At 39.9% G+C, this 71,701-nt stretch overlaps 6 protein-coding genes and 1 non-coding gene across 8 annotated transcripts in view; 4 read left to right on the top strand and 3 right to left on the bottom strand.

Annotated features, from left to right (window-relative positions):
• LOC115752987 (transcription repressor OFP5-like) overlaps positions 1-17,085 on the top strand; it is a 27,025-nt gene extending 9,940 nt beyond the window's left edge. The window contains exons 2-3 of the mRNA XM_030691433.1: positions 13,620-13,640; positions 17,071-17,085. The gene's annotated coding sequence lies outside the window, so the exon portion shown is untranslated. The remainder of the gene's footprint in view (positions 1-13,619; positions 13,641-17,070) is intronic.
• LOC115752989 (BES1/BZR1 homolog protein 4) lies at positions 6,327-10,059 on the top strand. 2 transcript variants are annotated; one of them, XM_030691438.2, is made up of 3 exons: positions 6,327-6,761; positions 8,978-9,738; positions 9,832-10,059. In XM_030691438.2, exons 1-3 carry the CDS (start codon positions 6,546-6,548, stop codon positions 9,833-9,835), a joined length of 981 nt encoding a protein of 326 aa, XP_030547298.1. In that variant the 5' UTR covers positions 6,327-6,545; the 3' UTR covers positions 9,836-10,059. The 2 variants fall into 2 exon arrangements, with proteins under 2 accessions (XP_030547298.1, XP_030547297.1); XM_030691437.2 differs by having other exon boundaries at positions 8,978-10,059.
• On the bottom strand, positions 11,179-16,227 carry LOC115752986. The gene is made up of 5 exons (XM_030691432.2): positions 15,799-16,227; positions 13,883-14,791; positions 13,282-13,482; positions 12,341-12,536; positions 11,179-11,568 (listed from the first exon to the last, which is right to left on the bottom strand). Exons 1-5 carry the CDS (start codon positions 15,913-15,915, stop codon positions 11,372-11,374), a joined length of 1,620 nt encoding a protein of 539 aa, XP_030547292.1. The 5' UTR covers positions 15,916-16,227; the 3' UTR covers positions 11,179-11,371.
• A 3,332-nt stretch (positions 17,086-20,417) lies between the features above and the next one.
• Positions 20,418-21,871, bottom strand: LOC115752988 (carboxy-terminal domain RNA polymerase II polypeptide A small phosphatase 1-like). Its single transcript, XM_048285873.1, has one exon. It carries the CDS (start codon positions 21,692-21,694, stop codon positions 20,699-20,701), a length of 996 nt encoding a protein of 331 aa, XP_048141830.1. The 5' UTR covers positions 21,695-21,871; the 3' UTR covers positions 20,418-20,698.
• A 14,145-nt stretch (positions 21,872-36,016) lies between these two features.
• On the bottom strand, positions 36,017-38,448 carry LOC125316465. Its single transcript, XM_048284804.1, has 2 exons — positions 36,670-38,448; positions 36,017-36,559 (listed from the first exon to the last, which is right to left on the bottom strand). Exons 1-2 carry the CDS (start codon positions 38,446-38,448, stop codon positions 36,017-36,019), a joined length of 2,322 nt encoding a protein of 773 aa, XP_048140761.1.
• Positions 37,949-38,055, top strand: LOC115732268. The gene has a single exon (XR_004014335.2). It is a non-coding gene; the product is annotated as a small nucleolar RNA R71 (small nucleolar RNA).
• Positions 38,449-47,651: 9,203 nt separating the features above from the next.
• On the top strand, positions 47,652-58,346 carry LOC115752990 (nodulin-26-like). The gene is made up of 6 exons (XM_048285596.1): positions 47,652-47,660; positions 56,137-56,267; positions 56,668-56,892; positions 57,398-57,595; positions 57,811-57,872; positions 58,108-58,346. Exons 2-6 carry the CDS (start codon positions 56,157-56,159, stop codon positions 58,328-58,330), a joined length of 819 nt encoding a protein of 272 aa, XP_048141553.1. The 5' UTR covers positions 47,652-47,660; positions 56,137-56,156; the 3' UTR covers positions 58,331-58,346.
• Positions 58,347-71,701: the final 13,355 nt, after the last annotated feature.

The following is a 71,701-nucleotide window of genomic DNA, read 5'->3' as shown; positions in this document are numbered from 1 at the left end:
ACGCTCACGTAGTATTCTACCAACGTATGTCTCTTAAAGAGTGCTCGATTCGATCCGATTTGTTCATGGCGGCCTCGACACGGCATGTCGGTTAATAAGTTTACCAATCGAAAATAAATAATCATCTACGTGGAAAATAAAATAAAAAAAGAGAACCAAATTAATTTAATAATCAAAGCCAAGGGAAAATGTCCTCTTCACCAAAAATGAGACCCAGACAGAGAAAACGGCCACCATTAGAGCCTAAGCTAAGGAAAATGTCCTTCACCAAAAATGTCATGATTCTTGCCTACTCTATTGACTGTCCATTATCGTTTCCGATTAGGATCGGGCATGTGGTTTGATTATGTTGCTTGTTAGAATAATTGGCTGGTGATCATCGTAACCAAGCATGGGCATTCATTGCTATCCCCGAAAAAAAAAAAAAAAAATATTTTCAGGCTAAGCATTTGTGTCATAAAATTTTAATTCGATCGAACTTTGATTTAAAATTTGATGATATGACACGTGTAGATCTCGTACCGCACGAATAATGGACAGAACAATTTCCAATTCATTTTCAGATCTCAGCTAAGTCCCGGAGCATATTGCCATGTTTTTTGAAAAGCGACTTCTTGAAAAATATTTCTTAAAAATGTCAAATTTTTTCACGGAATAAACGTACCCTTAAGGCCGAACCATGAAGATGAAAATCCAATGTGGGCTAACCAATGACCATCCTTGGGCCTACACAAATCATTTGGAAAGCCCGGACGAGCTTTGTGACCCGCTTCGATTTAGCCACGTCGCGTTACTGTGTCTCATCGTCGCAAAAAAGTTTTTAACTATAATTTTGACTTTGAGGCCTTCTTGCAATGAGGTGAACCCAAACTTAAAAGAGATTATAACGACGCATATCTTTTTAACTTTTTCCCAATTGTCCAATCTCGATAGGGTCGGTAAATTTGTACCTCGCTATCGTGCCTAGGCGCGGGCCGCAACCCCCTCGACCGAAACCATGTTGAAGGGTCGCAACCTCGCCACTCTTTCCGCAAGGGTATCGGCTTGGGGCCTAATTTTTGTCTTCGAAGGCGATAACATGAACGAAAACAATACAAGGGAAAAAAAAAAATTTCGGAGACGACATCGAACCGATGAAAAAATGAAATCAAGTACGTGGGCATTCTACTATCCCAAAAGAGAGATGATGGTCACCTAAGTAGCACCAACAACAACACGCGACACGACACGACACGACACACCAACACGTTATTTCTAAAAAAGAGAGAATTCCGACACGTTGGGACACGTATATTAAATGTATATCTTTATATAAACATGATAAATTATCATGTATATATGAAAGTATCGTTGATGAGTTTTTTCATCGTCTTCTTCTTCTTATGTTAGAGATTCACTATTAAGTTTTTTTTTTTCCTTACTGGATATATTAATTTTAGGGTGGCTATGTATATAACTAAAGTATACATATTTTTTTTTAGTAGATTTACATTTTAACCCTTAATTTATTGAAAATGCTTTCAATTAAAATAGCGTGTATATCAGAGAGTGTCGGAGTGTCGGACACGAGTATCGGAGTGTCTAACACAACACGGAGGCCTCGGAGAGTGTCGGTGCTTCCTAAATGGTCACTTGGACATATTTGACCAAATGGGCCGACCCGATCCATAGTCCGGACCCAGCAAAATCTCAGTCTCTCTCCACAAAAAGGCAAAACTGACGCCCGAGAAGCTGCAAGATTACAAGGAAATAAAAAAAGAACAAGACAAAAACAAAAAAATAAAAAAAAAGAAGAAAAAAAAGGGAAAATCAAACAGGGCAAACTCTCGTCAAAAAAGGGACAAAAGGCAATGCCTCGTGGGTGGCCGGCATATCGTGCGTGACGCGAGCCCACCACCCACCCCCCAACACCACCCCTCAAAACGCACAATCATTTCGCCAGATTGGCCGAACATGGCGGTCCCCACCGCGCACGACGCCACAGCGGCACACGACACTCGCGCGTCCGCCCTCGCCGGAGCCCTAGCAAGTAAGCCCCACGTGAACCCCGCATGATGCCTAAGATCGACATTCACAGAGTGCGTGTGCTCCTCCCCTAATCGAGAAGCATACGGTTCCGTTTGTTTGACCCCAAAAAATACAACAAAAAATCGAGGTGCAAACCTTGAGGAGCCGAAGGTGCGTGACGAAGACGCTCGGTTTGGGAGACAGGAACCTCTCGGTGGGTTTCGAACTTGCGAGAGGTCGGAATCTCGACGAATGCTCGTGTTCACGAGAGAGTCGCCTTCATCGATAGTTATGAGCTGTAACGAATCTGGACATGGCGAATCATATTATGTGGACAGGTACTTTCTCGGTCCAGCTAGTGAAGACGCAAAACCACTTGGTACGAGTAATTCTGGAGCAACATTTAAAACGTATATCTTCGAAAAAAGAAGTTAATATAACGGTTCGGTCCACGTGTACGTTATATAATCGAAACGAATTCAAAGCTCAAAAGCGGTAATTCTACAGAGAGGTGCATCGGGCGAGCGATGTGATTGGTCGGCTACGCCGCGTTAGTCGTATGACAGGTGGGTCGAACATAATTTTTCCTATATTTGGGAAAATATTTTGACGGAAATACGGAAATTATAGTCCTACAAAAAGCCTCAAGTGATCCACAGTTGGCCCGCGCACGTGGGGCACGTGCGCGGGCCGTCTCGGTTTGGGGACGAAAGTGTCAAAAAGACTACACGAGAGGGGGAGCCTTCATCTTTATCCGAGTGCCCTGTAGCAGTCTAGCTGCTGATTAAGAAATGAAATGAGGAATAAATAGCAGCAGAAATTATTTTAAAAACTGGGTTTTTGAAATTATTGGCATTTATTAGCCAATGAAAATTATTTGAATCATCGACAATAATTCATGTCCGAATATTTTTTAAATTATCAATAACAATTTATGTCCAAATATTTTGATAGACAATGGTAATATTTTTTGTCAACTCGTTTTTTTTTTCATGCGATATGAGCGATCATTTTCAAAAAAATATTTTTTTTTCGCTTAACTTATTTTTCGTGAGCCGAACAGAGCCTTTAGTAACGATTTCATTATCGTTTGTCAATTGTCAGTGAAAGGGAAATTTATACACGCTTGTCATCGTGCAAATTGACGAGCATACTTGGCGATAATTGATGTAATTGAATTCTTTCACATGTTAATAATCTAACAGTAATGGTGTAAATCTTTGTTTATATTGATAATAGACCTAATGAAAATTTATGTTCAGCCGAAATAAAATAGGGTCGGAGGGATGGACAAGACACCTACCGGACACTTATCCCGTAATGGCCAAATTATTATCTACCATTGTTGAGCGTGTCATGATCTAAGTAGCATTAACATTGAATCGACACGCGACATGACATGACGCACCGATAAGTTACTTATCAAAAAATAGATAATTTCGATACGTTGAAACACGCGATTTGATTTATACGTACATGATAAATTATCATATATATATTTATACAAATATCAACGATGAGTTTCTTCTTCTTCTTTTAAGAATTCTTTTAAGGATTCATGATTAAGTTTTCTTGGGTGGTTGGGTGTATTAATTTGTGGGTGTTTAGGTATATGATTTAAGTATACATGTCTTTGATAGATCCGTAGTTATGACCCATAATTTATTGAAACTACTTAATATTGACCCCGTGCATGTCAAAATGGCGTGTCGGGATATGGAATTTATTGTCGCTAGCATATGTAGAGCGCCGACCACATGTCGATCGCATGTCGCAGAGTGTCCGACACGACACGCATGCTCTCGGAGAATGTCGGTGCTTCCTAGGTCATGATCACGGTGATCAACGAAGATTAAAAAAGTCATTTGGTTTTGCCCGCGTGAAATTGAGGAAAATAGTCAATTTAAACCTTAAACTGTATAAAAATGTCTAATGTCATCCTCACGTTTAATCAAGTCAATAGAATTTGCTGTTTTGCTTCCAATCCGTTAAATTTAATCAGTAGACCAAAAAAAAAAAAAAATAGTTGCACACCATCAAATAATAATGTACACGTTAACCCCTGGATTTTTTTTTTTCCTTTTCTAAAGTTGATGGATAAAAATGATAGATATATTGACTCATCATTTTCTAAAAGTTCAATTGAGCATATAGTACTCCACGACATCAAATAGCATCGAATTTGTCGTTTGAGCAAACGTAAGGACTATATCGAGCATTTATCGATAGTTCGGGCATCGAATTGAACAAACTAAAAATTTCAGGGATGGGCACTGCACATTAAACCGTACTTTTCGCGTCGTTTTGTGTCAACTAAAAAGCCAAAATGGGAGACTAGAAATCGCCTCCCGCACACAGCGTATGGGCAAATTTTATCCGGCACGAAACATCATCAGCCTTTTTACAAACGTCTCCTGATGAGGGGTATGTTATTACATGTCTTGAAGCATTTGCCTGAGTGCATATCAAACCATTCAATCCAAGAAACAAAAATGAGCCCGTTTGATTGGAGGCAAACAGTTTCGGAAAACTTGCTTTTCGACTTTCCGATGTTTGGAAAACTAAATCGAGTTACGAAAATGTTTTCCATGGACTAGAAGCAGAAGCATCGACCTTAAATTGAGGGAAAAACGACTTCCCCTTTCCGGCAAGAGGGAAGTCACTTTTCCTAAATCATTAAATACACGAAAACTAAATATTTTCTTTATCGTGAAGTTTTTTGAGGCTAATACAATAATGTAATCATTGCTTCGAGAGAGGAAGGGAAAAGAACATGATCCGGATCCCCTACCATAAAGGTAGGGGTGACATTGAGGGATTCGGGCCGTCCATTTCATTTGCATCATCTTTTAAAAGGGGAGGATATTTTTTGGTGAAAAATTTCAAAATTGTAAAGAAAGTGACGTGGATCAATCCGGACCGTCCATTTCTTATTTGGACGGCCCGGACCGATCTTGTTATCCTTGATATTGTTTGATAATGTTAGGGGATCCCGTTCCGAAAGAAAGGGGGAGGGAAGGTTGGAGTTGGGGACAAGATTCTTATTATATACAAACATGAAAATTGTCAACAGTTTTGGATATTTTTTAAAAAAAGGGGAACAGGCGGGCAGGTTTCAAAGGGGGGCGCGTGAGGGTTTTTTTGAGTGCGACCTGTGGTCAAAGCGGGAGACCGAGTTTGGCCTCTTCCTCTCCTTCGCCATCCTTTGTGAATTGACCCGAGTAGCAGGACGAGCAACCTTTCGCTTTCGCAATCCCACCACAGTCCACACCACCACCACCACCCTCGGCATCATTTTGATCCCCCACCATTTTTTCAATCATATCCACATCGATGAATTCCCCTTACTGCCCTTTTGCGAAAATAATGTCGACCGCCAGTGAATTCGACCCCTCGACCGTGGTTAAAGCAACAGCCTTTTTTGTCGCGGTCGAGTTCAGATCCGAATAGTATCCTCTCTTTACCGAGCGATGCTTGGTGTTTCGTTCGCCAAATCTACACTTTGGGTGGTGAAGATTGTTGGAATATATAAATATTAAACCATGTCATTTTCTATCGGTTTAAAATTTTAGAGCGGTTGATCGTAGTCCCATAAAATCTTTCATGGTATCAAAGTAAGAGATTTAGAAGATGATCCGATCTGCCTCGATCGATAGTTCGAACTTTTTTTTTTTTTTTTGGGTAGGTTATTGGAAGGTCTTCCTCATTGTCTATCGCTTTCTGACAAGTGGGGTTGCTTAATATGGTTGTGTTTTTTTTTGCCAAAATAACTTTTGAAGTCTCATATGGGTAATCGTAATTTTTATCGGCAGGTGTCGAGCCTTACATATTTAGTCAAGAGTTTCAAATTCGTGCATTATCTAATATCCTAAGTTGAATTGCCGGACCTTGTAACCTCCTCGGCCACATCGACGCGTAATGTGTCGTGTATCGCGATGTTGCTTATATTTTATTTTTCGATTATCGATGTAGCGTTGTATAACTATGAACATACATTTGAAAAAAAAGAAAAGGAAATGTAATAATAATAATAATTTTTTTTTTTGGCTTTTTAAGCTTCACGTTTAATCCCAACAACATGGTTGCCTTTCCTCATGGGCACCAAGCAGCATCCTCGGAGCTCCTGCCTCTCTCTCTTCTTCACTTTATATCCTCCGAAAAGTCGGAGAGACACGTGCCGCCCCCGTGATTCCGGATGGCGGAAAAGCCACGAGTCACTGGCTCAGTGAGTCAAACCGGCAGTGGCACTCTCGTAATTCTCCCCCATCCCCACGGGCAATTACGCTCGGCCCTCCTGTTTTTAGCCCACCTTCTCCCCGAACCGACTCGTCTCGTCACAGCCTCATGCACAACAACTCTCCAACAGAAACGGCTCCTGTAGAAAAAGATCCCAAAAACCCTCCCCTTTCTCGGGAAAATCTCGCAACTTTCCCGAGAAAATACTCCATTTTCTTGTGATTCCGGAGCCGCACCGAGAGGAGAGGAGAGGAGCGGCGAGGCGAGGCGAGGCGAGGCGAGAGAGAGAGAGAGAGTGAGAGATGACGTCGGGGACTAGGACTCCGACGTGGAAGGAGAGGGAGAACAACAAGCGGAGGGAGCGGCGGAGGCGGGCGATCGCGGCGAAGATCTTCGCCGGCCTTCGGATGTTCGGCAACTACAAGCTCCCCAAGCACTGCGACAACAACGAGGTCCTCAAGGCTCTCTGCAAGGAGGCTGGTTGGACCGTCGAGGAAGACGGCACCACCTACAGGAAGGTAAGCGAGACTCAGCTCCATATCGCCGACTGTGACGGTTACTGCCTTTTTTTTTTTTCCCTTTGCGGAGGCTTGTTCTTCTCTTTAGAAGGTGTCGATGCGTCGTTGCGAGTAGTTTGAAAAGATTGAAATGAGAGCTAAGAGAGCAGGTTACTAAAGATAAAACCCGCGAAAATCAACCTCAATCGCCGACTGTTGATGTTACCTGTGACTGCAACTTGCTTCTTCTTTTGGAATTTTAGATCGCGTCGAAGCGCGATTTCGAGAGTTTGAAAGCTGGAAATAAGAGCTAAGAGCTGCGAGCGAGAGAGAGCAACTCTGTTCGCAAATTCCTTCTTTGTACGGGCTTGCTTTTGTCCTTTCGATCATTGTGATGATGATGATGATGAATGGAGCTGCGATCGATCTGCCAATCGAGGCTCGCTGGGAGCTATCGTGCGCCGGAGTGCGTGTCCACTGGCGCACGTTAATGCGTGTGCTTGAAACTTAAATCAGACCTCGTTTTTGCTTCGTCTTAGTTGATGAATGTCTATGAACACATATGAATTTATCGAAAATTAGTGAGAGATAAATCTGGGTTAACTCGAAGGAAAGCCAAGCATGCTTGAACGAGGATCAATTTGTTTCAGTTCAGATGGGGGAGGTACACGAAACACGAGAGTTCTCTTTATTAAAGATTCCATACAACTGCTGAAAATTTCTGAATCTGAGACCCTTCTGCAGAAGCAGAAGCAGAACCAGCCGCAGCGGAATTGGTCACATGACGAGAATGTCCATGCCCCTCTTTGCCTTGATGACCCCCCATTTCTCCTTTTTGCGTAGAGTGAAAATTTGAAGTGCTTTGAGGGGCATATTTGTCTCTGGGGTCTGGGCTTTAAGGACTTTCTCTTCCTTCGACGCGAAATGAAGCTCCTTTAACCTTTTTTTTTTTTTTTTTTTTTAATTTTCCTTGTCTTCGGCCGTGTTGTCTTTAATGACGGGGAAGAACTTTTCCCTTCTTTTTCTGGTGGATTTTCTCGGGTTGAAAGGACTTCGTTTTCAGAGATTGTTGGTTGTTTTCTCTCTCTTTTTTCGTTTGCGAATCGCCGTTACCTGCCAGACGACACCACTGCAGGAGCAGTAGTAGGACCCTGACGCACACAGACATCCTATGTTAATCAAGAGGGTGTTTTGGTCATTGTGATTTGAACAACCAATGAGGGCAAGTAACGTCTATTTTGCATTTTATTTCATTTCTTTTCCATCAATGATTATCCGAGATTCCCGGGTTTATCAGGATACGAGATAGGAAAGGGTAATTGTAGAAAAAGCTGCTTTGGGTGGCGATGGTTGAATTTTGAAGGTGGACTGGGGGGTCCTCGGATTCCTCTTCTTCCTTTTGCGTGAATTTGCAAGGCCGAGAAAAGAGTATGAAATGTGGGTTTGGAAGTCTTTGTGAGATTACGGAAAATGATGGGTTTTCTTTTAGGGATTTACTTCAATGGCACCATTTGTCAACCGTTAAAAGATCGGCTGTTTGACGATGCTGTCTTTCTTTAAAAAAGTTTTTGTGGCTGGATCTGCAAGTCAGTTACCGTCTTGCCCTTGTTATTTGGCTAAATTTGCTCTTTTGCACAAAAGTGCACATATCTGCTTTCAGTTTCTCTAGCAACCCTTGAGCATTGAGATTGTTCCCCTTTCGTTTCACTGCTTGCTTTTCCGTATGATTAGAAAAATTTCTGTGAAGAAACTCCAGAAACAAGATACAGTTCACGGTGAAGCATAGAAGTATGTTTAGACTTTACGAGCCATAATTGCAAGTCAGAAAATGGTAGATTAGCTGCCATAAGCACCATCTGCTTTTGAGGCTGATAGGTATTAGGAAGTCTATTAAGGATTGCGAACTCTGCCAGATTTCTCCATGACGTGCTTTAGAAGGGGTTGTCTCTGTGCCAGATTTCTGGATGACATGCTTATTGCTTGGTGGATATCTGTGAAAGAAGGGAATGTCTCCCAGCAAGCATGAATTAAGAGATTGCAAAAATTGGTTAAATCAAGTGATCACCGTTATGGCATCTCTCAAATTTAGTTATATATCGACTTCAGGATTTTAATCTGTCATCCCCAAACCTTGGCATGCATATATTCTGGCAGTACTCTTTTTTTTTTTTTAACATACTGGCAGTACTACTTTAGATGATTGTTTGATGAATCCAATTTTTAAATGCTGCGCTCAGGGATGCAGACCTGTGGAACGTATGGACATTATGGGAGGATCAACATCAGCGAGCCCATGCTCCTCGTACCACCCAAGCCCCTGTGCGTCCTACAACCCTAGTCCTGCTTCATCTTCCTTCCCGAGCCCTGCCAGATCACCATACCCTGGCAATCCCCATGGAAATCCTGATGCGGATTCTCTCATTCCGTGGCTGAAGAATCTTTCATCAGGCCCATCCTCGGCCTCATCCAAGCTACCCCATCATCTCTTTATTCCTGGGGGTTCAATAAGTGCTCCAGTTACTCCTCCATTAAGCTCTCCAACTTCCCGGACTCCCCGAGCCAAAAACCACTGGGATCACGCAACAGCTTCCATGGCCTGGACTGGACAGCATAACTCAGTTTTCCCCTCATCCACTCCCCCAAGCCCTGGCCGTCAGGCCTTACCTGATTCAGGATGGCTTGCTGGTATCCAAATCCCTCAAAGTGGGCCATCTTCTCCCACATTCAGCCTCGTTGCCCGAAATCCTTTTGGGTTTAAGGAGGAAGCTTTGTCTGGTGCAGGGTCCCGGATGTGGACTCCTGGGCAGAGTGGGACGTGTTCTCCAGCAATTGCTGCTGGTGCTGACCTCTCATCAGATATTCCCATGTCGGACAGTATGGCTACAGAGTTTGCATTTGGGAGTAATGCAACAGGCTTGGTGAAGCCCTGGGAGGGCGAGCGGATTCACGAGGATGCTTCTGATGATCTTGAACTCACGCTTGGGAACTCCAGAACCAGGTAGAATCATGAGTCAACTGGTTGATGAGGTAACGTTATGCTGCTGAGGTTTGAATTCCCTCTTGGCCTGATGATATGACATGGTCAATGCAGATAAAAGGCGAGTTCTCTTTGGATGGGTTGGCAACTTCTATTTATGTGCAAATTTCTACTTTTTTCACATGGTTCAAGTCATGTTGTTGCAGCAAGTCATGCGGGCTGGAAATGCAGTGTTTAGGAGTAGCTGTTTTTCTTCTTTTCTCCTTTTTATTTTCCTTGCAAAAGGACAACTGAAAATTAAGTTATAAATATTTGGGTGGCTTCGCTCCCGAGTTAAGTTCATTTGGTCCACATTTTACTGTAAATTTGCGCAAGCTGAGAAGCTTAAAATCTTTTATCTTCTCCTGTTTCTGCTTTGCGCATGGCCAGTCATTGGGCCATTGTGAAGTTCCATCCATATATATAATCGTAAGAGTGCTCACTTGTGCCGGCGAGGTTTTACATTTTTGCAGGCTTCTTGCTTGGTCAGCTGAAAACTTGTCATTATTCCATGATCTCTTAAGTACATGGCAACGTTTCTAGATTTGAGCTGTGACTCCTGATATGGTTCGCTTAGGTTGTTTCTCACAACTCTGTTGCTGCTATGGTAAAAATTCTTGAGCTAGTTCTGGTGCAGGTTCCACACGAGGTATTAGTCAAATTGCGACTCCGACCGGTCCGGTATGTTCCTGTCATACAGTAGTCGGGCAGACCGGTAGATGAATGAGGCTATCGGCCATTAGCTTTTACCATCTGCTGGAAATGAGACCCCAATTAGCCATCTGGAAATTTGGGGTCACATTTCCAGATGGTAAAGAACATATGCCATAGCAAACCATGTTCCCTATCGCAGGGCCATTGTCTTCAATGGATTCAACGAGCAACAGACCACGTCCTAGGGTCATGCATGGCCAGCGGTTTCCCTCCATTTCCCGTTTGGTTTCTCGGATCGATCTTTGACCATATGCCAGGGCGAGACATGGTTTTCTGTAGAGAGTTTATTTCATCGACGTAAAGTCCCGAGTCTTTTTATCGAGCCGCTTCATTTTCCTTCATTCACATTACCACTTTCCTCATCACACATGCTCAATGCCCCCGCCATTCGACTGACGAGAGAGATTAGATGGGAACATAGATCTAACACAACGAGATAATTAACACGAAATTGCAATGATCCATATGCGCTGCTTCGAAACAGGAAGAGCGAGTGCAATCCCGAACAAGTTATAAAGAAGGGCTGTAACTCGGGTCAGGACCACGCGACCTGTTACATCTTTGCTCATCATGAACGATCAGGCAAATTTCCTCCATCATTGAGGTGGACACGCCCAACCAATCTCCAATCAATTTGAAAAGAGGGGCGTCTTCCTTTTTCGCTAACATCACTTTTTATCTTCCCTGATTCCTCGAGGAAACACCAAATATGAAATGGACAGCTTTATGTACATTCGAGAGATTGATCCCAGCAATTATAACTATTTACATATTCCTCCTGAAACCCTAGCCATGAGTTTGGACATGCTGTACACTTGATAAAAATAGACAACTTTACAGTGGAAAGAATTGCAGCACTTCCATAGGCCGTTTCGGGGACAACCGGCCAAGTTGCACGGCACTAATTTGGTAATGACCACTCCAGCCTCTGGTACATGTCTGCGAGCGCATTATAAAGGATGGCAGCAGCTGGCGGCCTCGGCAATGAACCAAGTAGTATGTCCAATGCATTTATTGACTGGCTCCCATAAAATCGGCAATTTTCTCTCGTCCGCGTTGTCACAACACTGCCTTCAAGGGAACATCCAACAAAAGCACCTGCAAATCATTTCATGCAAAAGCCGAGAACAATTAAAGAACTTCAGAAAGCGGAACGAGCCCCCACGGGCTGCTGGCAATGAAATGACAGGAAAATGAGGAATACAAACAAGACCCATCCAACTTTGCACTATGATTGTCTAGATTTAAGCAAGATCTATCAAAAAACAAACTCAGATGTTCTCTCAAATGATCGCTTGTTAAAAAATATCACTGCAGAAGCTTTCTTAACTAATGTCTTTCTCTTTTCCCCTTTCTTTGGCACTGAGAAATGGGCAACAAGTGAGCTTCTCAAGAAATGCTCTTTGCAGAAAATATTTCAAACGATGATCTAATCAAAACAGCTTCACATAGCTGAAAAGGTAAAAGTATCGTCATTTTATTGAATATATAAATAGCATTCGTGCAAAAGCATTTTAAGTAATTGAGAATGTGCTTTTACATGACTGCCTAAGGATAGCTACCCGTGCCATAAAAGCTAGACTACATACCTCTCCCCAGCAACAGAGACATATGAGGAAGAAAGAAAGTAAGAGAACAAGATCCTTCGCAAAATGAGCAGTTTTTTTATGTCCCGCGACCGTTATTGTATCCACTTAGAAAGCTACTAAATACGAATAGAGAAATTATTATCACATTAAAATGGTTCATATCATAGGATACAATTCAGTTTTTTTTCTTTTTTTGCATAGCGGGATGTAAACGTACCCCAAAATCAGTTCAGAGGAAAAATCCACAGTTTAAAAGGAAAAATAGCTAAATAGGTGAGTACCTTTACTGCAGCTGTACGTATAACAGGCAGCGTAGCCACCATCCCCTGCTCGTACATCAGCTTCAGCAGTCCTTCCAATGGTACCGACTGCCGCACTCAAACCAGCCCCAAGTGAAATATGAGCAGTACCACTAAATGTCTTCACAGCCTCGGTTGTTCTCAACACTATTATGAAGTCTGTCACTTCTCCTCCAGCCTGCAATCACCCTTGACTGGTTAGTATTGACTGGAATAAGGATATCTCTACATGAAAATATAACACAAAAACAAACATTTCTAGGGGGGACAATCTTTTCATTTGTGTATCTGATTTTTACTATTATTCTTGTATGTTATCGGGGAACCGACAAAAGAATTCTTTAGTTGATTTTTATGTTTTATCCAGGACTTCTTTGCTTGAGCTCAAGCCACACCAGCAGAAGCTGTTAATGCCAAAGAGATGCTAACAGAGATGGAATGATTATCAGGAAGAAGAGGGCAATCTCTGGCTCAGGGACTTCTCCCACTTCCACAAAAAACAAAAAAGACAAATTCAGAGAAAGGGAACAAAGATGCAGAATAGAACTTGAGAATTGAATGAAGCCACATTAATCAGACAAAAAGTTCAAACATCTCTTGCCCTGAGAAATACTGTTCTTCGATAGAGTTCCAAAAAGGGAGAAACAAATGGCACATTCCACGAAATAGAAGGATGACAGACCAGACATTTACAAAGGAAAACCCTCACAGAGACCACGGCAATGAAGCAAACAATAATTCAAGCAGTCAAAGATGGAGTGAAATTTAAACTGGTGTTTGTTAACTAAAGCAATCAACTTGAGCACGTTGATTCACATGGTTAATCTGCAGACCGTATGAAAGCAAAAACGATTCTTGGTTTTGATGCTTGGCCCTTAAGATTGATGAAATTGAAATCAAGGCATACCATAAAAGAAGTCTACCTGTGCTCCCCACCCTATTCCAAATGCAGAAATTGCAGAAGGTGGAGACCATGAGCCATCTTGCCTACGAGCAACCACAAGGCCGGTTCCAATATTGTAAGTTACCATCATACCAACTTTTGCAACACTAATTATTGCAAGGCCTTTCGCTTGTCGTAAAATGGCATCAGGAATTGCCTTCTCAGGTTTTAGTGAACCCACCTGAGCATTCAGAATGCATCATGTTATAAGCTCAATGACCACATGAAAAGTGCAAGACAACCTAATTTTAATGCCAAAGTATATAAAAAAAAATATAAAAAAAAAGGCAAGAGAATCCTCAACTGATTTTAGAGAACCTTATTTCCCACAGAGAGAGAGTTCTTAATTACTTTATCTTGCATCAATAGTTAATGGAATAATTTGAATAAGAACTTAAACATCCCTAAAATAAAATCACTACATCACCAACAATAACGAGAAAATGGCTCCCCTCGTCAAAGGTTACGTCCACCATAGAGTGTTTATTTTTCAAGTAACAACGGCAATACTAGCCAACTGTTCCAAGACATACACAGATGGAATCAAGAGGTAGACAATATCATCTGAACTTTGCCCCTACCTTACTATAACCTCGGATTGCGTTTGTTGCCTTGTAAATCTCATGTTCCATTGATTGTCCCCATGGAAAATTGATCCAGGATCTCAACGTACTAAGGTCGGTCAGGTCTTGGGTCGGAAACTGAGAAGCGTGGCTTACTTGATCCATTAGGTAAGGCTGGACAGACTCAAGCCGCACGCAGCAGACGTCACACACTCTCTGGGGATCGCTAATCCGGAATTTTACAGGCAACAAGCTCCTTCCTCTAGAGCACTCGCCACAAAACACTCCTCCACAGAATCGGCAATGATGCCTAGAACGCATGATTGGATGAAAGCGCACACTACACAGCATACATGCTGAAGCACTGCTGTCTGCCATCCATCTTGGTGGCTCTGCTTCAAGAATTTCCCTCACATTTCCAAAACTGGCCTCAGTGAGAGTTTGAGCCATTTCTTGCCAAGCTTGCTCAAGCAGATGAGTAGACATCCACGAGAACTTACTACTAATATCACCTGAAGTAAGAGCACTTACTTTGCCTCGGGCTGCGAGTAACATTTCAACTAATACATCCCACATAGTAAGCTCCTTTTCTTCCATGACGTACTGGTTCCACCCCAAGTCCCCTTCTGGAAAATAACCCCCATTTGAGTAAAAACTTCTAGTCCAATCTTCTTGATGATTTTCCAACATAGGTGGACAGGAAACAGGTATCCACATGCCTGTATCTTCCTGAAGTGGTGAATCATAATAGAAGTACTTTCCAGGCTTCTGATCATTACTCTTTGATCCTCCTTTCCCACTGCTCTCCTTGTTACTGCTCTGGCATGGTTCAGCCTCACATTTTGCAGCCGAAGTCCTGTCGCTCGAAGAATCAATAGCGGATATTGGAGCATCATGAACCCATAGATTCCTAACAGCACCTCCATCCTGCCATCAGCAGTAAGGGGAAATAACAAACAGTAAGTTTTCCTAGTTTCAACTTATTTTCGTCAGTATCCACAAGTAATAATCTTCAGTACAAAGCTTGCGCGAAACATACACAATTTACATCAAAAACTAAAAGCTAACTCTTTACACACAAAAAAGTAGAGCGCTCCAGAAGTTTGGCTGCTAAAGACAGTGGAAAAAAAAACTGTCAAATAGGTCATATTAGCCTCTCAAGCTCAAGATTTGCATCCCGCGAGTGAGTGACCAACAATTTTAGTCAGCATCGGAATATACCAACATCCACCACATTCTGACAGAGCTGCTTTCTCTCCCAACAACTAAAAAGACTACATCAAAAGAAAAAAAGCAACGCAACGCCAATTGCTATTTCATGTTCTGCTCATGTGTCTCATGTGTTATTGTCAAGGCTATAAAACAAAGTGCAGAGATAACCAACTCTGGAAAATTTTCAAGGCAAAGGGGAAGCATCAACCATTAAATGCGACCTAAGCTTATGAACAATTCTTAGACTTGAAACTAGAATGCCTTGTCCTGATCCTTGTGATACGAGCAAGTTCAAAGCTGTACGAAACTAATCAGCACCAAACTTTTTCCACTAGCACATGTGAACTATCATTCACAATCGCTTAGCTAGCTCCAGCATTATATACCAAATCACGCACTCTTTTCATCTTGCCCCTTATTGGCTCATGCCTGAAATGCATTAGAGAAGGTCTTGCCCACATGAAAAACCTTAGCTATCGAGGTGGTACTATCAGTGTCACACAGCAACTTTCCGTCCTACCAACACAGAAAAACAATCAGAATTCAGAAAGAAGCACAGACAGATTCTCTCTGCCCATAAGACAGAATTCCAAATACCACAGATATTCCCAAAACACACTGAAATTGCTAAACCACTTGCACAACAACCAGAAACCCCGAGGATTACCAATTCACCACGCAAAAGCGAATACAGGAGATGGAAAAAACACAGGCCCACTTACAGGCAACGTATCGGAAATCTGGTCATCCGTATCGGGGACGACAGAGCTGAAAACCCCGGAGCCCAAAGTATTGACCTTTGGAGCTCGATTGCCGGGACCCGAGCCGATTCCCTCCATGAACACGCGAATCAAGAGCTTCCTTCGACGAACACCGACACGGTCGGCATACACGCCGGCTACGATTCAAAGGGGACTGCCAAATCGGGAAACGGAACGATCAATTCGATAGCGATGAGGATAAACAGATTAAGGAGACCCCCTTTATTCAGCGATTCGATTGAATGAAGCTGGCTAATTCGTGGGTTCGCTGAAAGCAACCGGTTGAACGATGATCCAGCAACAAAGACGATAACTTTTGAATTGGAGAGAAGAGAGAGAGAGAGAGAGAGAGAGGAGATGTCATGGAGTCATTATGTTTTCTTTGCGTGGAGTTTGTGATTTTCGACCAGCGGAAGGGGTGGGGCCCCCATATTTCAACGAAATTATGACTTCCTCCCCCCAAGTTTTGGATATTGTAAGATTTTCCCCTTTCTTTCTAATAATTAGCTTTGTAGCACTCCTCGATCTTCAGTTATAAAATTCCGGATGCCCGAACATCACTTGCCGTCGAGGAAATGACATTAGCTATCTCCTGCTTTTTTTTTCCTATTTGTACAATGCCATTCTTGATTTTTTTTCCCAACTTAATTGTTGAATCGGACATTCTTTCTTTTCGATAAACCAATCACATTGATTCTATTAACTTGTCATTAATTTATATAATCAGAGTTCGCATGATATTCTCATTATGTCTCTTTCTTTCTAGCTAGATGAATTATCGATTGACCGCCACTTGTTCGCTCCCTGCCTTTTAACACTTATCGCTAGGCTAGAATATGTTATCACCATTTACTGCCATCGACAGTTGTTGCCACACCTACATCGACTCAAGGACACACCACACGGCCACCGACACCAAACTAGACCTCCATCGCCATGATTAGACTTGGCGATCACCATGAACTTAGGTCCCCTCTGCCATAAGCACCATCATACATGTCGCTCCCACCACCAAACTTTTCCATCATCACTGCTAGCTTCGATATGCCTAACCCCCACATCGCAACTATACTTGTTTGTCGCTAAACTCATCTAACGTATTGTCAAGCGCAAATAAGCTTTGCATTTGAGGTTGGGCTCTCATGTATGAGCAACAAAAAAATCGAATTTGCAGTTCCGAGTCCTCAATTTGAGGTCACGCCACCTCAATCACGGCTATGATCTCCATAGGAGGAGAGAGAGAGAGAGTCAAAAGAGATATGGTCTAAGGTCCGAGCATTAACAACTACGGCAAGACATAATCAATTGAGGTCAGTTGATGGTGGCGGCCTATAGCTATTAGTACAATGGGCCAGCAATCGACAATGGTAGCTAAAAAGTAGTCACAGGTTGCTGACACCAAGTTTCTATATGACAATTAGTTTTTCACATTTCAAGCCAAAAGGAAATGATTCAAAACCTTAAGTTTATATCTTAGTTCAACTGGGTCCGAAAATTTCGTAATTTTTTTTTACCTAGGTAGAAATTTTAAGTGTTACTACTAGTTTTGTCATTGACAAATAACGAACGAGCTGATACTAATTAGCGGTAGTCGGCTACATACTTCTCTTAAAGTTTCTAAATATCTATTATTAGATTAATTAAGCAACTCAAATTAAATGGAGAGTGATGAAAGTCTTAGTGGAAAATTACCTGAAGCTGCAATGCAAGCAAAGACTGGAGTTTTGAGTCTTTTGTCCGACAATGACTCTGCTTTCTTTCGGCCCACAAACCAAGACTCTCCTCTTCTTCAGGAGCACGACAGAGTTGGAAAAAGGCAAAGATCATCTCTAGTTCTGCGATACATACACGATCCATCGATGGCAAGAGGGACCAGGACAACTCCCAACAAGATCCCAATCCTGGTCCTCCTCTTCTTGATCCTTGTCGGTCTCTGCCAGTTCTCATCTTCCCAGGTCCCCGGTCCTTCGGTCCCTGGCAAGGCCTCGTCAAGCCGCGATCTTTTGTCGGTTCGGCGGAAGAACAGCCAAGTGCCCGAGTGCACCAATCTCGGGTCGAGACCCGATTGCGTCCGGAACTTGCAGTGCCGGTGGTGCCGCAGCGAAGCCCTCGACGACATGTGCTTCACCAAGGCCGAGGCTCGGCGCTTGCCTTCTCAGGTCTTTCTTTGCGATTGATGGTTCTTGATCCGTGGTCTCTACGATGTCTTGTCTTCTGGGTCGACAAAGATTGCTGAGGAGGATCAGTAAATTTGTCTGATTGAATGATGCTCGTGATCCTCGAGAGGAGATTAGGGTGTTGGTTTCTTTTTTTGTTGGTTTTGTGTCATGCCCAATTTTTTTTTTTGGGGTTCCATTTCTTTGTTTATCTTTGTTTGTTATAAGAGTTTTGGAGAGATTCGAAGGACTGTCAGGATGTACTGTGCTTTCTGTTCATGAGCTGATGAATCGGATGCATCTCTTCTTTGCTTTGTGAATTTGTTTTGTTCTTGTTTCTTCCAATGAAGAAATCTACATAATCTGGCGTAGGATGTAAGAGGGTTAGCTCCATCCAGCTTGAGCTGTCGTGGCGCAACATTTTCTTGTGAAAGCGAAACATTTCACTGCCTGTATCCGAACCACTGAGTTCATCACATTATAGGCGGAATTTCAAGTCCAAAGTAATGCTATGGAATTGTATGAACCTTAAATTGTAATTATTGGAATCACTTCCAGTTTCAACTGTGGTAAAAATTGCTACGTGGTGTGTGAGTTGGAGAAGTATCCATCATGCAGGCTGATGATTTGATTTTGCCTAGGCCTTTGTTTCTTCTATGAGATGGTTATCATTCTATGTTTTAGGGATGACACCAATGAGCGCGACAAACCAATGTGTGAAATCCAACTATGAGTAACCAGTAGAATTCTGACGTATTTGCAAGCTTCATCTCAGTCTCTCTGGTGAGATCTTTACGTGGAAATGCATACTAAGTGCTCAAAGGCCATTGAGTAGATATTAGGATTTTATGCTTCTGAGATACTTAGAAACAAGGGAGAGGATGAGCATGTTGCACTACCACGCCAGTACAGTCCGTGCATTTTGTCATTCAACCATTTAGCTTTCTGAAGTGAGGAAGTTTCAGATGCGGAGGGGAAAAAACACGAGCTGCAATGGACATGATTTTGTTATTTCTTTCGTCATTGGTCGTTGATTTATTTTGGTTACCATGTGCAATTGTTGTTATACTGTCTTGTATATGCCTGAGTGGCTCTTGCAGATATCTGTGTGTTGCTGGTTTTTGTTGGGTTTGGTGGGCGTGGGCACGGGGGAAGGGAGGGGGCGGAAGATTGACCTTTCTATCATTCATAAGCTGTACAAGATTGCAGGATTCTAGTGGTTTGTGATTGTATCTGTTTCTGCACCAGAGTCATGTACAGATCAGGACCAGCTGACTCCAAGCTGTTGTTTGAAGTCCTTCAAGATTGTCCAAATTCTCATGACCGTAGCAAGATATGTTGTTATTGCAAAATTCTGGATGGAGTTTGTAGTTTGGCCACGATATTTTGTGCTTTGTGATTGAACTTTCACTTAAAGGTGTGGAATTGTAGCGTTCAAAGCATTAGCATACTAATTTGTTTTTATGGTGTCAATGGTAACACATATTACTCTATGACATTGGAACCAACTAGAGTCAGTTCTTTTAAGCCTGTAGCCAGTTGGAGTTCACTGTTGGCTCTGGTTTTCCCAATGTATTCCCATTAGATTGCTTATGAGTTCTTTTCATTGCGAAGACAAGTAAGTTACACTTGTTAATGACAACTTGGTGTTATGAGGTGACCAAATTTATAACGGTCGTTTGGAACCTTGGAGAAATATGAACCGTTTTATTTTTTATTTTTATACAGGAGAAATATGAACTTGATGAACTGGAAACGGTGCATGAAATTTGTATGCTTGAGATCGAGATACAAAAATTTGCTCCATTGTATGTCTCAGTAGAGTTGATGAGGTAGATGTTCATAAGCTTTTGTTAAAGTTGACTGCTTTTCATGCTGCCTTGTGGTTCTCCACTCCTGCCAGGGAGGAGGGAAGTCAGAAAAATCAGCATTTACCCGTTGAGGGGAAGCGCCGCCGCATGATGCCTAGGTATTTGAGGGGTTAGTGTGCATTTTAAGCTCGTGAAAATTTCTTGCTTGAAATGGCATTTGCCGATGTTGTCATCTAGTCTTCATATCCTCTTGACAATGTCCTGAGATGACATTTTGTGCTGCTCAGATGAACCAAATCACCAGAGCTGGTATGGTGTCACCTTGAATTTGTGCATGACCAAATCTACTCTGCTGGCTGTACTGTACTCTGCGTGCACAAATCTCGCTCAGACATAAACTCCAGTTCCTTGCATCTTCATCCAAGCATGTGCATTTTTGATTGAGAAAATAAATTTGCACGAGTTTGATTTGGAGGAGGTTTTCAATCTTCTAATATTTGCTTAGCGTAGGCAATCTTCTAATATTTGCTTAGCATAGGCAGTCTAGTTTTCACTGGTGCAGCTATTTTTTTACGACGCATTCTGTGTGGATGTAGATCGGCGATAAAGAGCGACGTGGTAAACTCCGTAGTATGAGCTTTTCATTACCATGAAAAGGAAAAGGATTGCTCGGTAAAACAATTGAACCTCGCATGATCTGTATTGCTTTGCAGAATAGTAATTTATAGAACAGGGATAGAGAAGAAACCGCTGTGGCGCGAAGTGAATAAACAGCAAAAAAAATTCAAGTAATTTTTGCAAGCTTTGTTTCTGATTCTGAGTGGAGTTGAACAATCCTCTGTCTGTCCAATTTACCAGCAGTTGCACAAACAAAAGAGAAGTAGTCACAATGAATCACACTTCCAGCTTCGCATCTTCTCCAGCTCGGTACTGCTTCACAGCCTCCCTCATGTCATCAAACCCATCAGTGCCTTCAAAGAACTTAACCAACTTCCCGAGCTCCACATCGCTGAGATCATTGACAAACGGGCTGACAGCGATTGCGTTCTCCGGCTGAAACAAGTAAGCATTCGGGTTATCGTCGACGATCACCACCCTCTTCATGTCCCTCCCCATCCTGGACAAGTCCTTCACGAACTTCCCATCCACTTCCTCGCACGAATCCCGGTACAGCCGGTGTGATATCAGCGACCTTTTCTGGTCGAGGCGGTCAAGCACCAGTGAGGCGTACTCTTTAAGGCCGGCCGTGAAGATCACCAGTTCGAACTTTGCGCTCATCACGCGCAGGAATTCATCCACCCCGGGGCGCTTAAGCACGTAAAAATTCAACCTTTCACCGTTTATCGATGGCTGGACAACGAAATCGACCTTCTCGGGAGGTGGGTCGGTCTGCGAGTGGACCAGCGTCTCATCGAGGTCGAGAAAGACGGTCGTCTTGGCTGGTGACACCAGCGGTGGGAGCCGGTAATTCTCAACATTGAAGGAGAGGGATCTGCATAAGCTGGCCCCGGCAAGGGACGGCGACTCGTCGGCAACCTTTTTGAGGACCTTGAAGCCCTTGTGGCGGCTCGGAGTGCCGATGTGGGCCAACTTGGAGAAGATCTTGACGAGGCGGCGCTGACACGAGTGGAGGGACTTGTTGATAGTCGCAATGAAGGAGCCAGCAGCGGCCGCCTTCTTGACGGGGGACTTCTTGCGGTGGCGGCAGCCGCGGCGGCTGCGGCAGTCCTTCAAGGACTTGGTCGGTGTTCTTCTGATGATTCTTGACACCATCTCTGGTTCTTGACACGAGAGAGAGAGAGGGGGGGTTGGGGGGTGGTTGGGAATTGGAGACGGTGAGGAAAATGAGAGGCGTTGGTTTGGCTTTTTGGGGGGCCATTTTGATTTCATTTCGAAATGGTGGTTCGGCGCAACGGTCCGAAGATTTAGGTTCGGACGGGGAGGCTGGATTTTCTGAGGAAAATATTGGGTAAGACCTGGTTCGCCACGTCGGCTGTGAACCACCCCACTCAAGGCTTGCCACGTGTCCAGATGGTCCCACTTGTAAGAGATTTCAAGACCCCCTCCGCTCTCTCCCTCCCTCTCCCTCTCTCTCCCCCCTCGTTACCGTCGACTTCACCGAAACACACTCTCTCCCCCTCTTTGCTCTCAGTCTCTGCCTCCGACTCCCCCGTCGCCTCCAGGAGCCCCTCCGGCGGCTCCGATTCGCCGTCTGCGTCTGACGAGCTCAGATTCGCAGGATTCTCCGGCTCGCTCTTTTACAGACTCGAGCGCGGAGAGGTTAGGGTTCTCTCCCTCTTGCGCGTTTGTGCAGAATTTTGGTTACTGTGTGCAAGTACTGTTACACTGTCTTTTACATATTTGAGTGGCACTTGCACATATCTGTGGGTTGGTTTCTTGCTGGGTTTGGTTGTGGGGGAGGGAGAAAGGGCATGGTCGACCTTTCCATCATATTGTACGATTCCAGTGGTTTGGGATCGTATCTGTATTTTGCCCCAGAGTCATATGTCGGTCAGGCCCAGCTAGCTCCAAGCTGGCTTTTGAAGTCCTCCATGATTGTCCCAACATCTATGTATGTAGCAAGATATGTTGTTATCGCAAAATTCTGGATGGAGTACTTATGTTTCGGCTGAGTTTTTCGTTTGGTCACGACGTTTCGTGGTTTTGTGATTGAACTTTCACTTAAAGGTGTGGAATTGTAGCCTTCACATCATTAGCAGCATACAACCCTTTGATATTGGAGCCAAATTCTGGATGGAGTACTTATTTTTTTTCGGCAGAGTTTGCTGTTTGGCCACGATGTTTCGTGGTTGACGATTGAACTTTACCTGAAGGTGCGGGATTGTAGCCGTCAAAGCATTGGCATTCTAACTAGTCTTTATGGTGTCAAATGGTAACACATATTACATGATATTGTAACCAACTGGAGTCAATTCTTTTAAGCCTCCTCTGTAGCCAGCTGGAGTAACTTACTTGTCGTTGCGATTAACAAGCCTAACTTAGTCGTCTTCGTGATGAAAAGAACTCATGAACAATCTAATGGGACACAAAAAAAATGGCACCCCAGAGCCCGCAGTGAAACCTTGGAGAAATATGAATTTAGTGAACTGGAAATCATTTCGTGAAATTTGTATGCTTGGGATTGAGACATGAAAATTTGCTTCATTGCATGTCACGGTAGAGTGACGAGGTAGATGTTCAAATGCTTTTGTTAAAGTTTGACTGCTTTTCATGGGGCCTTGTGGTTATCCACTCCATACCAAGGAGGAAGTCAGAAAAATTAGCATTTACACGTTGAGGGGTTAAGTCAGAAAAATTAGCCGCTACGTTTGTGTCTGAGATATAGTGAAACGAAGCATTGTTGGACAAGTATGTTCACTTTTGTTAGCTGACAGATCCATTGATGTTGCAACATGGTGCCTAGACTACAGAGGGCTGGCTCTGTGTGCATTTTAAGCTCCTGAAAAGTTTTTGCACGCAATGGCATTGGCCGATGTTGTCGTCTAGTCTTTAATACCTTGTTGACAATGTTCTGAGATGACATTTCGAGCTGCTCAGACCAGCCAAATCACCAGAACCGGCAATGTTATCATCTTGAATTTGTGCATGGCCATTTCTGCTCTGCTGGCTGTACTCTGCGTGAACATGAAGCCTTCACGGAGCTTCCGTTTCTTGCTATGAGTAAACAAGCACCGTACGCGAAAGCTAGTCCTCCGTCCTCTGCTTAACTGCCCTTTAATTTGTACGTCTGTGCTTAACTGTCCTTTAATGTGTACATCTATATAATGACGGGAAGGGTTTGACACACTCCCTGCACAGACATACCCCAGTACCTTGCTTCTCCATCCAAGCATTTGCATTCTTGACTCAGGAAAGACATTTGCATGAGTTTGATCTGTAGAGATAATGTGAGAATCATCTTTGTGTAGCGTGTGGGAATTCCACAGCGCAGGAATCAATTTTTGGGCAGGTTTTCAATCTTCTAATATTCGCTTAGAACACGGTCTAGTTTTCTTTGGTGCAACTATTTTTTGCCGACGCATACCATGTGGGTATATATTAAGTACCACCGATACCGACACACAACGCGATACGATACGCCGTCACGTCATTTCTCAAAAAAAGAAAAGTTCGATACTTTGGGACACGTTATATATGAAATGTCTATTTTTATATATACATGATAAATTATCATTATTATGATTATTTTAATCCAATTGTTTTGATTCAAATCCATAAATAAATAAATACTAAAAAGAGAGCCTAGAATGGATTTACACTAAAAATATTAATCCATCATTTGTTAATATCATTTATTGTTTCAAATTGGCAAATTCAACAACATTTCATTCCAATAATCCATAAAACTTGGAGGAGGGGAAAAAAAAGCAATTCACATTCCACCATTAAATTTAACATTGAACAATAAGTTAAAAAAAATAACAATCCACATTTCACCATCAAATATAACAAGAAGTCATTTCATGTACATTATTCTCTTGAAAAAATAACAGACTCCATTTCCGGCTCATTAAGTAAAAGACTTGCAACTTCAAGCACCCTAACTTCTTCACATGTGTCAAATGCATCTTCGCCAATATCCCATGTCTTGGTATCTCTTTTTGCATATTGTGGGCTTTTTCTTGATATAATACTAATATTACTGTGAATATAAATCAAATTTTTTGCATGTTTTGGGGTCATCTTATTTTCTCTCACTAAGTGCATAAAAGAATAAGTACTCCAATTCCTCTCGTCATATAATGAAGAAGAAAGTTGTGTAAAAAGCTTTAAGGTTATACTTTGAAGCATAGGTGTATATGCATCATGATTAGCCCACCAAGCCTTAGGATCTATATAATACCGATTTTAAATGGAAACAAATTTAAAATCTCCATTTATGCACGCAAAATTTATATACTCCAAATTCATGTTATTGTGCTAATCAAGTTTGGAAAGTATTTCCTAAAGCATTTTAGTGTTTGGAGAAACTCGAGTAGGATCTTCATTGATCACCATAGTACCTATTTAATAAAATAAAAATCATAATAAGTAAGATGAGTATTATATTATCATGTTAAATAAAGAGTAACCAATAAAGTAAGAATTTAGATAATTTTAGAACTTACCTAGAATTGAAGGCATTTGTCAATTAATAAAGTGGAGTGTTGTTCCTAATTTAACGATCTACTAGAATTGTGTGAACCATCTTGTAAAATGTAGACTCCTTATCTAGTCTTTTCACTTCATGCACACATGTAGCCCTCTCTTTACCTTTTCAATTGTTGAATCCCACAAGTTATAAACTAAAAGAAGACCAGGATTGTCGAAGTCACAAATTCTAAGCATATCATAAAGAGGAGCCGTGAATGAAAATATATAATCAATTAAATCCCACAAAAAATCATCCGACATCTTTTCCTCGACAAACTTAGCCCTCCCTTGATTATCATCCTGATATATATTACATTTGTTATAAATAACCATATTTTGAAGACCATTTTTTATTTTCTTAAACTTTCTCAGCATCATAATCATCAAAGCAAACGTTAGAAAGCTATTTTAAGTTAACAAACTCATTGTATATTGCTAATCTTATGGATTGGTTTATGATGAAATGTTTGATTCGCACGACATGCCCAACAATCTTTAAAATCCAATTACATTCCTCATAAATTACTTGATTGGTTTCCACATTCTTTGCCGTACAAATGTCCTTCAAAACCAGATTGAGTGTGTGCACCACACAAGGCTTCTAAACAATGGATAAACATTCTTACTTAATGAGTAGTTCAGCGCCCTTACAATTTGAAACATTATCTGCACTTACTTGGAGCACATTTTTCATGCCCAATTTCATTGATTACTTCTTTCAATAAGTTGAAAACGAAATGCATAAAAATGATGTGGGACAACTCATTGAGTAAGAATTTTCATCCGTTGTTTAAAAGTCTTGTGTGGTACACACCCTTAATCTGGCTTTGAAGAATATTTGTGCAGCAAAGAATGTGAAGACCAATCAAGCAATTTGCGAGGAATGCAGTTGGATTTCAAAGATTGTTAAAGATGTAGTGCAAACAAGTATTTTATAAATTCATGAGATTAGCAATATACAATGAGTTTGTTAACTTGAAGTTGCTTTCCGTAACGGATACAAGTTTTGCTTTGATGATTATGATGCTTAGGAGATTTAAGTTAATAAAAAGTGATCTTCAAAGTATGGTTATTTGTGACAAATGGAATATCTAAAGGGATGATAATCAAGGGAGGGTTAAATTTGTCGAGGAGAAGGTGTTTGATGATTTTGTGTGGGATCTAATTGATTATATAATTTTATTTATTGCTCCTATTTATGACATTTAGAATTTGTTACACCGACAAGTCTTGTCTTCGCTTAGTTTATAACATGCATGATTTAATGATTGAAAAAGTAAAGAGAGATATATATGTGCATGAAGTGAAAAGGCTAGATGGGAAACATATATTTTTTTGAGGTGATTCACACAATTCTTGTGAATCGTTGGATTAGGAACAACGCTCTACCTCATTGCTTCGCACATGCTTTAAATCCTAGGTAAGTTATAAAATTGTCGAGATTCTTACTCTATTAGTTATTCTCTATTTAACATGATAACATAATGCTTCTCTTACTTATTATGATTTTTATTTTATTTTATTAAATAAGGTACTATGGTGATCAATGACTTAATAAAAATCTTACTCGAGTTTCTCTATACAAGGATAAGGAGATCAACTAGGAAAGACAAATGCTTTAGGAAATACTTTCCTAACTTGGATGAGTGCAACGTGAATTTTGAAGGATGTAGTTTTTGCGGGCAGAAATGGAGATTTTAAATTTGTTCCCACTCAAAATCGGTATTATATGGATCCTAAGGTTGGGTAGGTTATTCATAGTGCTAGCTTAATCCTTACCCTAACAAAAGCGATTAACAAGTAATTTATCAAAATGCGATACAGTAAATGAACACTCAAATATTTAAAACAGCTACCTACTAACTGAAAAGTAAACATGCAAACTAATCAATATAGATTACAATTCTAAATATCGAACCTGCGATATGATCGGATGTATAAAAGTTCAAGACCAACGTGCATATCAATTAGAGTGGATATCAATCAAATAGGGGCCTAAAAATGCTAATTAGGTAAAATTTACAACAAAATTTATTTTTCAATCTATTCTAAATTTTTTCTCATTTCTTTGGAATTTTCTGAAAAATTTTCCAATTTTTTTTAACATTTTTTTTTCATTCATTCGAGCCTCTCTTCCCATTCTAACCTTGCCAAGACCAAATTAGAAAAACCCATGATAAGCCCACACTTCCATTAAAGCTACATCAAGCCCATACTAAACATGCTCGCCAAACCTGGTCCGAACTCCACAGACCGAACAAGCCCATCTTTTTCGCTGGATGAACTCAAAAGCAACTAGAGCTAAAACAAAGACCTACAAGGAATCGCACAATTCATATCATCGACCACCAACAATCTTCCGAACTTGAATTGCCATTGTCGCCGGCAATCAGCGGTCGGACATCGACTCCGACTATTCACCGAAGCTGTGATATCTCAACACTCAGGGGTTTACGACCGAGTCTTTTTCATCGAACACCCGGCGGGCAGATCGACCCGAGACCCGAACTCACACCCATATCAAGAAGCCAGTAAAAATAAAACAAAAAGGTTCACGGAGCGTGCGTTCAAACGCGGGCAAGCTCGAGGCAGGTCGAATCACAGCCGATCACCCCGCAATGTCTTCGAGCCGGGATCCTCGGGAAAGAGACAATCCGAGCTACATGACTAAACGAAATTTACCGGAAATGCTGAGAATCGGGAGAGGGAATCCGTAAGAAGGACGTCGGCGGCTGAAGGAGATGATGCTACCGAGCATTCCCTGCTCCTCTTTTTCTCTTTGAAAGCAGCCACCTTTCCTCCCGGTTCTCCCCTGTTTTTATTTTATGCCCAAATATCTGCTCCTGGTTTCCTTTGCATGCTTCCCAATAGGTCTGGTCTTGTCGTTGCAGAAGAAATCTCTACCCTGAATCTTCTCACGTCGCCTCCATTTCTCTCTCCTTCTGTCCCTTTTTGTTGTGCTCGAGGAAAGGGGAATGCCACACATGATTGAATATGGTAGAAAAGACTGAGACGATGTTTTGAGGACTCAAACGTTATATGGAGTTCAAGCTCTAACGGAGTATTTCATGTGCAAGAGATTTCAATGAGATGATTTAATTGAAATATTACATCATCATAATGGCTAGCAAATCAAGTTAAATCGTTCTTGGATATTCTCAAACCTGAAGGTTGATGTGGATTAAAGGAAATGAGAATGACTCACCTAATGAAGAACTCTATCTATGGAAACCTATGATCGCAATTGTATGGGCGTTTGATACAACGGGGGGATTATTTCCTTTGTCAACCTCAACGGCTAGAAGATCTTTTTGATACATTCTTGTCCAAATGGAGAAGTTTGGAGAGTGATTCTTGAATACTTGCAACTGGTAGTTGAAGGTGGAGGAGTATAAAAGGACATATCAAGGTTCAAGAGAAAGAGCACGCAAGAGAGCATATTCTAAATTCCAATATCAAGAGTGCTTCATATTCTTTACATACCTTTGATTCAAATACTGTAATACTTATAGGAGAATATTTGAGTGTGTGAGTGTTAGGCAAAAAGTCATTTAATTTAGGACCTATCACTAAATTGTAACATCCGAGTTATTTACTAGTGAAATCCAGCCGATTGTTTGCATCGTGAAGAAGTGGATGTAGGTTTGAAAAAAGCCTCACTATATATTCTTTATGCAAATTTTTTTATCCCTTAAACTCTTTATTATTATGTGATAGTAGTATTGTGCACGTTCTCGCATCTAAATACACATCAGATCTTGTTTAGCAATCATCTTTTAAACGACACTTTTGAATTTCCGCAGTGATTGCTAAAGTCTTTTGGTATCACATATTCACCCCATATAGGTGATAATGCTAGTTATAACAACGCACGCATCAAATTCTGACTGGTATGGAATGCCGGTTTGCTCAATTGTCGGTTACTACACATTTTTCTACCCTTATAACACACTTGTTTTGAGTATCTCTTGGGTTTTTTCTTTTTCTTTTTTTTTTGTTTCCAGGCAAAGTTTGAACTTATTTCGGTGCCTCGCCAATCTGGTTGAGATTGCATTCAAGAGGAGTTAAGCGGCAGCTCCCGATTCTGGAACGGAGAATCCCGCATTTTGTTGCAGAGGATTTACCTTTGATGAGCCAAGTCTTGAAAGTCGTATACCATAGAATTGGTAGATATGTATAATCCAATCCCTTATAGTTCCACACTCAATGTAATATCTAAACAGTCGGTCTTAATTCGTTTAGATGGAAATAGGATCTTTATTTTCTTGATATTTTGACACGGCCTTCTTCGTACGATCCGACATTCAATATTTTTATGCAGTTTAAAGAAGGATGCGAAAAGACGAGTTGGATCTCCAATGGATAGTTTGCACAAGAATTTTAAGGCTGATTCATGCACAAAAGCATGACCATCATAAGCAATCTAACCTGCAAATTGTTCTAAGAAACTAGAAGCAAAAGAGAAGTCTGCCATCACGGCATGTTCATTCAGCACCTCATTTGCATCACCAGATTGATTAACGGCCTATACAAAACATACCAAAATGTAAGCATCAATTGGATGATGGTAGTTTCCTTCAATAGTCGTATCATCCACGATCTTGGAAAAAGCTCTAACATCTATGCATGGGCACGATTAGCAGTAAAAGTGCTGCGCCACTGGCTGGCAATGTGGATTTATGCTCCATCTTTTTCTACCATGCCAACAGGGCCATAGGCACCCCTTATGTTTGGTGGAACACTCTTTTTTATTTGTTATTGCATATAGCCTATGTTTATGGGTTGCTCGTTCTGCACAATCACATACACATGTTAGTAGTCTTTGATTATTTTGTCACCTTCAAAAAATTATGGAGGATTATTTCAATTGATGTGCCCTGAGCATGGCTCTAAATTATTCAAAAAATGACGCGTCATTGTTCTCGGAAAAGTTCATCTGATAATTTACTCCTTCGATTCTCTCTATCTTTAGGTTTTGAGGCATGGTATGCAAAGCCCAATTATAGGTATTTACTTGGAGATGTAAATGTAGTTTTACCTTGCAGTTGAAGAATAAAATATAACTAGATTGGCCATGCTATCAGGAAAGAAGGCTGAGCATGACCGACCCAAATACAACTTTAGCTGGTTGCTTTTTCTTTTATTTCTTTTGGCAAGGGAATTAAACTTGCTTTTTATTAAAATAATTAGTCAATGAAAAATATTTAATTATCGACAACAATTTATATCGAAACATTTTCGTGGACGATGATGTTTATCCTTTTATTTTTGTAAGTAATACAATCGATTATTTTTAGGAAAATGTCTTTCCAAACGTACATTCTTTGCGAAACATAAACATAAGACAAAAATAATTTAAATCCTTCATAACCATATTCTCCAATGCAACAGCACGATGATATTCGTGTTTCGGAATTGCGGCATTTGCTATCAACTGACCTTGATCGTCCACCTTCTAATATTTTTTGTCCAAACTCGAAATAATGTATCTTATGACATTTCGCCAATCCAATTGTCCTCTAGATTAGCAACGCAAGTGCACGTATCGAACAAGTAATAAAGTGATGAATAAAAGTATCGTTCCCACAGAGATTGTAGACAAATCAATCAAATTACTTACTAAAGGTGAACAATTCTCAAATTTATCTAACCAATTAAAAATTTAACGAAGGAATCAAAATTCTAAAGAAAAATAAATTAACCGAAGCAGAATGCACAAACTAAACGTAGAAATTTCGAATATAAAGAAGCAAAGAACAACGTATTTCTATTAAGGATAAAAAAAACGTTAGAGCATCCAATTTCACTTAACCAATCAAGATTAATTAACCAATCTCGTCATGCAATCAAATTGAATTCATAGTGTGATGGTAGAACTTCTTAATTTAAATCACTATCCTTAGTCCGGTATAGCAACCCTACTTGGATTTAGCAACCCACACTTGTTCCATGTGAATTTACGTAAATCCAAACGCAGTAAGATCTATGAACGTTCCCGGATTCAATAAACCACCCTCGATTTACATACTACCGAAACCACACAAAAACTTAAGATATCTCTATCTATAATGGATTCATGGCTATATATCATAAAGCACTCGCATGGAATCTCCTTTCGGTCTCAAACATGCAACAAAAATCATTCAAGTGGTGATCAAACACTTAAAAGCATTAAGAACATGATATATAACTCCCACATATGAATTCTAAAATTGCATAAACGAGTCTAGAAAATTAATCAATCATAGTTAAGCTACATCGTAGCTCTAACAAGAAGTAGTCTAGAACATAATGAAGCTTAAATTAAAAACGATGAATAAACTAAACATGATGAAAAACTAGAACAAGTTCACCAAGAATAATCAAGGATTGACTTTGAATTCGCCTTCTTCTTCTTCACTTGGCATCCGGCATTGAAAGGAAGAATAGAAGCAAAACCCTGAACGTCGTATGATGTAAACGTCTTCTCTACCTCCCTTCTTCAAAAAATATCACGTTTTTTCTTCTGCATATGGCCATCTTCTTGTTTTGAAAAAAAGAAATCTTGATCACACCAGAATAGGATTGCAATCAAAGATTCTTCCCAAAAATAGACTTCTCTCAATAATAAAACTCCTAATTTAGCTTGGATTTTGAATTTCTCCCCAAGAAAAGCTTGATTCTCCTTGATTTCAAATTTGCGTGGCTGAAGATTGGATTACCTACAAAATCAATTAAAAATAAATAAAGTAGACATCAAATTCAATTGAAACTAAGCAAATATTAAGTCTAAAATAATAAATAAACTCTATATAAAATAGAGTTATCAAATACCCCCAAACTTAACATTTTGCTAGTCCTCGAGCAAAAGCACAACTAAAAACGCAAATTTTTTGTCAACATATTTGCTCGAATTCTCAACGAAAAATATTAGAATCAATGCACAAGTTCAGTCTAAATCTAAACATGCAATCCGTGTGTGTGTGAAGTCCTCAACTTCTCAACTCATATGCAACCTAGATAAATCCACGTTGATATGCGAAACTCCAAACTCAAAATTCACTTAACCAAATCTCATAAGTTTGTCAATCATTTCTCTCTCCACTAATGTAGACCACAAACTCAACCAAGAATTAATAGGTCTTAATAAGCTTATAACGTGGCTTGGCTAAGGGTTTGACAAAGATATGTTTAAGCTCAACTTACCCTACAGACACATCAATTCCATAACTCAATTGATTCTTTGGATTTGACAACAGTCAACACCTTCTCTTTTTCTCCCCTTTTTTTTTTTTCAACTTCTTTTTTTTTTTTCATTGCTTCTTGTTCCATGCTTTACAGCGAAGTTTCTCCCCGAGTCCCTCCTTATATAGTGCAATTCCAACCCATTGAGTATCCAAAAGGCTCACTCAAGTTGAAAGTTGGATATAGGGATCTGTATAAGCGGTACTAAAAAAGCAATATACACATTTTTTCTTTTGCACGTTTCTCTTTTTCTTTTTCTTCTTTCAATTTTTTTTTTCAGATACGTCAAGAATCCAAAGTTTATGATATCTTGAAGAATTAAATGTGTCCATAGGGTATAGGGAAAACCGATGTCAATAAGCTCGGGCTACATTATAAGGGTATCCAAAGAAATTAGGCAATATCGGGCTCAATGGGGGTGACTAAGGATAAATAAGCAAGGTTGGCTTGAAAGGCTCAAACGATCCAACGAATGCCTAAATCATTTTCTTAATTAAGTTTAGCCTAGAATTTCGCCTCAAGAGAAAATCAGACAAAGTATAAGATTTGGGTGAGTTCTAAGAGAATCACATACTTTAAATAAATCTTCTCTAGGTACACATGACTAAAAAAAAACAAGGACTAGTGCTCAAAATATGGACTACATGTTCAACATCAAGACTAACTCACACATCACTCCCATTTTGAATTTTTTTTTTTTGAAAATCGCATCCAAATTAAACAAAGATTTCACGAAAGATTTTCACCCAAAAAAAAAAAATTATCTCCCACCCCCATACTTAAATGCAGCAGTGTCCTCAATGCTGAAAAGAAAAGGAAAAATAATAAGGACAGAGAAACTCCCCTGGAATATGATGAATGCATGCCATAGGGGTAGTTGGGGTAGAAAGATTGGAGAAAACTTGGAGAAAAGTCCCTACAAAAATAAATCAAGTAATTAGGGCAAACTATTATGAGGAGAATTCGATTTTTTTTTAATAGAACAAAACAAAATTAAATGCGAAAATTTAAAATGCTTGGGTTGCCTCCCAAGAAGCGCTTGCTTTATAGTTTGCAGCCAAACTCTTCCAACTCTTCTAAGCAGGTGAAAGCAATGTAACGGTGGCAGCCTGTGAGTCGAAACCACCTCCAAAGTAGGGCTTGAGACGTTGGCCGTTCACTTTAAAGGTTCCCTCCTTGTCATTAGCAACTTCAACTGTTCCATAAGGGAAAACCTTAGTGACCGTGAAAGGTCCGGACCATCTTGACTTCAACTTACCTGGAAATAGACGAAGTCGTGAGTTATATAATAAAACTCTTTGAACTATATGAAACTCCCTTCTTAAAATTTGTCTATCATGCCATCTCTTCGTCCTCTCTTTATAGATCTTGGCATTCTCATATGCCTCATTGTGGAGCTCATCCAACTCATTCAATTGCAACAATCTCTTCTCACCAGCTGCTTGAATATCAAAGTTGAGAAAACGTAATGCCCAATATGCTTTATGCTCTAACTCAACAGGCAAATGACATGCTTCTCCATAAACAAGTCGAAAAGGTGACATACCAATAGGAGTTTTGTAAGCAGTTCTATAAGCCCATAATGCATCATCAAGTTTAATTGCCCAATCCTTCCTATTATGATTCACCGACTTTTCCAATATTCTTTTTATCTCCCTATTAGAAATTTCAGCTTGACCACTAGTTTGAGGGTGATAAGCAAGAGCTACTTTATGTGTCACACCATATTTGTGCAAAAGTGATTCAACTTGTTTATTCAGAAAATGTGTGCCTTGATCACTTATAATCGCTCTAGGCATGCCAAACCTGGTAAAGATATTCTTTTTCAAAAATTTAATCACCACTTTAGCATCATTGCAAGGCAAAGCTACGGCCTCAACCCATTTAGAAACATATTCCACAGCAACCAAGATGTAAGTATTACCATATGAAGGTGGAAAGGGTCCCATGAAGTCCATACCCCAAACATCGAACAATTCATAGATTAAGATATTGTTTAAAGGCATTTCATGTCTCCTAGATATATTACCAGTTCTTTGACACCTATCACATGCAGCAACATAAGAATATGCATCTCTAAAGAGTGTAGGCCAATAAAAACCAGATTGTAAAACCTTAGCTGCAGTCTTTGAGGCACCAAAGTGTCCTCCTGCTCGTCCATCATGACAATGAAAGAGAATGTCGATACTTCTTCATTAGGAATACATCGCCTAATAACTTGATCAGCACATACCTTAAATAGAAAAGGATCCTCCCAAAGATAGTTTTTAACATCAGAAAAGAACTTCTTTCTTTGTTGATAAGTCAATTCAGGAGGAATAACATTACTCACCAAGAAATTAACATAATCAGCATACCAGGGAGTTTCGATTTTGATAGAAAAGAGTGCCTCATCAGGAAATTCATCTAGGATTGGTCTTTCTTCCATAGGAGCATTTGGCAATCTAGAGAGATGGTCAGCTACTAAATTTTCTGTTCCTTTCTTGTCTTTGATTTCCAAGTCGAACTCTTGCAGCAGTAAGATCCACCTAATCAACCTAGGTTTTGAATCTTTCTTTTCAAGCAAATACTTAAGAGCAGAGTGGTCGGTGTAAACAATGACTTTGGAACCAATTAAATAAGAGCGGAACTTATCAAAAGCAAACACTATCGCTAAAAGCTCCTTTTCGGTTGTGGCATAATTCAATTGAGCTCCAGACAAGGCGCGGCTTGCATAGTATATGGTTCGAAAAATTCCATCCTTTCTTTGTCCAAGTACAGCTCCACAAGCCGAGTCACTAGCATCACACATTAACTCGAAAGGAAAATCCCAATTAGGCGCAGTCATGATAGGAGCCGAAACTAACTTCTCCTTCAATGCATTGAATGCCTGCAAACAATCATTAGAGAAGTCAAATTTAGCATCTTTTTCCAACAATTTACAAAGGGGTCTAGCAATCTTAGAAAAATCTTTAATGAAACGCCTATAAAATCCTACATGTCCCAAAAATCCTCGAACAAGCTTCACGGAGGTAGGAGGCGGCAATTTTGAAATAACTTCAATCTTAGCTCGGTCCACCTCAATTCCACTCATAGAGATCTTATGACCTAGCACAATTCCTTCCCGCACCATAAAGTGACACTTCTCCCAATTCAAGACAAGATTAGTCTCCTCACACCTTTGTAACACTAAAGCTAAATTATTCAAGCATGAATCAAAAGATGAACCAAAAACAGAAAAATCATCCATAAATATCTCAATATATTTTTCCATCATGTCAGAAAAAATAGCCATCATGCATCTTTGAAAAGTAGCAGGTGCATTACAAAGACCAAAAGGCATCCTCCTATATGCAAAAGTACCATAGGGACAAGTAAAAGTGGTTTTTTCTTGATCTTCAGGGGCAATAGAGATTTGATTATAACCAGAATATCCATCTAAAAAACAGTAAAACTCATGCCCCGCGAGTCTCTCCAACATTTGATCAATAAAAGGCAAAGGAAAGTGATCTTTACGGGTGGCATCATTCAATTTTCTATAATCCATGCAAACACGCCATCCAAGAATCGTTCTAGTAGGAATCAATTCATTATCATCATTGGGTTGAACAGTCATACCTCCTTTTTTGGAACAACTTGCACAGGACTTACCCAAGCACTCGTCGGATATAGGATAAATGATCCCCGTATCAAGCAACTTAATTACCTCGGCCTTTACCACCTCTTGCATTTTTGGATTGAGCCTCCTTTGGGGTTGGATGACTGATTTGAATTGGTCCTCCATCAATATTTTATGCATGCATATCGAGGGGCTTATTCCTTTAATATCTCGCAATGGTCCATCCTATTGCTCTTTTATGGTCTCTTAAAACTCGGAGTAGCTTCTCCTCCATCACACCCATCAAAGAAGAAGAAATAATTACTTGGAAGAGAAGAAACACCATTAAGAAAAGCATATTTAAGATGAGATGGTAAAGGTTTGAGTTCTAGAATTGGTGGTTCTTCAATAGAGGGTATCCTTTTCTTCAAGTTCGACCCTAATTCTTCGAATTTCGGTGGTCTAAATCTCAAAAGAGGTGGATTTGCTTCCAAAAATTTTGTGTACTGCTCCACTTCTTCAACTTCGGCTTCTCCCTTGCTTGGCCGAACCAAGCACGCCTCTAACGGGTCTTCAATTGTAGCTTTACTAAAAGCCGATTCCACAAGCTTATCAACTGCATCAACTCTCAAACAATCATTCGGTTCAGCAGCATATTTCATGGCTTTGAACACATCGAAGGTGACTTGGTCATCTTGAACTCTAAGAATTAATTTTCCTCGTTGCACATCAATTAGAGCTCTCCCTGTTGCTAGAAAAGGTCGGCCTAGGATGATCGGAACCTCGAAATCCTCCTCCATCTCCAAGACAATGAAATCATAGGGAAAATAAACTTGTCAACCTTAACTAGAACATCCTCCACTTTTCCTCTTGGGTATTTGATCGATCGATCGGCTAATTGAAGAGATACAATGGTAGCTTTTACTTCTCCCAAACCTAATTTCCTGAAAACAGAGTGAGGCATTAGATTAATACTTGCACCTAAATCACACAATGCCTTATCAAAATAAGAATTACCAATAGTACAAGGAATAGTAAAACTCTCTGGATCTTTCAACTTTGGTGGTAACTTATTCTGCAAAATAGCTGAACACTCCTCATTAAGCTTCACAGTTTCATAATCTTCCAATTTTCGTTTGTTTGCTAAAATCTCCTTCAAAAATTTAGCATAACTAGGCATCCGGGCTAAGGCATCTGCAAAAGGAATATTAATGTGCAATTTCTTAAAAACATCAAGGAATTTAGAGAACTGCTTATCTATTTTGTGTTGTTGAAGTCTTTCCGGGTATGGAATTGACGGCACATATGGCTTTGGATTATCCGGAAATAACTTGCTTCGAGGTGGATCGGCTTTGCAGGGCTTGATTTCAGGTGCTTCGGCTTCAGGTGGTGTGGTTTCTTTCTTTTTTTCCGTTGCTTCATTAGACAAGTTTCTGCTAACTTCTTTCCCACTCAAGATGATTGCTTTTGCATTCTCAATTGGATTCTTCTCGGTGTTGCTCGGAAGGGCACCATACGGTCTTTCGGACAAATGATTCGCTAACCGGCCAACTTGCTTCTCCAGATTTCGAATAGATGCCTCTTGATTTTGGAACCTCACATCAGCACTTTTAATGAAGTCTTGAGTTGTTTGAGCTAGTTTAGTAACCATCTCCTCAAGATGGCTGTGCTGTTTCTCCTCAAGAGGCCTAAATGATGGTGGCGTTGGTCTCAGCCCTTGCTGATTTTGGTTGCTCCAGGAGAAATTTGGGTGATTTCGCCATCCAGGATTGTAAGTGTTTGAATAAGGGTTGTTACGTAGAGGCCTGCTGAAATTTCCAACAAAGTTAGTATTTTCGGGAGGATGTGCAAAAGGATTACCTACTTGACATTCGTCGCTAGCATGGCTTCCATTACAAAATTCACAAGTTGAGCCTTGAATCTTCAAAACTGAATCGATCTTTTTGTTTAAAGCAGCAAAGTGTGTGGCAATGGCATTACTCACACCGACTTCATAAATTCCATTTGGCTTTCTAGTAGATAGTCGCTCGATCGGCCATTGGTAGCTATTAGATACCATCTCTTCTAAAAGATCAAAGGCTTCCTTAGGTGATTTGTTGTTCAACGTCCCTCCAGCTGCAGCATCAATGGTAGACCTCAAATTCGGCATCACTCCATTATAAAATGTATGCACTTGCATCCAAACGGGTAGACCATGGTGCGGACAACGCCTTAGTAATTCTTTAAACCTCTCCCATGCTTCATATAGAGATTCACCATCCATCCGCACAAAAGTAGAAATATCGTTACGCATCTTGGCAGATTTAGCGGGAGGAAAGTACTTACTAAGAAATTTTTGAGCTAAGTCATCCCAAGTCGTAATAGATCCCGCAGGAAGGGAAGTTAACCATGACTTAGCTTTATCACGCAATGAAAAAGGGAACAATCTTAACCTAATGGCATCATCAGTAACACCATTATATTTTATGGTGTCACAAATTTCAAGAAAAGCATCTAAATGGATATTGGGATCATCATTCGGCAATCCACCGAATTGGACAGCGTTTTGAAGCATCTGAATTAGGGAAGGCTTAATTTCAAAATTGTTCGCTTGTATGGTTGGCCTCCCGATGCTTGATGTTGACCCTTGGATCGTAGGTGCGGCATAATCCTTTAAAGTCCTCCTTTGCTCTCCGGTTTCATCAGCCATGGCCTTATTGTTTTGCTCTTGTCTTCGCCTAAGGAAAGTGCGCTCAATTTCAGGATCAAGCTTCTCAAGTTCTCCCTTTTGGCTTCGAGTGATGGGGGTTTGCGATCGAAGCTGAACCCTTGTCCTCTCTATTTCTTTTCTACTTATTGTTTTCTGCAAAATCGAATAAGAAAAAGAAAAGAAGAAAAAAAAAATATCAAATAGAATAGAATAAAATAAAGCTAGATTAAACCAAGAATTGCTCGGTACTAATAGTAATTGTCAATTATCAAAACAATCCCCGGCAACGGCGCCAAAAACTTGTCCTCTAGATTAGCAACGCAAGTGCACGTATCGAACAAGTAATAAAGTGATGAATAAAAGTATCGTTCCCACAGAGATTGTAGACAAATCAATCAAATTACTTACTAAAGGTGAACAATTCTCAAATTTATCTAACCAATTAAAAATTTAACGAAGGAATCAAAATTCTAAAGAAAAATAAATTAACCGAAGCAGAATGCACATACTAAACGTAGAAATTTCGAATATAAAGAAGCAAAGAACAACGTATTTCTATTAAGGATAAAAAAAACATTAGAGCATCCAATTTCACTTAACCAATCAAGATTAATTAACCAATCTCGTCATGCAATCAAATTGAATTCATAGTGTGATGGTAGAACTTCTTAATTTAAATCACTATCCTTGGTCCGGTATAGCAACCCTACTTGGATTTAGCAACCCACACTTGTTCCATGTGAATTTAAGTAAATCCAAACGCAGTAAGATCTATGAACGTTCCTGGATTCAATAAACCACCCTCGATTTACATACTACCGAAACCACACAAAAACTTAAGATATTTCTATCTATAATGGATTTGTTGCGCGGAACAAGCGATCGAATAATAAAATAGTCAGAACAAGAAAATAAATCGGACACTAGATGTACGTGGTTCGATCGAAGAGACCTACGTTCACGGGGAGAGCAACAACGAATTCCACTATAGAACGAGCGATACACGGAGATTACAGAACCACACTCGAGTCACTCAAACACTCTTAGTGTTTCCCAAGCCCCAATTACATCAAATAACGCACACAGTGTTTAGCCCCCAATTCCTCGCGAAATAGTCTCGCAAAAGAAAAATAACACAAACCTTGATACAAGATTTCTATTGGCTTCAACACTTAGAATTTGATGACGGAGAAAAAATCCTCTATCAAGCGCTCGTACGTCGGCGCTTCAACGATTATCTTCGGCCAAGACGTTCGCTTGCTATTATATATGCAAGCTGGACGCAAAACAACTTCTGCATGATAGAGTCCGTATCTGTTTGTTTTTCTTTCTTGATCCTTTCCTTTTATTTGAACAAGTCCTTATCCTTTCTTGACCGAGTCAATAATCCCCAAATCAAAGTCCACTTAGACTTTCTATTGAAAAACCACAGAATCAAAACCAAATACAAGACTGCATCGTATAAAGTCCCTTGCCAAATCCAACAAGAATATATCCTTTTCGTTTTAGTTTGGATTCTCTTGATTTCGTTCATCCACGGAAGTTCCGCCTTTATTTTTTTCGCAATTCATATGTTCGTTTTAGGATCAAACTCGAGACATATTTTAACAATCTCCACCTTGGCTCGACATTTGAGCCAAATCATAATCGCTTCACCATAATCCGAATATCATCTGCTACTCCCCCAACAGCCCCAATAGGCTCAACCACCACGGATATCATCCAAGTCCAAGTCGCGCTTGACCTTTGCCATAACCGTGGACCTCATCAGAATACCAACCGAACATGCACCTTTAACCGCTCTACAAGGACATTCTGACACAAGTTCCTTAACCACGGATAAAGCAAAACCTTTATTGCATCCATATCCGTCAGGAGATCGAATACGTACCTTGTCAATATCAGCAGCTACAGCAACCATTGGCTCTACGGGCTCCACCTCGCTACAAGCACCATCCGTGTCGATTACCATGCTAGTACTCGCCACCTCGGGAGTTTCTGGTTGTAACTCTACCTTAAGCTGAACACCGTTCGGATCCGTATTAATACCGCCACAAACACTCCTACCATGAAGTACTGGAGACTCGTCAAAGGTAACTTTTCTGCTGCGAACATGTGAATTTATATTTGAGCGCCACAACCGATAGCCCCGCTCACCTCGTGCATAGCCATAGAATATGCACCTTGCCCTCACATCGAGCTTACCATCACTTACTCGATAATAACACGGGCAATCAAACATTCTAAAAGCAGAATAATCAGCAACGTTACCCGACCACACTTCTTCAGGAGTCCGATATCCGATCGCAATCGATGGAGATCTGTTCACCAGGTAGCTCACCATACTAAGCGCATCCGCTAGAACTCTTCTAGCCATACCAGCACTAGAGATCATTTTACGGGTCATCTCTAATAATGTTCCGTTCATCAATTCCGCAAACCGTTGTGGTCTACTAGCACTAGTGCGGTGTTTCACTATGTCCTTTATCATGCAGAATTTATTTACCATCTTCGAGCAAAACTTCATGCTACTGTCGGTTCGTACATGCTTGATCAACTTATTAGTCTCCGTTTCGATCAAAGCTCTAGACCGCGTATTCCCGACAACAAGATCAAACTTGTGCTTCGGCACGATCACCCAAGTCTTCCTCAAGCGGTCGTTAGACCCTCGAACGGATGCCGACGTCTCCGGAGCGAAACCCGTCAATGTCTCACCTTGAAGTTCATACAGGCCACCATGCTTGATTCATTTCATTATCACCAGGGCACCTCGAACAATTCTCAGAACTCCGCCTTGTGAAGAATACCCGCATCCAAATGAATCTAGAGCACCCAAGGAAATTAAGTTCTTTTTCAATTCAGGAACGTGTCTTACTCCGGTCAATGTCCTCACAATACCATCATGCATCCCGATTTTAACATCGCCAACACCCACAACATCGCATTCGGCGTTGTTCCCCAACTGCACTTTACTACTATCCGTGCACCGATAAGTAGCAAACCAGTTCCTGTTTGGTGTAGCATGAAAAGAACAACCAGAATCCATAATCCATCCGTCAAATGATGAATTCTCGATGACAGACAAGACCCTATCGACACCATCAGAATCATCAGCTATAGCTGCAACATCATCTGTAGATTCAACTCTAATTCCCTTACCCGTTTCGTTTTTCAGCTTAAAACAATTCCTTCTAAGATGCCCTCTCTTGCCACGGTTCCAACAGACAGCACCACCCGTCCTAGACCGACTGCGTCTATTCGAGTTCATACTACTTCTACTACCACGAGTATCGGTTCTTCCTCTATTTTCACCTACTAAAGCAATAGATATATATTCGCCAGATTCTCTTCTACGGATATCCTCACTTAAAATCAAATCTCGAATACCATCAAACGTCAAACTTGTTGACTCGGAGGAATTACTAACAGTAGTAACAATAGTATTCCAGCTATCGTGCAATGAGGATAATAGAATCAAAGCACATACCTCATCTTCAAAGTCAATATCAACTGAACTCAATTGACTAACGATCACATTGAATTCATTGATATGATTAGCAACAGACGCACCTTCGCTCATCTTCAAATTAAACAGACGTCGCATCGGATAGACCTTGTTGATCGCAGAGGGCTTCTCGTACATATCCGACGGGGCTTTCATCAAACCCGCAGTGGTCTTCTCTTTGACGATATTAAACGCGACGTTACGAGCCAACGTCGCTCGAATAACACCCGGCGCTCGTCTATCCAGCAATTCCCAATCGGCTTGCTTCATCGTCTCTGGTTTCTCCCCGGACAGGGGCAAGTGCAGCTTCATCCGATATAGATAGTCTTCAATCTACATCTTCCAGAAACCAAAGTCCTTCCCCTCAAATTTGTCGAGTTTCACTTTTACTTCTTCCGTCGCCATCGATTCGCTTCAACTTCGACAAGCACCGGCTCGATACCAATTGTTGCGCGAAACAAGTGATCGAATAATAAAATAGACAGAACAAGAAAATAAATCGGACACCGGATGTACGTGGTTCGATCGAAGAGACCTACGTCCACGGGGAGAGCAGCAACGAATTCCACTATAGAACGAGCGATACACGGAGATTACGGAACCACACTCGAGTCACTCAAACACTCTTAGTGTTTCCTAAGCCCCAATTACATCAAATAACGCACACAGTGTTTAGCCCCCAATTCCTCGCGAAATAGTCTCGCAAAAGAAAAATAACACAAACCTTGATACAAGATTTCTATTGGCTTCAACACTTAGAATTTGATGACGGAGAAAAAATCCTCTATCAAGCGCTCGTACGTCGGCGCTTCAACGATTATCTTCGGCCAAGACGTTCGCTTGCTATTATATATGCAAGCTGGACGCAAAACAACTTCTGCATGATAGAGTCCGTATCTGTTTGTTTTTCTTTCTTGATCCTTTCCTTTTATTTGAACAAGTCCTTATCCTTTCTTGACCGAGTCAATAATCCCCAAATCAAAGTCCACTTGGACTTTCTATTGAAAAACCACAGAATCAAAACCAAATACAAGACTGCATCGTATAAAGTCCCTTGCCAAATCCAACAAGAATATATCCTTTTCGTTTTAGTTTGGATTCTCTTGATTTCGTTCATCCACAGAAGTTCCGCCTTTATTTTTTTCGCAATTCATATGTTCGTTTTAGGATCAAACTCGAGACATATTTTAACATGATTCATGGCTATATATCATAAAGCACTCGCATGGAATCTCCTTTCGGTCTCAAACATGCAACAAAAATCATTCAAGTGGTGATCAAACACTTAAAAGCATTAAGAACATGATATATAACTCCCACATATGAATTCTAAAATTGCATAAACGAGTCTAGAAAATTAATCAATCATAGTTAAGCTACATCGTAGCTCTAACAAGAAGTAGTCTAGAACATAATGAAGCTTAAATTAAAAACGATGAATAAACTAAACATGATGAAAAACTAGAACAAGTTCACCAAGAATAATCAAGGATTGACTTTGAATTCGCCTTCTTCTTCTTCACTTGGCATCCGGCATTGAAAGGAAGAATAGAAGCAAAACCCCGAACGTCGTATGATGTAAACGTCTTCTCTACCTCCCTTCTTCAAAAAATATCACGTTTTTTCTTCTGCATATGGCCATCTTCTTGTTTTGAAAAAAAGAAATCTTGATCACACCAGAATAGGATTGCAATCAAAGATTCTTCCCAAAAATAGACTTCTCTCAATAATAAAACTCCTAATTTAGCTTGGATTTTGAATTTCTCCCCAAGAAAAGCTTGATTCTCCTTGATTTCAAATTTGCATGGCTGAAGATTGGATTACCTACAAAATCAATTAAAAATAAATAAAGTAGACATCAAATTCAATTGAAACTAAGCAAATATTAAGTCTAAAATAATAAATAAACTCTATATAAAATAGAGTTATCACCAATGATGAAATTTTTGATTTTACTAAATCATTAAATCATCTGCATTATAACGATCAGGGAAATTATCCAAGCATGTCTGGGCATAATCGTCTCAAATTAAACACAAGTAAGCATTTTTATCATATGATAACTAATCTACTCTAATTCGGCAATCGATATGGACCATTCACGACACTTCATCATCTCAAATTGTCCTAGAATTTCGTGCCGACGACATCACTAGGGGCTCAATGGTTCCTTTGTCATAGATGTTAGGACGCCGGTAATTATTCTAAAATTCTCATTTGGTGGACACTTGCGTCAATCATCTAACCACGAGCGGCTAGCATCAGTGTCTCTGTAGTCTCATTAATCATATACGACCAAAAGTGCAACGTGGCGGGAGTAGTTTCAGAGACGGTTTGACTTTTCCATGAGACAACATGGCGGTCGTCACGCGAGGGTCTTCGTCCACCACTCAATCAGAGGGGCCTGGTTGCACCAGTTTTTCCCATGAATCGTGGGAAACTTTCGCAGGAGTCTATAAATTTCGTGGGCCATACGAACAAGAATGTGAAGAAAATCATATCACGGAGATTCCTGATTCGGTCAATTCACGAATAGTTGTCACTGTTTCTAAGCTAGGCATTTCGTCAAACAACTGGCGTGCAATGTTGCGGGTGGTGAAGTTCCACAGCACTTTAACAACGGCTCATTGGAGTGGAGGGAGTGTGCATGAGAGAGGTGTGTTATATTCAATGCATGCGCATTTAAAGTTTTCGGTTTGTGGGTTGGTGTGTCCTTTTCTTCTCCCCCCTTTAGAACCTTCCTCTTTGCACTTGACCACTTTTGATCCATCAATACTCAATACTAATCAATGACCACATAATTATGGATGATGGTCTAGCTAGTGACTTGGGCTAGGTATGGTTAAGCAGCCGAGATAGTTAGGACTAGCAACAAACTCGAGTGGCAAGAAGGTCTGTGCGAAACGGTTGCTAAGTATAATGCTAGTTATAACAATGCACGTATCAAATTTTCACTGGTATGGAATGCCGGTTTGCTCATCTGCTGATTACTACGCATTTTTCTACCCCTATAACACACCTGTTTTGAGTCTCTCTTGCTTTTTTTGTTGTTTCCGGGGCAAAGTCTAAACTAATTCTTGATGCATACTAATCCGCTTGAAATTGCATTCAAGTGGAGTTAAGCCGCAGCTCCGGACTCTGGAACGGAGAATCACTCATTTTGTTGTAGAGGATTTACCTTTGATGAGCCAAGTCTTGAAAGTTGCGTACCATAGAATTGGTAGATATGTATAATCCAGTCCTTTATAGTTCCATACTCAATATAACATCCAAACAATCGGTCTTAATTCGTTTCGATGGAAATATGATCTTTATTTTCTTTATATTTTGACACGGCCCTCTTTGCACGATATGACATTTCGATATTTTTATGCAGTTTAAAGAAGGATGCGAAAGGAATAGTTGGATCTCCAATGAATAGTTTACCCAAGAATTTTAAGGCTAGTTCATGCACATAACGTATTCATAATCAATTGACCTTGATCCTCCACCTTCTAATAATTTTTGTCCAAACTCAAAATAATGTATCTTATGACATTTCACTAATCCAATGATGAAATTTTTGATTTTACTAAATCATTAAATCATTTTCATTGTAACGATCAGGGAAATTATCCAAGCATGTTGGACATAATCTGTCTCGAATTAAACACAAGTAAGCATTTTTATCATATGATAACTAATTTATTCTAGTGTGACGCCGGCAATCGATATGGACCATCCACGACACTTCATCATCTCAAATTGTCCCAGAATTTCGTGCAGACGACATCGCCAGGGGCTCAATGGTTCCTTCGTCATAGATATTAGGACGCCAGTAATTATTCTAAAATTCTCATTTGGTGGACACTTGCGTCAATCATCTAACCACGAGCGGCTAGCATCAGTCTCTGTAGTCTCATTAATCATGTACGACCAAAAGTGCAACGTGGCGGGAGTAGTTTCAGAGACGGTTCGACTTCCATGAGAGAGCACGGCGGTCGTCACGCGAGGGTCTTCGTCCACCACTTAATCAGAGGGGCCTGGTTGCAGCAGTTTTTCCCACGAATCGTGGGAAACTTTCGCAGGAGTCCATAAATTTCGTGGGCCATACGAACTAGAATGTGAAGAAAATCATATCACGGAGACTCTTGATTCAGTCAATTCACGAGTAGTTGTCACTGTTTTCTAAGCTAGGCATTTCGTCAAACAACTTGCGTGCAATGTTGCTGGGGGTGAAGCTCCACAGCACTATAACAACGGCTCATTGAAGTGGAGGGAGTGTGCATGAGAGAGACGCGTTATATTCAATGCGTGAGCATTGAAAGTTTTGGGTTTGTGGGTTGGTGTGTCCTTTTCTTCTGACGCCTTTAGAACCTTCGTGTTTGCACTTGACCACTTTTGATCCATCGATACTCAATAGTAATCAATGACCACGTAATTATGGATGGCCTAGCTAGTGACTTGGGCTAGGTATGGTTTAAGCAGCCGAGATAGTTATGACTAGCAACAAACTCGGGTGGCGAGAAGGTCGATGCGAAATGGTTGCTGAAGATGTTCTAGAGCATTCGGACCTCAGAATGTGTGGACGATCAGGGCCGTTCTCTTTCAAGAAGCGTGCGGCATTGTGATCTCTTTTCACGTGTTGGATTTGAATTTCTTATGATTTTGATACCTCGCTTGGCATTTTTTTTTATCCTTCTCTAAGAACCCGTTGCTGAATTGAGAATCGGTTTAGTAAAATAAAAGCTGCCCTTCCAAAATAAGGGCTACCAAATATTGGTAGATTCTCGTATAAACTCGGTCCGTCATGAATCTCATGATCATGTGGGCCTCATAAAGGACCTAACACATAACGACTCAAGTCGTTAACAAATCTATAAGTTTAGATTATAATTTCGCTCAAGCATAGCGAATAAAATTCAAAAGTAACTTGAATTCACATTTACCATCAATTTCGGAATACAAACTAGAATTTTCTTCGAAACGCATGTGCTCAAGGTAGGTGAAAAGCATCTTCTTCTCGAGGTTGGACGAGAGAGACGAGAGAGAAGTTGCTCGGCCGGCTTTTGAGCTTCCGGAGACTACAAGTCCAAAAGCCCAACGTAATCCATGACAATGCATGATCTCACTCTCCTTATCAGTGCTGAAGGGAAATTCTAAGTGTGGACTGAATCTTTCACACATAACTAACAACTACACGTGTAAAAGATCATGATGACCATGCCCAATCTCAAGTGTAATAGTCGAACCACATAACTGGTGCCCCACCCATTTTCATTGAGAATTTCTACGTTGCCGACGACGGTATGATTTAGCTGCCGAATCAGAAACAAAATTAACAAGCATGCCCAGCATAACTTGATCCGACGGTCGATATAAGCGATTGAATGAAAATGGTAGGTCATATGCCTTGAAAAGAGGACGTCTCCATCTGTCTTGAGGTAATTGTTTTGGATAGACGAGGACATATATGCCGCGCGCACTAAAAAGGCCGACCAAATTGCGATGCGATTCAACTACCATGCGTGCGCAAACATGGAATGTTTCACTACTTTGTTTCGTCAAAAAGGGTTTTGTAATGCGGCTGCTGACTCGAGCAATATGGCAGGACACATAATCTACGTTTCTATCTATGCTTTATCGTACCCTTTTTTAGATCCATTTTCCCCGTACCAAGTTTAGAGGACGAAGACAACAGAAGTGTCAGGGATAGATAGAGAGAGAGGCTTAAATCCAACGGTAAAGTCAACGGCGACTTAAAGTCGGTTTTGGATAGAGTGGTTAGGAGGATTTGACAGGATTGAGTAATAATGTTGTTTGGATTCCAAAGATGGAAAACTGATGAAAAATTAGGGTCGGTTCCTTTTGTGAAAAATAAGCCATTTGAAAAATATTTTCTAAAGAAAAAAATTATATCTTTTTAAACATTTTTCGTTTACTAATTTTTCTAAATGATATACGCAATTATTTTTTGAAAAATATTTTTCAAATCGCTCGCTTTTCACAAAACGAATGCACTTTTAATTATACATTAAGTGCATTCAATGTGAATGTCAACTTATAGTGATGACTTTACTTTCTTTCACGGAAACTTTAAGAGCGAGATTCATATTTTACAGTGTTATACATACTACATTTATCCAATGATATTACAAAATGGCAAGTAGTGAAATCAATTCTATGAGAATGGGAAAACATTCATATTTATAAAGTTTAAGTAATATTGACTTCGTTATGCATGAATATGTTATGTTATGTGATCGATAGAAAGAAAATCTATTAAATATATTTCTTCACTACTATAGAGAGAACTATTCACTTTGTCCCTGCGACACAATTTGTAGCAGAATAGACTCACGTATCACAAAAAAATACATGAAAGTAAACAATATCTATGATTCTAAAATTGACAATTCTATACACATTTGGTTACTTGCCATATATAATGAACTAGGGATAATGATACAAATGATTCATGAACTTTGATCGAAGGTGCAATGGGATCATTGAACTTTTAATTTGACTAATATGATCCCCGAACTTTAGCCCAATATGCAATGTTATCCCTTAATTTTCAATTTAACCAATACGGTTCCCGAACATTTGGAATATGTTCAACTTAGTCTCCGAATTATAGAAAGACGTTCAATGTAGTCCTTTAATTAATTTAAGTATAGCGACGACATTGGATTTTTTTTATAGTTATGGGACTTAGTTGAACATGTTCTAAAAGTTCAAGGACCGAATCGCACATTAGGCTAAAGTTTAGAAACCATATATTGGGCCAAAGTTTATGAATCATTTGTGTCATTTTCCCTAAGGGTGAACATGGCTGTAGGGTAGAACCTAGAACCTGGAGAGTGGGACCAATGAGAGTTTGTTAGTTCCAAGTCCAGGGTATGAAAGGTAGGTTTCTGGTTTCAAAAATTGAGGAACTTGTTCTGGCGAGTAGCTTCCATATTCTAGGTTTCAGATAGGTGGAACCTGCAGCAAGTTTTTATGTTTTTCTTGGTATATATCTTTGTGTTATCCTGCGGTATTACATAATATCCGATGATGAGTGTGTAATCTTGAACATCATTATCATTGAAACTTTTATTTTATTAATTTTTTCATATTTTTCGTGAGTTTAAATATGAGTCATGATAAGTGAATTATAACAACATGTGGTGGTTATTAAATGTGATGATCCATGGTACTCGTTTAGCTAAGCATATATGTAGAACCTGGGTGAATCTTGGAACCGACTTTGGAACCTGTGACGGGGTAAGTTCCAAGTTCCAGGATATGCGGGATATGTTCTAGGTTTAAAAAAGAGGAACCCGCTATCAATGGTACGTTCCAGGTTCCAGGTGGAATTTGTACAAAACCTGGAACCGCTTATCCCTAATTTTCCCAATGAATTAATATGCGACTATTTAAATTCTAGTCAACCCCAAATGTAGCGTAATTCAAGGTGCGAGTAAATGCTACTTGAAATGACGATTGCTTCAAAGAAATTGACCAATCGCGTCAACTTAAAGCGGAGAAAAGTCCACGATGGATTAAATTTCACTGGACCGCAATATAGAGTTTGTATGGTTATTATTGTTACAACAGCTATATCAGCAACCACTATACGTTATGTTGAATTTGCTATGATACAAAAGGATTCTCCGTAAGTGAAAAATTCCAACAAATTTTGAAATGTAAAACCCGCGCGAAGCATTGCGATTAACCCAATAGAATATGTAGAGTGAAATATATGTAAAATTCGATGACGGTTTTAGGTCCCTTTATTACGAGGTAAATAGTTCAATCATTCCTAAACCTGTTGTGCGGATATTAATTCAATCCTAAACTCTTTAATTTTATCAATTTAGTTTTAAATCTTTATGCGAAATTTCAATGTAGTCATTCCAATTAATTTTCATCACAAATCGCCGGCATGGCAGTGTATCACAAAGGATAACAAATTTTGTTCTCACTTCCCACAAGAAAATGTTGAGGCATCCGGAATCAACATTCATCAAGTGGTGACCCTCTGCACCCAATTCAAAGAAATACCGCATATGCATTATGGAGGGTCGATTTCTTATATCCGATGTTTTAATGAAATCCTTTTGTCTCACCCCCATAATTCCGGATTTCCTATTCACCACCACCAACTTTTTTGTTTGGTTTTATAGTGGTATGGTGGCATCCTCAGCAGAATTTAGCGCATCACGTTAAGTCTATCTTTTCTGTTCAATTAATGTTAGGCCCTTGAGGGTCGCCACAAAGTGCAGAAAAGCAAAGATAATAAAAATTAGAAAAATTTTAAAATTTAAGAATTCGAAAATTTTTAAAAATTGTCCACTTTACCATCGATTGTGCCACGTAGGAAGACCCGCATTCATGCTAGCGATTGTCATCACCTTCTTAAAGGTGATCACCCAAGGAAAAGCTTATGGATTACTAAGTATACACTTAACTCGAACTCTTCCAAGGCATACCAATCACAACTTTCGAAGCGATTTTAATTTAACATGCTATTCAATGTATTTAGGAGTCACCACTAACCTATTATGAGTGGATTAGTAACACAAGTAAAGTATGTGGGAATACTTTACTTTTGCGAATTAGAGATTCAATGGATTCGGGGATTTAATTATACTAGATTATTCTAATACCCTTTCGGTACATTTTCTTTGTATTTCCAAAGATAATTTGCAAGCAATTTGGATTAATTTTAAACATAACCACTTACCTATTTGAGTGATCATTCGGGTGGCAACCAATAAAGTAACACTAAGTAAATCACAATGATAAATAAATTGCTAGAAATAAGGCAAACCTCAATGCAAAATGAGGCATAACTTCACTCAAATTAATTTCCCAATATCTGTGAAATGTTAATTAAGAAAAAAATACGCATTTCATTAGGGATGAGCAAACTGGACCAGACCGGACCGGACCAGCCCAGTTGGTTCGGTCCTTGAGGGAGGCGGTCCGATCCCAATAAATAGGATCGGTAATAGGATGGTTTGGTCTCCGGTTCCATGATGGATGGGATCGGGCTGGACCGCAAAAGAAAAAAGAATATATATTTATACACACACACACAATTGGAAAAATGTCAGAAATTTTTGAAGAACTAGTTAACCTAATTTTTTCATATTCTGCTCGACACTTACTCCTCTCCTCTCACTCAATGCTCGCGTCTTGCCTTCGCAACGCAGTTTTACTCGGCACTCGTTTCTCTCGCCTTCGCCTCTCCGTTTGCACCTCTCGCCTTCCCCATCTTTGTCGATATGCAATCGTCGATTGTGTTTTGTCTTGACTCAATTTGTTTTTTTTTTTCTTGACTACATTATACAGACCCATTATTTTGTTCGCACTTTGATTCAGTGAAGTATAAGTATAATCCCACTTTGAGCTTAATTCTTTCCAACTCGAGGAGAATGATGCAAGAGCATAATCCTGTGTTAGTTTCTTAAATGTTTTTCTTCCTAATTTAGTCATTTCTCATTATTTTAGGATTATAAGTAATCATGTAATGATTGTACGATGATCATGTGAATATTTTATTAGGTTGGATGGTTGAGATCGGAAGTTGTTAGTTTAGATCTAAGAGTTAGATTTCTATAAGTAGCTGGTGGTAGTAGTCTCACTAGGACTGGACCGAACTGTCGGTCCCGGTCCCAATCTTGTCCCCAGTCTTGAAAATTTGGGGGTCTGGTCCTTGGTTCTATGTCCGGACTGGACCGGCCCGGATCATGCACAGTCGTACATGTCATACATGATTTTTGAATGCAATGTAATCCTAATATATTCTTTTTGGTTTTTTTATTTATAAAAACTAAAGTATATGCAATGCATGCAATGCGATTTTAATCCTATATTATATCTACATGCTACCAATTGAACTTGACATAAAATCTAATGTAAATGGCTCTAAACATGCAATTACCAAATGACATGAAAATTATGACATGGCATGTAATATGACATAGACGATGACATGACGATGACATGGCAAGCATGATGACATGGTAACGATGAAGTGGCATGATAACATGGCAAGTTACATGGCAATGATGATGTGGCAAAAATGACGACATGGAATAGATGACGTTACACGAATGATGCAACTAAATCTACATGATATGCACATGTTATTTTTTTAGATTTTCTTCTAGGCATAAAAACTGTCTAAGGTGTGAAATTAGTCAATTCAAATTTAGATTAAATCCTATTATAAATTGGTAATTTCCTACTACATATTCTCTAAACATGCAATTCTAACTAAGAAACTAATCTATTCTAACATGCAATGCAATAATTTTTATATCTTCAAAATAAATAAGTGCATGAAATTACAAAAAAGAAAAACGTGAAATATATCATACCCACAAAGCAATATTCACCAAAATTCAAAACAAAAAATCAAGATAATTTGCCAAAAAATCAAGAATGACGACATGGAATAGATGACATTTCAAGTGATCATAGCCGAGAGTTCTCTATGTGGGCGAACATGACAGTGGGACTAGGCAAGAGTGTAGGTGGCGCTTGGGATCGACTGAGGCTGCTAGCAGTGTCGAGTTCCTTGGATTGACTCGCCGGAATAGTTGCTGCGCGTTTGTACGCGAAGCAGCTGGTCTCGGTGCAGCAGCGGCTGTGAATATTGGGTGACGTTAAGCTGCTGATCGAGGCTGGGACGAGCACATAGTGGTGGAGGTGGACAGCAGACGCCCGTAGCGAGCAAGGATGCGTCACGGGGGGAGCTGGAGCTGCTGCCAATGCGTCACGGACTGAGGTGCTCTGCAGACAGTGGTCAATCGATAGGGACAGCTTGGCAATGGCGAGACTGCAGCGTAGGACGTTGAGCTTGAAGCGAAACGACGACGAGCTCTTCCTCTCCCTCCTTCCTTTCTCTCTTTCCTAGCTTTTTGGTTCTCTCTGAGTGCCATTCTTTCTATTTATGAGAGCAAACCTTGGGCTTTAATTTCCTATTTCTAATATCCAACATTAGGCAATTTTCTGACTATTTTCACTAGTTGAATTTTCGAAAAATAAGCTGAATTATCTTCCAAGTATAATATTTAATAAATCGTTTATCCAAACTTTGCTTTTGTAATGGAAATTCTGGCCATATATGACCAAAATTTAATCCTATTATCGGCTCAATCCGGCTTATCAATTAAGTACATAGCCATTCACTAAAAGTCCATCCGCTGGTTCGATATACATGTAAATTATATAGGTTTGATTAACTATTAATGCAAATGCTCCTAATATCTATATGTAATTTAACTAATAATTCCGTTTGGGTGTCGAGGTCCATCCCTAATTTTCTATCCAATAAATGACTGGATGTGTCACAACAATTTACGAGTCAACAGTGATTTTCGATCAAAATTGACCAGAAGGATTCAATTGGTAAATTGTCAAAAGGTTTAGAACAAAATTGGTCAAATCAAAAGGTTTAGGACTGAATTAGCACAAATACAACATGTTTAATATGTTTTTAGTAATTTTCTCAATCATTGGATGTAGCTTCAACTTGTGTAATGATAATATTGCTTTGAAGATTCTCTTCTTCCCTAGAATTTCTTATTTCTTTTGATGCATGACGTGTTTCCATGCGTGTGACAATCAGAACATTCTCGCCACCCACGTCACGCATTGGATTATTCCCTAGCTTAGCACAATCGTTCATTAATGTGTCTATTGATAATTGCATTTGGACATGTCGACGTTGTAAGTTCAACAAAGATGTTTTTTTACGATATTCTGTTAATAGAACCGACAATATAGTGTAAAAAAAAAACCGACAATATAGTGCAAAAAGGTAGGTCCACAGAAAAAAGGAGGCTACGAAATATCTAGTTTTTATCGAAGTAGTCCCTCGCTGAAAGTGAGCTATGGTTTAAAAATATGTCGTTTGTGATGACAAACAGGGTGATTTCCTATACAGAATGTCATGTGCGATACAAAATAAGTGAATGGAATTTAGCTCTGATGTCATGTTGAAGCGATATTCACGAGATCAATGAAAGTAAAAGGACTTGATTAGATAAATTTAAAAGGACATCAACTTAATTGGAAAACGCCATGAAAGTTTCCTATGCAACTAATGAGTCGGGCGAGTATTTCATGAGCTGATACCTTGTGACGTGATCTACGGAGAGAGATCCTCTCTTGATTGTTGGCTTCCCTCCCTGTGTAGCAACCATACCTTCTGACGCGATCTACGGAGAGAGACCTGTTGAAGTTTGTTTGAAAAAACAAAACAAAATAGTGCCATTTTTGTATCCCAAGTAGAATGGAAGATAGAGAGTAAGTCATTTTATTAGTTATAAAGCTACTATAGTCTTTCAAATAAAGAGAATGGGCAAGTGGGTTAGACCCCACCATATACCCATGTGCGGGTGTGTGATTATTAGGCGCACCTAGCATGCTCGCGCGTAATTATTGGCACTAATTAATTTATTTTTTATTTTTCAAAATTATAATTAAATTAAATTGTTGATTTCCAAAGAAACAGTGCGACTGTACATGTAGGAGTTGCCACTGTTTTATCAAATTTATTCTTCGAATTTCTTTTAACTATTTATGTCCAAGAGTTGCAATTTTTTGGACGAAACAGTTTTCGAACATTGACTTGTGTCCAAATGAACTGTTATTCGAACAACGAAAAGTTGGGTCCGAATTAACTGTTTTTCGGACAACGAAGAGTTGTGTTCGAAGTAACTGTTCCTTAGACATGAAGAGGTGTGTCCGAAATTATCTATTCTTTCGACTCAAATAGTTGTGTTCAAACGACAAGTTTTTGAGACACGAAAAATTGACTCTTTTCAACTATTATATATTGAGCAATTATGTTCAAATTTAGTACTTCAATTTTCAGAACTTCAATTTTTCATTTCTCTAAAATGAACACAATCTTTTCTCCAATTGTTTCCCTTGAGAGATCTTGGAGAAATATCAGAATTGTTATCCGGTATTCTCATTGAGACTTTGTTGTATCATGGAGGATATTTGTCGAAAATCATTAGCAACATTACGGGACAAATAAATCTTTAAAAACAATGTTATCACACCTTAAAGTCTAATTCCGTTAGTCATCTCATTCGATCATATTTTTCCAACAAGATCGAAAATAAAGAATTAGTTCTTAAGACTCCAATAATCGACCGCAGTGCATGTTATGCGGCCACGTCATGCGGACAGCATGATGGGTTGATCCCTTCGAGTCATGCCGGTAATTAATGGTAGAATACCTTCCCAAGCTTCGTTGAGGAAAGAAATCAACATCTAGGGCGCTGTTTGTTTCACGTAAAATATAATGTTTTTTGGAAAACGACACAATATTTTTCGATGTTTTTTTGGGACTTGAAAATGAATTGAGAAATATTTTCCGTTATTTGGCAAAGAATTAATTTTCCCGAAGAAAATTACCAAAAAAGTCAGACTTCTTAATCAATTTTTATTTTTATTTTATTTTCTTCTTTCTTTTTTTTTTCTTACTCTGTCGATTGCCCGCCACGGTGACGGCCAACGACTAGCCACATCTGCTCGCCCAAGGCCGGCGAGCCTTGTCGGCCTCAAGCGAGGCGCGGGTGAGGCTCGTCCCTCGCTGTGGGCGGCGACCGACAGAAGAAGAAAGAAAGAAAATAAAATATTAAGAAGTACAAAAAAAAACATAAAAATTATTTAAAAAATATAAATATAAAAAAATTTCAATTCCTAACATATTGATCCAGTAATTTAGTGCTCACTTTTGCTTTTAAAAAAATGAAGAGAGAAGGAGCCCATATAGAAGGGACGGGGTCAGCCTGAAAAGTCATCCGGAAAGTCTCTGTATTTCCGGTGGGTGGTTAATGCAGTCATCAATGCCTTGGATCTTGATCTCTCTCATCAGTTAGCATGTCACATTTTTCAACGATGTATTCAAAGTCCCCCTAACGAAACAAAAGAAAACACCCAAAATCAAATCATAAACAAACCCCCACAAAAGAAAAACCAAGAGAGGAAACAAATGATGTCCTGACATCTCCTCGCGCTGTCACAGTACTTCCGAAATCTAAATCACTCTCTCTGTTTTACCAGCTCTGCTTCTGTTTCTTGGGTTCTCCTATAAATGGGCTTGTCATCGTCCTCTGTCTCTGTATAGACATCACCGTGGAGTGAATCTCTCTCTTTCTCTCTTTCTGAGTGATAGTTCTTCTTCGGGTAGAGAGAGAGAGAGGGAGCCATGGCTGATAATGGAATCCATGGAGTCGTGGTGGACATCAAGGACACGAACTCAACCCCCAAAATCAAAGAAGAGACGGGCCCCTGTTTCTCTCTGCCTTTCTTCCAAAAGGTAAAGAGTCCTCCTCGACTCCTCCTCTGTTGTCTCCTTCCTCTACTTTTCGTACCTGGGCCGCAACAGAAAAGAGAGAAAAATCAAATCTTTCTCCATTTTATCCGTAATTCCTTTGCATCTTGCTGCCCATGATAGAAAATATCGCGTGCTCTGTTTTTTCGAAAACATTCGGATCTTTCAGAATTCATTTTGGCGGTGCGGATTGGTGCAGTACTGTCCCACCCTGAGTCCGAAAGATCAACATGGAGTTTCGTGCCTATGTCCGAAACCAAAGATTTTGTCCTTAATAGTATTCTCCAATTAATCAGACACAACTTAGGCACAAGCTAATACCACCATAGAACCAGGGACGAGCGATGCGGGATTGACTTTAACGTGTTTGTTGGGCTGGTCGCAGCTGCTAGCGGAGGTGTTCGGGACCTACTTCTTGATATTCGCCGGTTGTGGGTCGGTGGTGGTGAACAAGAACAACGAGAAGGTGGTGACACAGCCGGGGATATCCATCGTGTGGGGGCTCGCGGTGATGGTCCTTGTTTACACCGTTGGCCACATCTCCGGTGCCCATTTCAATCCTGCCGTCACCATTGCTTTCGCCGTCACCAGGAGATTCCCATTGAAGCAGGTAATTTTGGAAATTCTCCACTTCACATCAAAAATTCAATTTTGTTTTCTCAATTTTGTTTTGTTATTCTTTACACTTCTTTGTCGATGGGATTTGCTGTGGATGAATATATGTAGGTGCCAAAATGGCAGATTTCCTATTTGTTCGTAATTTGTGATGAAGCAGGAAAGTTCATGAGAGTTAATTCTTGATCGCTTATGAAGGGATGAATTCTTCCATGAAATGACCGAAATTTCTCTCTCTAGAGCAACTTTCTTCTCCGGAGATAGAAGTAGAGCGGGGCAACAAAATTAGGTAGAAATTAGGGCTGCATCTAAAGTCATGTTTGATGCACTCTTAGTTGTTAAAGAAAGGTAAAATTCTCGCTTTGAAAGGGAATTCCGAGCCTCGCGTGGTTCTTACAGAGCGGTTATCGCTTCTATCTACTGTGTTGATTGAGCAATTTACCACTCTGTTTTCTATCTTTTTCACCCTCGATGTAATTATGCTTGGATCCTCCTTTCAGGTACCGGCTTTTGTGTTGGCGCAACTACTCGGGTCAACCCTCGCGGCCGGGACACTCCGGTTGTTGTTCACGGGGATCCACAACCAATTTGCCGGGACGCAGCCTTCCGGGTCGGATGTGCAAGCCTTTGTGGTCGAGTTCATCATAACGTTCTACCTCATGTTTGTCATCTGTGGTGTTGCCACTGATAATAGAGCTGTGAGTTTCACTTCATGCGTTGGTTATCCATCATGTGTTGATCGCACTAATCATAATAAGCAAACAAAATTGTATTCTCATTAAGAAATCTTTATCTTGATGGGCTGTTTATGACATGGACTTGGTCCTGTAGTTTAATCCCATAGGGACAATTGTCTGGTATACGACTAGTCATTAGGCCATTCTTTAATCATTTCGTGTTTGATTTGTTTCAGATTGGAGAGCTTGCTGGTCTTGCTGTGGGTGCAACTGTGTTGCTCAATGTGATGTTTGCCGGGTAAAGTTAACTTGTCTTTTCTATAGCTTTAACTCATTCCAAAAGGTCTTGATGATGCTTGCTCATTTCACATTCGTCTACACTATGACAAGGATCTGGATCAAACCAAAGTGGTCAGATGATAGAGATTATATTTCAGTCTTGTTTCTGATTCAAAGCTTTCTTTGAGCAAGAAAGCAACTTTGGAAGAAAGCGGAGGTCGTTGATCATTAATTTGTGTTCTCCCATTCATTAGGCCGATCACCGGAGCCTCGATGAACCCGGCGAGAAGCTTGGGGCCGGCGATCGTTTCTAACCATTACAGAGGGATATGGATATACCTACTCGCCCCGACCATGGGCGCCATATCGGGCGCTGCTGTCTACAACACCATCCGGTTCACTGACAAGCCTTTGCGCGAGGTCGTGCGGAGCGGCTCGTTCCTGAGAAACGGCGGGAGAAGCGGCTCTAACCGGTGAGAGAGGAGGGAGAGAGAGGGAGGGAGAGAGAGAAATAAAACAATTTGTCAATGTCATACTATTCTTGTATGTTTCGTATATGAAATGGGACATCTTTGATAATTTTGTCATCATCTAATTGTTACCGAATGGATCCATTCACATGTATTATAAGGTTTAACAATGCCAAACATACTTGATTGTTAAGATACGACTTGCCGTTTTAAAGCTTCCGCCGGCTATTTTAGCCAACCTTTGAAATCTTGGTCCCTTACTGGCATGTTGCCCTTTCATGCGCCAAATCAGATCTGCCTTCTAGTTCCATGAATTGTCATTTTCGTAAAACTCTTTTACTTTTTATATGATTAGCGATCACGATAATTTATTTATTAAACTTATTTATTTTAGTAAGATGAGCAATCTAAAACTATCAGCTTAACTACTTCTGTCGATTCATGCTAATTGCCCTGTCCATGTTCATCGAGCAGAGCTCCTGCCACAGAATGTGGCGCGTGTGGCCCCTAAGACCAAAGGAGAATCCACACTGATGGGTCTATAGAACTTCTCGGCATCGCCCGATTTACTTAATTAGTAATCCTCCACGATCGGGAGAGGTGCAGGAGCTCGGAGTCGAACCCTACATCTCTTGACCGTGGTTGTGAAGACCAATTCGTCATCACAAATCTATCACCCTCCTTAGGTCTCTTGCCTGTCTGAATTAGTCATCGGTCAATATACCTGAGTCAAAACCGTGTTTGTAAAGGACCTTATCATATTGGAAATTGCGGGATTTGGTGCTTAGAATGTGCCACCTTTCATGGCAATTTTCTAGCCCTATACTTTCGCAGCCGTGAGGACATAGCAGCTGAGATATTGACATCTTGTCCAATTATTGCAAGTTGAATTATTGTCGACCAAGGTAAGTTTTAAGGATAGGTGATGTAATGGCATGCACTATGAATATATCAGCAGTGCAAAGAAGTTCAATGCTGTAGAAGGAAGAAGGGGACTCCGAGTTGAACTGGATAAGTAGGGCTAAAACAATCATCCTAGCAAGGGAAAACTTCCTCGAACCTTGCTTCTAACTAGTGGGTTACAAGTTGCGGACATCACAATATTTTATCTAGGAAAGTTTGGTGTGGGAGATATCCATAACTTGCAAAACTCCAATCAAATGCATGGTTGAAGGAAGTTTTTTTTCTAATCAGGGATGAAGCGAAAAATAACCCTTACGATTGACCTATGGTGCCAAGGTGTCAAACGGGTGGGTTTGATCGGATTTGGATAGGGTCAAATACGATCCGACTCATATTGACCAATTTAATCTATTTTAATCAATTTTCATGCTATACAAATCTTGTGACTCATATTCAACTCGATATATATTGTTAAAATACTACAATATCAAAATTCAATTTAGAGAAAATTGTTTCTTATACATTTTTAAAGATATATATTGCTAAAAATTTTCTTATAGTTTTTTTAGCTGTCTCATTTATAATCCATTTAAAACTCATTTGTAATCGACTTTTAAAACTTAATTAACCTATTTACAACCCACCACCATGAAATATGGGTCAAATATGGGTTCTAGACCCATTTTGCTACTTCTAATGGTGCTGCTATGGACTATCTTTTCCCCACGTGCCCTATGAATGTCACATAGTTTTAACTTCTCGAGGACAAGTTAAGAAATTTTGTAACACCCATATTGAGGAGGGCGAGATACTTAGAATTTCAAAGAAAAATATTTGTGTAACAGAATTTGCATATTCTTCTAAACTCCCGGAGCCTAGTATTAGCACTTCACTTACGGTTCTTCGATCTGAGGTCAAAAGGCCATTACTTGCACATCTCTCTCTATAGATATCGAAAGGCACAACCATCTCCCATTGCTAGGCATCCGTGGATCCGCCTCTCTATGCATAGCCTCCGTTGAGAAATTTCCTTTCTACACTTTGCAACTTTACGTACATGCCTTTGTGATAACGAAGGTATCTCTTTTTGCATAATCATTTCACACGTGTCAAATGCATGTTCGCCAATATTTCACATCTTGGTATCTCTTTTTGCATAGTGGGCTTTTTCTTGTTAGAATACTAATGTTGTTGTGAATATTAATTAATCTTCTGCACGTTTTGAGGCCATCTTGTTTCCTCTCACTAAGAGCATAAAAGAGTACATACTCCAATTCCTCTCGTCACATAATGAAGAATAAAGTTGTGCAAGAAGCTTTAAAGTTATACTTTGAAGCGTAGGTGTACATACACCATGATTAACCCACTAAGCCTTAGGATCCATATAATACCGATTTTGAATGGAAACAAATTTAAAATCCGCATTTTTGCACACAAAATTTACATACTCCAAATCCACGTTGTTGTGCTAATCCAAGTTAGGAAAGTATTTCCTAAAGCATTTTAGTGTTTCTTAGTTGATTTCCTTATCCTTGTATGGAAAAACTCGAGTAGGATCTTCATTGAATCATTGATCACCATAGTACCTTATGTACTAAAATAAAAATCATAATAAGTAAGAGGGGAATTATATTATCATGTTAAATAAAGAGTAACTAATAAAGTAAGAATTTAGATAATTTTGGAATTTACTTAGAATTCAAGGTATGTGCCAAGCAATGAAATGGAGTGTTGTTCCTAATTCGATGATCTACTAGAATTGTGCGAACCACCATATAAAATGTAGACTCTTCATCTAGCCTTTTCACTTCATGCATACACATAGCTCTCTTTTTATTTTTTCAATCGTTGAATCCCATATGTTATAAACTAAATGAAGACAAGGATTGTCGAAGTCACAAATTCTAAGCATATCATAAAGATGAGCCGTGATTGGAAATATATAATCAATTAAATCTCACAAAAAATCATCCAACACCTTCTTCTCGACAAACTTAGCCCTCTCTTGATTATCATCCCGATAAATATTACATTTGTTACAAATAACCATACTTTGAAGACCACTTTTAATTTACTTAAACTTTCTCAACATTACAATCATCAAAGCAAATGTATATCTGCTACGGAAAGGTACCTTAAGTTAACAAACTTATTGTATATTACTAATCTCATGCACTGATTCATGATGAAATGTTTGATTTGCACGACACATCCAACAATTTTTAAAATCCAATTACATTCCTCATAAATTACTTGATTGATCTCTACATTCTTTGCACACAAATGTCCTTCAAAACCAGATTAAGTGTGTGTACCACACAATGCTTCTAAACAATGGATGAAAATTATGGCTTAATGAGTTGTCCGGCGCCTCTACAATTTAAAACATTATCTGCACTTACTTGGAGCACATTTTTCATGCCCAATTTCATTGATTACTTCTTTCAATAAGTTGAAAACGAAATGCATAAAAACGATGTGGGACAACTCATTGAATAAGAATTTTCATCTATTGTTTAAAAGCCTTGTGTGGTGCACACCCTTAATTTAACTTTGAAGAATATTTGTGCAAGAAAGAATGTGAAGACCAATCAAGTAATTTACGAGGAATGCAGTTGGATTTCAGAGATTGTTAAAGATGTTGTGTAAATCAAACATTTATAAATTCATGAGATTAACAATATACAATGAGTTTGTTAACTTGAACTTGCTTTCCGTAGCGGATACACGTTTTACTTCGATGATTATGATGCTTAGGAGATTTAAGTTAATAAAAAGTGATCTTCAAAGCATGGTTATTTGTAACAAATGAAATATCTATCGAGATGATAATCAAGGGATGGTTAACTTTGTCAAGGAGAAGGTGTTTGATGATTTTTGGTGGGATTTAATTGATTGTATAATTTTATTTGCTGCTCCTATTTATGACATATTTGAAATTTGTCACACCGACAAGCCTTGTCTTCGCTTAGTTTATAACATGCAGGATTCAATGATTGAAAAAGTAAAAAGAGCTACATATGTGCATGAAATGAAAAGGCTAGATGGGAAACCTATATTTTTTTAGGTGATTCACACAATTCTTGTGAATTTTTGGATTAGGAACAACGCTCTACTTCATTGCTTCGCACATTCTTTGAATCCTAGGTAAGTTATAAAATTGTCTAGATTCTTACTTTATTAGTTAGTCTCTATTTAACATGATAACATAATGCTTCTCTTACTTATTATGATTTTTATTTTATTTTATTTTATTTTATTAAATAAGGTACTATGGTGATCAATGACTTAATGAAAATCCTACTCGAGTTTCTCTATACAAGGATAAGGAAATCAACCAAGAAAGACAAATGCTTTAGGAAATACTTTCCCGACTTGGATGAGTGCAAAGTGAATTTTGAAGGATGTAGTTCTGGAGGGCAGAAATGAGGATTTTAAATTTTTTCCCTCTCAAAATCGGTATTATATAGATCCTAAGGCTTGGTGGGTTATTCATAGTGCTAGCTCAATCCTTACCCTAACAAAAGCGATTAACAAGTAATTTATCAAAATGCAGTGCCGTAAATGAACACTCAAATATTTAAACCAACTACCTACTAACTGAAAAGTAAACATGCAAACTAATCAATATAGGTTACAATTCTAAATATCGAACCTACGATATGATCGGATGTATAAAAGTTCAAGACCAGCGTGCATATCAATTAGAGTGGATATCAATCAAATAGGGGCCTAAAAATGCTAATTAGGTAAAATTTGCAACAAAATTTATTTTTAAATCTATTCTAAATTTTTTGTCATTTCTTTGGAATTTTCTGAAAATTTTCCAATTTTTTTTAACTTTTTTTTTTTCATTCATACGAGCCTCTCTTCCCATTCTAACCTTGCCAAGACTAAATTAGAGAAACCCATGATAAGTCCACACTTCCATTAAAGCTACATCAAGCCCATACTAAACATGCTCGCCAAACCTTGTCCGAACTCCACCGACCGAACAAGCCCATCTTTTTTACTGGATGAACTCAAAAGCAACTAGAGCTAAAACAAAGACCTACAAGGAATCGCACAATTCATATCATCGACCACCAACAGTCTTCCGAACCTGAATTGCCATCGTCGCCGGCAAATTGGCGGTCGGACGTTGACTCCGACTATTCACCAAAGCTGTGATATCTCAAGGAATGACCATGGCGATCTTGGTCGATGAGTAAAACTTTCACACAAACATGCATAATGACAGCAAACCAACCAAGGACATGCCCGCTAATACAACTCCGAACTTGACAAAACAGGCGCGACACTCAGGGGTTTACGACCGAGTCTTTTTCATCGAACACCCGGCGAGCTGATCGGCCCGAGACCCGAGCTCATATCCACACCAAGAAGCAAGGCAAAAAAAGAAAAAAGGTTTACGGAGCGTGCGTTCAAACGCTAAGTCCCTGCCCGGCTCAAAAACGGCGGCGGCCGGGCGAGCTCGAGGCAGGTCGAATCACAGCCGACCACCCCACAATGTGTCCAAGCCGGGATCCTCGGGAAAGAGACAATCCGAGCTACATGGCTAAACGAAACTTACGGGAAATACTTAGAATCGGGAGAGGGAATCCGTGAGAAGGACGTCGGCGGCTGAAGGCGAGGACGCTCCCGAGCACTCCCTCCCCGCTCCTCTTTTTCTCTTTGAAAGCAGCCACCTTTCCTCCCGTTTGTCCCCTGTTTTCATGCCCCAATATCTGCTCCCGGTTTCCTTTGCAAGCTTCCCAATAGGTCTGGTCTTGTCGTTGCAGAAGAAATCTCCGCCCTGAATCTTCTCCCGTCGCCTCCATTTCTCTCTCCTTCTGTCCCTTTTTGCTCGTGCTCGAGGAAGGGGGAAAGAATATGAGCAGGCAGGGAATAATGAACATGTGGGGGAGTTGGGCCAGGGAAAGAAAGAAGGCCCAAATGGGCTTGAGAGGAAAAGAGAAGGGAGGCCCACGAGCTGGCAGATCCGTGGGCCTTTCTTCGATTTTTGATTCTTGGTTTAAAAAATCTAATTTCTATTTTCCTAATTTGCAGCAAAACAAGAACAAGGGCAAATTACTATTTCCTATTTTAAGCCTCGAAAGGAAAAGTAACTTAAATTCAAATGGGACCGACAATATTAGGTGTCAACATTGTTTTTTCGGAAGGAGTGGATAATGTAGATGAATGACTTCTTGTTATATTTTATGGTGAAATGTGGATTTTTTTTTTCAACTTATTGTTAAATGTTAAATTTAATGGTGGAACGTGGATTGCTTTTTTTTTTTCTTTCTCTCTTCAATTTTTATTAATTATTTGGGTGTAATGTAGTTGAATTTGTCAATTCCGAATAATGAATGATATTAACAAATGGCGAATTAATGTTTTTAGTGTAAATTCATTTCTAAGATCTTTTTTATTATCTATTATTTGTGGATTCGAATAAAATTAATTTGATTGAAATAATTATAAAAATGACAATTTATCATGTACATTTAATATACGATGTGTTGAAATTCTCCATTTTTTAGAAAATGACGTGCCAGCTGTCGTGTCTTGACAAACCGCTAGCGGTGATGGAAGCCCCAAGTCCCATGAATCGTTTCTTGCTTATGATCAATACTCCCTTGTAGAGCTCGAGCCTTCCCTGGTTCTACAAGAGTTTGTTAATCAAGGTATAATTTTTCATTTCCGTTTTGAGTGTCTCTTTGCATACATTTTCTGACAACCACCATCACATCACAAAAATCAATTGTCTAACAACTTGTGCTTTGTTTGCTGAAGGTAGTGTTCTCTTAAGTTATTATATCATTGGCAAGTTTGCAAAGGTTGTTCGGTGTTTCTCTCTACTGAATATTAGCAAACGAGAACTTTCTAAAGTTATCGGAGTGTTTTCATTGCTTATGCAGGTTATGGGAAAATGCCCGCTATGAGCATGTTTTCACTGATTTTGTACTGAGAGTAAGCGAAAGGAAGGAGAGAACTGGGACTATGGGAAGCAAGTTTCGATTACACATGCAGTATGAGATAATCCTTGGAATCTGAACAACATATAATTCTGATGCGGAGCATCCGATTATGTCACTAATGATCCCCATGTCGTTATGAAGACTATCAACTAGGATTGTCGATTATAACGTTTCGATTATTTCCCTTAGAAATAAGATTGCTTAGCGGATTGATTGCAGATTTCATGGCGATTTACCAGATTCATTATTTAGCAAATTGATTGCTGATTCCACCGGATATACTCTTGCCGGATGCCTAATTAGTTGTTAATTTGATATCAAATCAAAGAAAGATCAATGGGAGGTTGATTTGAGTTATTTCTTTTGCAATTAGTAGATCTTTTAAGATTGTTATTAGCTATACAAGACTGGTGGACGAGATTGATTGTCATTCATTTACTTTTCCTATTTGCTTTGTCTTATCCCTCTATATTATGAGGTGAAATCTCCATTGTAAAGGAAAACATTGAAATGAATGAGAATTCCTTGCATCATGAGTTGAATTATTAAACTCTCGGTTTCTTTATTCTTGGAGAGTGGATTACTCTTTGGTGGTGAGCCAAAAGCCCTTTAGCCTCGATTGGTGGTTATCCTTTAGACCGTGGTGGTGAGCTTCTATCTAATCCCGATCTTTATCATTGGCTAGTAGTGCATCTTTATGCCTTGTTGATGATCGTACCTATCTTGCATTAGCATTCATCCTTTGACTTTCGTCCCCCATACACTCTGATATATCAATACTTCCCTTTATTATCACTCAAAACACATTCGCCCGCCTCACGCATGTTGAGAAAAACCTTTAATTGATTTTGAATTTGACAAACCAATCAATGTTCTCCTATATCTGAGTTAATGTAATGAAATACTTGTTTTGCAAATTGTCCAAAGGTGTAAGCCACACAGGATTGAATATGGTAGAAAAGACTCGGACGTTGTATGAAGCTCAAGCTCTGATATAGTATTTCATGTGCAATGATCATAGTATCAAGAGACTTCAATGAGATTATTTAATTGGAATATTACATCATCATAATGGCTAGCAAACCAAGCTGGATCATTCTTGGAGATTCTCAAACCCGAAAGTCAATCAAGGACGTGGGTTAAAGGAGACGAGAATGACTCACCTAATGAAGAACTCTATCGATGGAAACCCAGGATCACGATTGTATGGGTATTTGATCCAATGAGAGACTCTTTCCTTTGTTGACCTCAACGGCTAGGAGATCTTTTTGATACAGTCTCTTCCAAATGGGAAAGTTTGGATAGTGATTCTTGAAGACTTGCAATGGGTAATTAAAGGTGGAGGAGTATAAAAGGACACCTCAAGGTCGAAGAGAAAGACCATGCAAGAGGGCATATTCTAAATTCCAAGATCAAGAGATTTTCACATTCTTTATATATCTTTGATCTAGATATTGTAATACTTATAGGAAAATATTTGAGTATGTGAGTGTTAGGCGGAAAGTCTTTCGACTCAAGAGCTATCATTGAATTGTAACCTTTGAGCTATTTACTAGTAGAATCCGGTTGATTGTCCGCCAACGTGAAGAAGTGGACGTAGACTTGAAAAAAGCCGAACCACTATAAATTCTCAGTGCAAATTATCTATCCCTTAAACTCTTTATTATTCTGTGATAATAATATTGTGCATGTTCCCGCATCCGAAGACACATCAGATCTTGTTTAGTAATCATTTTCTAAACGAAGCTCCGAGCTTATGCTTTTGAATTTCCGCATTGATTGCCAAAATTTTTTGGTATCACCTATTCATCCTTCTAGGTGATAACGCTAGTTATAACAATGCACGCATCAAATTCTGATTGGTATGGAATGCCAGGTTACTCAACCGCTAATTACTACACCTTTTTCTACCCCTATAATACACCTGTTTTGAGTGTCTCTTGCTTTTTTTTGTTGTTTCCAGGCAAAGTCCGAACTGATTCTTAGGGTCTGCTAATCCGCTTGAGATTGCATTCAACAGGAGTTAAGCAGCAGTTCCTGAATTTGGAATGGAGAATCACTCATTTTGTTGCTGAGGATTTACCTTTGATGAGCCAAGTCTTGAAAGTTGCGTACCATAGAATTGGTGGATATGTATAATCCAATCTTTTATAGTTCCACACTCAATGTAACATCTAAACAATCGGTCTTAATTCGTTTCGATGGAAATAGGATTTTTATTTTCTTGATATTTTGACACCGCCTTCTTTGCACGATCCGACATTTCGATATTTTTATGCAGTTTAAAGAAGGATGCGAAAGGAATAGTTGGATCTCCAATGAATAGTTTACACAAGAATTTTAAGGCTGATACATGCACAAAAGCATGACCATCATAAACAATCTAACTTGCAAATTGTTCTAAGAAACTAGATGCAAAAGAGAAGTTTGCCATCACAACATGTTCATTCAGCACCTCATTTGCATCACCAGATTGATTAACGGCCTATACAAAACATACCAAAATGTAAGCATAAGTTGGATAATGGCAGTTTCCTTCAATAGTCGTATCATCCACGATCTTGGAAAAAACTCTAACATCTGTGCATGGGCACAATTAGCAGTAAAAGGGCTACGCCACTGGCTGGCAATGTGGATTTACTATCCCAACGGGGCCATAGGCACCCCTATGTCTGGTGGAACACTCTTTTTAATTTGTTATTGCATATAGCCTATGTATATGGGTTGCTCGTTCTGCACAATCATATACACATATTAGTTGTCTTCGATTATTTTGTCACCTTCAAAAAATTATGGAGGATTATTTCAATTGATGTACCCTGAGCATGGCTCTACATTATTCAAAAAATGATGCATCATTGTTCTCGGAAAAGTTAATCGGATAATTTGCCCATTCGATCCTATCTATCTTTAGATTTTGAGGCATGGTATGCAAAGTCCAATTATAGGTATTTACTTGGAGATGTAAATGTAGTTTTACCTTGCAGTGGAAGAATAAAATATAACTAGATTGGCCATGCTATCATGAAAGAAGGCCGAGCAAGACCGACCCGAATACAACTTTAGCTAGTTGTTTTTTCTTTTATTTCTTTTGGCAAGGGAATTAAACTTTGCTTTTCATTGAAATAATTAGCCAATGAAGAATGTTTAATTATCAACAACAATTTATATCGAAACATTTTCGTGGACGATGATGTTTTTTTTTTTTGTTGGTAAAGGTAAGATATATATTGAGTAAAGTGCAGATTACAAAACAAATCTCCGCCGCACACCACTGGAGTGTCGCTAAAAGCGTAAGGGCAGCTTGGGTAGAAAAAGTCTAACTAGACGAGCCACAAAGAGGCCATCAACCGAGACCAAACTGTGGGGACTATACAAGAACCCGTACAAGAGTGATGCAAGTAGCTGTATAAGATAAAGCGGACTAAGCACAGTGGTCCAAAATGATAACAGGAAGGACAAAACTTCCCAAAAATCAATCAAAAATCGCGGAGGAGATGCCCCAAGAAATCTGCATTCTTCGATTTCGGGGGATGTTGTCAACACCCCCGAAGGTGGTAGCCTTATCCTTGACCACCTTCCGAAGACATTCCTTGATGGTAGTCAAATTAAGTTGCTTGTTGCGGAATAGGATGTGATTCCGTTCCGTCCAAATCACGTGGCAAAGAGCGCCAAATGAGAATCTTGCAATGCATTGATAAAAAAGGTGGCCCCGAAAGTGCTTCATCACCCACCTAAGGTTGTCTTGCCAAGAAGCATTATGCCAAGCAATGTTGCACTTAGCCGACCAAAACAGAGTAAGGACATTTGTAATACTACAACCAAAAAATAAATGGTCAATAGAGTCAGGGCGATAATTACAAAAACCACATAGACCTTCCGCAATACGATGATAGGCAAGGAGGATGACCTGGGTGGGTAGTCCGTTAAGGGTAATAAGCCATAGAATGAAGGAATACCGCGGAGTAAGATGACGATCCCATATGAACGAGTGCCATTAAACGACTTGTCCCTTGTGCCGAAAAAGATCCCAAGCCGAAGCCGAGGAGAAGACACCGGAGGAATGTCCGAGCCAGATTAGGGTATCCCGTTGGCTCTCGGGGGTGATGGACGGCATAGGGTCGGACCAAGCTCCCATGACGGTGTTCACCCTCAAGGGGAAGTGAGTTGTAGTTAGGAAATCCCGAACCGTGGCCTTTCGAGATATACCGGACCGATATATATCCAGGTCAGAGAACAATTTGTACAAAGGACCCTTCGTATGCCATGAATCAAACCGGAACGATATATTACTACCGCTAACCTGCCACCGGAAGAGATGCTCACTATCCTTTCTAAGATCGAGGATCTTTTCCAAGACCAAGAGCATAGAGTCGGTCTCGTAGTAACCCCAAAGCTCTTATACTTGAGGAAGTTCGAGTGTATCCACTTACACCAAATGGATTATTTATCCGTGAAAAGGATCCATATATGTTTAAGCATTGTCGCTTTGTTACAATCCGAGAGCCTCCGGATGCCAAGGCCTCCCACCTCTTTAGGTAAACACGCTTTATCCCATGACACCTTCACCCCTCCGGTGCCTAACTCCGGGCCTTTCCGGAGGAATTGCCTTAGAATATGCAATCTCCTTTGCTAAGTCGGCTGGATATGAGTGGAACTCCCGGATAACGGATGGGCAAAACTCCTTCCCGAAAACCCAGCAGAGAAAGTAGGTGGTGCTGAAGTTGGGGCGAGCCACCCGAGCAGAAGAGTTCACTTTTACTCATGTTCGGTCTAAGTCCGGACTAATCGAAAAACCTATCCGATCCCGCTTTAATAAGAGCAACCGAGTTACTATTAGCTTCAGTGAAGATAGGTACATCATCTGCGAAGAAGAGGTGGGAAAGCTGAGTGGCTTTACATCTCCAATAGAACTTGAAGTCGGGCTGTCAAGTTTGGAGGTTGATAATTCCAGTGAAGATCTCCATTACAAGTGTGAACAAGTAAGCCGACATTGGGTCCCCTTGGCGCAATCCTCTACCACTAGCAAAAAATCCATGAAGCTCTCCGTTGATGGAGATGGAGAACTTAGGAGTCGTGACACAAGTCATAATAAGGTTGATAAAGCCAACCGGGAACCCAAAAGCGTGCAAGACTAGTCGGAGGAATTCCCAATCGACAGTGTCATAGGCTTTTCCGAAATCCATCTTAATAGCACATTTTGGCAAGTAAGGGTCGTGATGGAAGCCACTAAACAGCTCCCGTGCCAAAAGGATGTTGTCATTGATACGACGGCCTTTGACGAAAGCATTTTGCATCGAACTAATAATAGAAGAAAGAACCCCACATATCCTATTAGCCATAATCTTGGTGATACATTTGTAGATTGTGTTGCAACAAGTAATGGGTCTGAAATCGATCATAGCACTAGCATTTGGGACTTTAGGAACCAACGAAAGAATGGTGGCATTGACTTCCCGAAGTAGGCAACCTGTGTTGAAGAAGTCCTAGATTGCGAGGACAACCGACCGACTAATAATGTCCCACGCAGCCTTAAAGAATTCCACGTTAAACTCGTCTGGTCTCGGGGCTTTACCGGTAGCTAGAGAAAATAGCGTAGCACGAATCTCACTAGCGAAAACAGGGCGAGCTAAAGAGGAAATCTGATCGTGACTCAAGGGGTGTTCAATCACCGACCTGATATCTTGGATAGAAGGCCGAGATGCAGAACTTGAGGAGGACAACAGCTCCTCATAGTAGGCGACAATGTGAGCATGCACCCGTGATGGTTCGGTTATAACGGTTCCCGAGCTATCCGTAATAGAAAGCGATCATTTGCGGAGTTGCCTTTTATTCACAAAATGGTGAAAATACTTGGTGTTCAAGTCTCCCTCTTTTAGCCACAAGACCCGATATTTTTGTTTATAAAAGGACTCTTCCTATAGCCGAAGTGTGGAGAAGAGAGTACGGCGATCCTTCTCAATATCAGCCAGCCCCTGATTAAAAGGGTCTAATTGTAGAGCAACTTGAGCCAACTCAAGAGATTCTCCGGCCTCCGTGTCCGAGCCGAAATATCCGAGAAAAGTTGTCTATTAAACCGCTTAAGGCGCCCTTTAAGGATTTTAAGCTTAGTGCACACCTGAAACATAGGAGTCCCATAAATGTTAGTATCCCAAACATGACTTACCGGGGGCAAAAAGGACTGATGCATGGTCCAGAAGTTGAAGAACTTGAAAGGCCGCCTAGCATTCGAAGGGGCCAATACACGAATGATCATGGGGCTATGATCCGAGACTCCTGGGAGCAAAAAGGAGGCATCCGAGTAGGAGAACTCGAGACTCCAGCGTGGGTTAATGAGCACTCTATCGATCTTCCTCTGTTTGCGAGACTCACCGGAAGAAGTAGACCAAGTAAAGCGTTGGCCGGTGTATCGAAGATCCTCTAATCAAGCATCGATTATGCATTGACCAAAGTCATCATACGAAGGGAGCCATAGATTGGAACTCCCAACTCTGTCGACCGGGTCACGGATT

This window comes from Rhodamnia argentea, chromosome 9, assembly GCF_020921035.1.
Source record: "Rhodamnia argentea isolate NSW1041297 chromosome 9, ASM2092103v1, whole genome shotgun sequence".
Classification (NCBI taxonomy): Eukaryota; Viridiplantae; Streptophyta; class Magnoliopsida; order Myrtales; family Myrtaceae; genus Rhodamnia; species Rhodamnia argentea.
This window is presented reverse-complemented; position numbering and strand designations above follow the sequence as displayed.

Coding starts and splice junctions, on each gene's coding strand:
- LOC115752988 (XM_048285873.1), bottom strand. CDS start 21,694: ATGAAATCAAAATGGCCCCCCAAAAAGCCAAACCAACGCCTCTCATTT.
- LOC115752989 (XM_030691438.2), top strand. CDS start 6,546: ATGACGTCGGGGACTAGGACTCCGACGTGGAAGGAGAGGGAGAACAAC. Junction 6,762..8,977: donor ACGGCACCACCTACAGGAAG/GTAAGCGAGACT, acceptor TGCTGCGCTCAG/GGATGCAGACCTGTGGAACG.
- LOC125316465 (XM_048284804.1), bottom strand. CDS start 38,448: ATGGCTGATGAAACCGGAGAGCAAAGGAGGACTTTAAAGGATTATGCC. Junction 36,560..36,669: donor GAGAAGTAAAAGCTACCATT/GTATCTCTTCAA, acceptor ATTGTCTTGGAG/ATGGAGGAGGATTTCGAGGT.
- LOC115752986 (XM_030691432.2), bottom strand. CDS start 15,915: ATGGAGGGAATCGGCTCGGGTCCCGGCAATCGAGCTCCAAAGGTCAAT. Junction 12,537..13,281: donor GAATAGGGTGGGGAGCACAG/GTAGACTTCTTT, acceptor GGGTGATTGCAG/GCTGGAGGAGAAGTGACAGA. Junction 11,569..12,340: donor TACGTACAGCTGCAGTAAAG/GTACTCACCTAT, acceptor AATGATTTGCAG/GTGCTTTTGTTGGATGTTCC.
- LOC115752990 (XM_048285596.1), top strand. CDS start 56,157: ATGGCTGATAATGGAATCCATGGAGTCGTGGTGGACATCAAGGACACG. Junction 56,268..56,667: donor CTCTGCCTTTCTTCCAAAAG/GTAAAGAGTCCT, acceptor GGCTGGTCGCAG/CTGCTAGCGGAGGTGTTCGG. Junction 57,596..57,810: donor TTGCCACTGATAATAGAGCT/GTGAGTTTCACT, acceptor GATTTGTTTCAG/ATTGGAGAGCTTGCTGGTCT.